A 69039-nucleotide genomic window follows, 5' to 3' on the forward strand; every position below is an offset into this window, starting at 1 on the left:
GGAGAAAAGGTGGGGCCAGGAGCAAAGGAGAAAGGGGGCCGAGGGCAAAAGGTGGGGCCGGGAAGCCAGCTGACGGGCCGCGAAACGGGGTACCTAGGACAAAGGGGGAGGCCCGGAGAAAAGGGACCGTGGCGAAAAAAGGCCAGACCCGGGAACAGAGGTACGCGAGAGGAAAAGGTCCCACGAGGGGTAAGGGGGGTGGGGGGGGGCGAGGCGAAGCGGGGACGGGGCCGGGAAAGGGGAGGCCCACAGCCGAGGGGAGGCCCGGACACAAAACGGAGCAGCCGAGGGGCAAAGGGTACACCAGGAGCAGAGGTTGGGCCAGGAGCCAAGGTCAGACCCGCAGAAAAGGTTAGGCCGGAAGAAAAGGTCAGACCCGCCGAAAAGGTTAGGACGGAAAAAAAGGTCAGGTCGGGAGCACAGGGCAGGCCGGGTGCAGAGGTTTAGCCGGGAGGTAAGATTAGCCCGGGAGCAAAGGTCGGGCAGGGAGCAGAGGTTTGGCCGGGAGCAAAGGTGGGGACGGGAGCAAAGGTGGGGCCGGGAGCAGAGGCCAGACCCACAGAAAAGGTCAGGCCGGGAGCCAAGGTCAGGCCCGCAGAAGAGGTTTAGCTGAGAGAAAAGGTCAGGCCAGGAGCAGAGGTTTGGCCGGGAAAAAAGGTGCGGCGGGAAGAAAATGTCGCACCGGGAGCAAAGGGCGGGCAGGGAACAGAGGTTTAGCTGGGAGCAGAGGTTTGTGGGGGAGAAAAGATCAGGCCGGGAGCAAAGGGCAGACCTGCAGAAGAGGTTTGGCTGAGAGAAAAGGTCAGGCCGGGAGCAGAGGTTTGGCCGGGAGAAGAGATCAGGCTGGGAGCAAAGGTCGAGCCAGGATCACAGGTAAAGCCGGGAGCAGAGGTTTGGCCAGGAGAAAAGGTGGGGCCGGGAGCAGAGGCCAGACCCGCAGAAAAGGTCAGGCCGGAAGAAAAAGGTCAGGTCGGGAGCACAGGTTAGACCAGGAGCAGAGGTTTAGCTAACAGAAAAGATTAGGATGGGAGCAAAGGTCGGGCCAGGAGCAGAGGTTTAGCCGGGAGCAGAGGTTTGGCTGGGAGCAAAGGTGGGGCCTGGAGCAGAGGCCAGACCCGCAAAAAAGGTCAGGCCGGGAGCAAAGGGCAGACCCGCAGAAGAGGTTTAGTTGAGAGAAAAGGTCAGGCCGGGAGCAGAGGTTTGGCTGGGAGAAAAGGTGGGGCCGGGAGCAAAGGTCAGGCCAGCAGAAAAGGTTAATCCGGAAGAAAAATGTCAGGTCAGGAGCACAGGTCAGGCCGGGAGCAGAGGTTTAGCCGGGAGAAAAGATTAGGCGGGGAGCAAAGGTCGGGCCGGGAGCGGAGCTTTGGCCGGGACCAGAGGTTTGGGAGGGAGAAAAGGTGGGGCGGGGAGAAAAGGTCGTGCCGGGAGTAAAGGGCGGGCCGTGAACAGAGGTTTAGCCGGGAGCAGAGGTTTGGCCGGGAGAAAAGATCAGGCCAGGAGCAAAGGTCGGGTCGGGAGCACAGGTTTAGCCGGGAGCAGAGGTTTGGACGGGAGGAAAGATCAGGCCGGGATCAAAGGGCAGACCCGCAGAAGAGGTTTAGCTGAGAGAAAAGGTCAGGCCAGGAGCAGAGGTTTGGCCGGGCGCACAGGTTTGGCTGGGAGCAGAGGTCAGGCCGGGAGAAAATGTGGGGCCGGGAGCAACGGGCAGGGCGGGAGCAAAGGTCAGACCCGCAGAAAAGGTCAGGTCGGGAGCACAGGTCAGGCTGGGAGCAGAGGTTTAGCTAGCAGAAAAGATTAGGCCCGGAGCAAAGGTCAGACCCGCAGAAGAAGTTAGTCGCGAAGAAAAAGGTCTCGCCGGGAGCAGATGTTTAGCCGGGAGGAAAGATTAGGACGGAAGCAAAGGTGGGACCGGGAGTAGAGGCCAGACCCGCAGAAAAGGTCAGGCCGGAAGAAAAAGATCAGGCCGGAAGACAAAGATCAGGTCGGAAGAAAAAGATCAGGTCGGAAGAAAAAGATCAGGTCGGGAGCAGAGGTTTAGCCAGCAGAAAAGATTAGGATGGGAGCAAAGGTCGGGCCGGGAGCAGAGGTTTAGCAGGGAGCAGCGGTTTGGACGGGAGAAAAGATCAGGCCGGGAGCAAATGGCAGACCCGCAAAAAGGTCCGGCCGGGAGCTCAGGACCGACGGGGAGAAAAGGTGGGGCAAGCTGGGGACCGACACAGGGGAGGACAGCGAGCCCGGGAAGGTCAGAGGCCAAGACGAGCCAGGGGCCGGGGGGGAGGGGAGGCCAGCAGCAGAAACAGGGTGGCGGTGGCCAGGGCCGAGGGGGAGGGCCGGAGCCGAGGGTGGCGGGCGCTCCGGGAACAGCGGAGGCCGGGGACCAAGCGGAGGCCAGGCAGACGGCGGGGCCGGAGGCCAAGGCCAGGCGACAGGAGGACAAGAGGGGTGGCGAGAGGGGAAAGGGGGGCGCGAGCAGCCAAAAGGCAAGGCCGGGACCAAGGGGGGGCCTCGGGCCAGAAGGGAGGGCGCACAGAGCCAGGCCAGGCTGGGCCGGGCCAGGCCAGGGGAGGGGGAGAGAGCCAGGGCGAGGGCAAGAGGGGAGGGCCCAAGACGGGGAAAAGCAGGGGAACACCGGGCCGTCCCGTGGGGGGGCCGGTGGGGACGGAGAGTCCAAATCCACAAGAAGAAGAAGAAGAAGAAAAAGAAGAATCCTCCTCCCCTGGATCCGCCTCCTCCTCCTACGCATCCTGCTGGTCGGGGCAAGGGAGGAGGTGGGGGGGGGGGGCCGGCTGGTCCGGCGGGGCCAGTCTGTCAAGCCGCTAGGGGAGGGCTCCTGCCCCAGCAGCGGTGGCAATGACGGTGAGGGCGACTCGGAGGGTCCGGCGCCTCCCCCCCGCCCGACTCACGTGCAGGTGCTCTCCATCTTCTCCCACCAAGGTCGGTGTGGCCCCGCCGAGGGGTGGGCAGCAGCCTCCAGCGTCGGACCCGGGCAGGCCGGGGCAGCGCCACCGGCAGGCCCCACCGTGGTTCGGGCCTGGGAGGGCAAGAGAAACAAACGCCTGAGTGAGACAGCCGGCCAGCCACCCAGCGAGCCAGCTCCCACCTCCGGCCGAGCTGCGGGGCCCCTGTCCGCCCGCCCGCCCTCTCTGGCGGCCGCGGTTCCGTGGACTAGGCCCCGTGACGTCCGTAGCGATCCGCCGCCCCCGCCCAAGGCGGACCCGCCCCCCCTCAGCCCGGATAGGGGGACAGCTGGGCAGCGGAGCGGTAGGGTTTCCGCGGGGGTCAGGGCCGGCCTGGGGCGGGGAGGGCAGCGGGGGTGGCGGTGCTGCGCCTGTCCCCAGCCGAGCGGACCGGACGGGCCGGCCGCAAGGAGCCCCGACCCACGGGGTCCCGGGAGGGGCCTGCGTCTCATCCCGCGACTTTCCCCGCCCCCACTCACCTAGGAAGACACACCACCCCCCCCCGCCCCCTTGGGTGGGAGCGCAGCGGCCACTCAGGGAGAGGGCCGAGGCGGCAGGGGGGTCGGACCCCAGGAGAGCACCCACGAGCCTCCAAGCACGGGAGCGGTACCGGGCACCCAACAGGGGGCCGACAGGGGCCCCACATTGGGGTCAGGCGCCAAAAGGACGGGAGGGGGAAGGGGAGGCCGGGAGGAGAAAGGGGGCCGAAGGCAAAAGGTGGGGCCAGGAAGCCAGCTGACAGGCCGCGAAACGGGGTACCTAAGACAAAGGGGGAGGCCCGGAGAAAAGGGACCGCGGCGATAAAAGGCCAGGCCCGGGAACAGGGGACTGCGAGAGAAAAAGGTCCGACGAGGGCTAAAGGGGGTGGGGGGGCGAGGCGACGAGGGGCCGGTGCCGGGAAAGGGGAAGCCGACAGCCGAGGGGACGCCCGGACACAAAACGGAGCAGCCGAGGAGCAAAGAGTTCACTGGGAGCAGAGGTTGGGCCGGGAGCAAAGGTCAGACCCGCAGAAAAGGTTAAGCTGGAAGAAAAGGTCAGGTCGGGAGCACAGGGCAGGCCGGGAGCAGAGGTTTAGCCGGGAGGAAAGATTAGGCCGGGAGCAAAGGTCGGGCCGGGAGCAGAGGTTTAGCAGGGAGCAGAGGTTTGGCCGGGAGCAAAGGTCAGGACCGCAGAAGAGGTTTAGCTGAGAGAAAAGGTCAGGCCGGGAGCGGACGTTTGGCCGGGAGAAAAGGTGGTGCCGGGAGCAAAGGTCAGGCCCGCAGAAAAGGTTAATCCGGAAGAAAAAGGTCAGGTCGGGAGCACAGGTCAGGCCGGGAACAGAGGTTTAGCCGGGAGAAAATATTAGGCGGGGAGCAAATGTCGGACCGGGAGCAGAGGTTTGGCCGGGAGCAGAGGTTTCACTGGGAGAAAAGGTGGGGCGGGGAGAAAAGGTCGCACCGGGAGCAAAGGGCGGGCCAGGAACAGAGGTTTAGCCGGGAGCAGAGGTTTGGCCGGGAGAAAAGATCAGGCCGGGAGCAAAGGTCGGGCCGGGAGCACAGGTTTAGCCAGGAGCAAAGGTTTGGATGGGAGGAAAGATCAGGCGGGGAGCAAAGGGCAGACCCGCAGAAGAGGTTTAGCTGAGTGAAAAGGTCAGGCCGGGAGCAGAGGTTTGGCCGGGAGCAGAGGTCAGGCCGGGAGAAAAGGTGGGGCTGGGAGCAAAAGGCAGGGCGGGAGCAAAGGTCAGACCCGTAGAAAAGGTCAGGTCGGGAGCACAGTTCCGGCTGGGAGCAGAGGTTTAGCCAGCAGAAAAGATTAGGATGGGATTAAATGTCGGGCCGGGAGCAGAGGTTTAGCCGGGAGCAGCGGTTTGGCCGGGAGAAAAGATCAGGCAGGGAGCAAAGGGCAGACCCACAGAAAAGGTCCGGCCGGGAGTTCAGGACCAACGGGGAGAAAAGGTGGGGCGAGCTGGGGACGACCCAGGGGAGGAGAGGGAGCCCGGGGAGGGCAGGGGCCAAGACGAGACGGGGGGGAGGGGCAAGGGGAGGCCAGCAGCAGAAACGGGGTGGCGGCGGCCAGGGCCGAGGGGGAGGGCCGGAGCCGAGGGCGGCATGCACTCCGGGAACACCTGAGGCCGGGGACCAAGCGGAGGCCAGGCAGACGGCCAGGCCTGAAGCCAAGGCCAGGCGACGGGAGGACAAGGGGGGCGGCGAGAGGTTAATGGGGGACGCGAGGGGCAAAAGGGCAAGGCCGGGACCAAGGGGGGCCGGGCGAAAAGCAGGCGGGAGGGGGCAAAGGGGAGCCGGGGCCAAAGGGCAGCGCCGGAGCCGCCGGTAGGAGGCCCCGACAACGGCTGGGGCGAGGGAAACGGCGCCAGGCCGGGGCCAAGGGTTGGCCTCGGTCCAGAAGGGAGGGCATGCAGAGCCAGCCCAGGCCAGGCCAGGCCAGGGGGAGAGAGCTGGGGCAAGGGCAAGAGGGAAGGGACAAAGACGGGGAAAACCGGGGGAAGACCGGGCCGGCCCGTGGGGGGACCGGGGGGGGGGGGGGCGGAGAGGCCCAAGCCACAAGAAGAAGAAGAAGAAGAAAAAGAAGAAGAAAAAGAAGAAACCTCCTCCGCTTGCTGCTCCTCCTCCTCCTACTTGGCGGCCTGCTGGTCGGGGGCAAGGGAGGAGGTGGGGGAAGGCCGGTCCTGCGGGGCCTGGCTGTCCAGACGCTCGGGGCGAGAGCCTGCCCTGGCGGCCGCAGCGCCGGGGGCGGCTCCGAGGGTGCGGCGCCCCGCCCCCCCCCCAACCACTCACCTGCAGGTCCTCTCCTTCTCCTAAGGCGGTGGCGCTCGGGGCCCAAAGATGGGGTGGCCCCAACGAGGGGCGGGCATCATCCTCCAGAGATGGGCCCAGGTGGGCCGGGGCGGCGCCGCCGTCAGGCCCCACCGCGGTTCGGGCCTAGGAGGGCAAGAGAAACAAATGCCAGAGTGAGCCAGCCAGCCAGCCACCCAGCGAGCCAGCTCCCAACTCCGTCCGAGCTGCGGGGCCCCGGCAAGCCCACCTGCCCTCCCTGGCAGCCGCGGTTCCGTGGCCTAGGCCCCGCGAGGTCCGTGGCCATCAGCCGCCCCCGCCCCAACCGGACCCGCCCCCCCCCTCAGGAAGGAAAGGGGGCCAGCTGGGCGGGGGAGCGGCAGGGTCTCCTCAGGAGTCGGGGCCGGTCTGGGGCGGGGAGGGCGGCGGGGGTTGCGTTGCTGCACCGTCCCCAGCTGAGCGGACCGGACTGGCCAGCCGCAAGAAGCCCCGACCCACGGGGTTCTGGGAGGAGCCTGCGCCTCATCCCGTGGCCTTCGGCCGCCACCACTCACCCAGGAAGACACACCCCCCCGCAGCCCCCCCCACCCCCTGGGCTGGCAGCGCAGCGGCCATTCAGGGAGAGGGCCGAGGCGGCAGGGGGGTCGGACCCCAGGAGAACACCGACGAGCCTCCAAGCCCGGGAGCGGCAGGGGACACCCGACAGGGGGCCGACAGGGGCCCCACAATGGGGCGGCGCCCAGTCCGCCACAGCACACTGGTGGCGGGGGGGGAGCCTGGGCCCATGGGGAGGCAAGGGCCACCAGAGAGGCCCATGGCAACGGTCAGGCCCAGGCGGACCCGGGAGACCGAGGGAGACGGGTCGGCCGGGAGGAGAAGGCGAGACGGGGAAAGAAAAAAAAGCGGGGGGCGAGGGCAGACGGGCGGGGGGGCTGGGGGGAAAGTGGGTCTCGGGGACAGAGTGGGGCCGGGCGCCAAAATGACGGGAGGGGGAAGGGGGAGGCCGGGAGGAGGAAGGGGGCCGAGGGCAAAAGGTGGGGCCGGGAAGCCAGCTAACGGGCCGCGAAATGGGGGACCTAGTATAAAAGGGGAGGCCCGGAGAAAAGGGACCGCGGCGAAAAAGAGCCGGGCCCGGGAATAGGGGTCGGCGAGAGGAAAAGGTCCGACGACAGGTAAGGGGGGTGGGGGGGCGAGGGGACAGGGCCGGGAAAGGGGAGGCCCACAGCCGACGGGAGGCCCGGACACAAAACGGAGCAGCCGAGGAGCAAAGGGTTCACCGGGTGCAGAGGTTGGGCCGGGAGCAAAGGTCAGACCCGCAGAAAAGGTTAGGCCAGAAGAAAAGGTCAGACCCGCAGAAAAGGTTAGGCCAGGAGAAAAGGTCAGGTCTGGAGCACAGGGCAGGCCAGGAGCAGAGGTTTAGCCAGCAGAAAAGATTAGGCTGGGAGCACAGGTCAGACCTGCAGAAGAAGTTAGGTGGGAAGAAAAAGGTCTGGCCGGGAGCAGAGGTTTAGCAGGGAGGAAAGATTAGGCCGGGAGCAAAGGTGGGGCCGGGAGCAGAGGCCAGACCCGCAAAAAAGGTCAGGCTGGAAGAAAAAGGTCAGGTCGGGAGCACAGGTCAGGCCGGGAGCACAGGTTTAGCCAACAGAAAAGATCAGGACGGGAGCAAAGGTCGGGCCGGGAGCAGAGGTTTAGCCGGGAGCAGCGGTTTGGCCGGGAGAAAAGATCAGGCCGGGAGCAAAGGGCAGACCCGCAGAAAAGGTGGGGCCAGAAGCAAAGGTCAGACCCTCAGATAAGCTTTAGCTGAGATAAAAGGTCAGGCCGGGAGCAGAGGTTTGGGCGGGAGAAAAGGTGGGGCCGGGAGAAAAGGTCGCGCCGGGAGCAAAGGATGGGCCGGGAGGCGAGGTTAAGCCTTGAGCAAAGGTCAGACGCGCTGAAAAGGTCCGGCTGGGAGCTCAGGACCGAATAGGAGAAAAGGTGAGGCGAGCTGGGGACCGACCCAGGGGAGGAGAGGTAGCCCGGGGAGGGCAGGGGCCAAGACTAGTCGGGTGGGGGGCAATGGGAGGCCAGCAGCAGAAACGGGGTGGCGGCGGCCAAGGCCGAGGGGGAGGGCTGGAGCCGAGGGCAGCGGGCGCTCTGGGAACACCGGTGGCCAGGGACCAAGCCGAAGCCAGGCAGACGGCGGGGCCGGAAGTCAAGGCCAGGCGACGGGAGGACAAGGGGGGTGGGGAGAGGGGAAAGGGGGGCGCGAGGGGCCAAAGGGCAAGGCCGGGAACAAGGGGGGCCTCGGGCCAGAAGGGAGGGCGTGCAGAGCCAGGCCAGGCCAGGCCAGGCCAGGCCAGGGGAGGGGGAGAGAGCCGGGGCCAGGGCAAGAGGGGAGGGCCCAAGATGGGGAAAAGCGGGGGAACACCAGAACGTCCCGTGGGGGGCCGGTGGGGCCGGAGAGTCCAAAGCCACAAGAAGAAAAGAGGAAGAAGAAGAAAAAGAAGAATCCTCCTCCGCTTGCTCTGCCTCCTCCTCCTATGCATCCTGCTGGTCGGGGCAAGGGAGGAGGAGGTGGGGGGCGCAGGCTGGTCCGGCGGGGCCAGGCTGTCCAGCCGCTCGGGGTGGGATCCTGCCCCGGCGGCGACGACGGTGAGGGCGACTCGGAGGGTCCGGCGCCGCCCACCCCTTGCCCCCGACTCACGTGCAGGTGCTCTCCATCTTTTCCCACTAAGCTCGGTGTGGCCCCGGTGAGGGGCGGGCAGCTACCTCCAGCGTTGGGCCCGGACGGGCCGGGGCCGCGCCGCCGGCAGGCCCCACCGTGTGTCGGGCCTGGGAGGGCAAGAGAAACAAAGGCCAGAGAAAGCCAGCCAGCCAGGCAGCCAGGGAGCCAGCTCCCAACTCCGGCCGAGCTGCGGGGCCCCTGCCCGCCTGCCCGCCCTCCCTCTCTGGTGGCCGCGGTTCCCTGGCCTAGGCCCCGCGACGTCCGTGACCATCAGCCGCCCCTGCCCCAACCGGACCCGCCCCCCATCAGCCCAGAAAGAGGGCCAGCTGGGCGGGGGCGCAGCAGAGTCTCCTCGGGGGCCCGGGCCGGCCTGGGGCAGAGAGGGCGGCAGGGTTTCCGGTGCTGCGCCTGTCCCCATCTGAGCGGCCCGGACGGGCCGGCCGCAAGGGGGCTGGACCCCCAGGGTCCCGGGAGGGGCCTGCGTATCATCCCACGGCTTCCCCCGCCACCACTCACCCAGGAAGACACACACACCGCCCCCACCACCTTCCCCGCCCCCTGGGGTGGCTGGTCAGCGGCCACTCAGGGAGAGGGCCGAGGCGGCAGGGGGGTCGGACCCCAGGAAAACACCGACGAGCCTCCAAGCCCGGTAGCGGCACCGGGCACCCAACGGGGGGCCGACAGGGGCCCCACAATGGGACGACGCCGAGTCCGCCACAGCACACAGGTGGTGGTGGGCGGGGCCTGGGTCCATGAGAAGACGAGGTCCACCAGAAAGGTCCGTGGCAATGGTCAGGCCCGGGCAGACCCGGGAGACCGAGGGAGACGGGTCGGTCGGGAGGAGAAGGCGAGATGGGGAAAAGAAAAAGAAGCGGGGAGCGAGGGGAGATGTGCGGGGGTGCTGAGGGGAATGTGGGGCTCGGGGACAGAGTGGGGCCGGGTGCCAAAAGGACGGGAGGGGGAAGGGGCAGGCCGGAAGGAGATAGGGGGCCGAGGGCAAAAGGTGGGGCTGGGAAGCCACCTGACGGGCCGCGAAACGGGGGACCTAGGACAAAGGGGGAGGCCCGGAGAAAAGGGACCACGGCGAAAAAAAGCCAGGCCCAGAACAGAGGTCGGCGAGCGGAAAAGTTCCGACGAGGGGTAAGGGGGTTGCGGGGGCGAGGCAACGAGGGGACGGGACCTGGAAAGGGGAGGCCCACAGCCGAGGAGGGGCCCGGACACAAAACGGAGCAGCCGAGGGGCAAAGGGTACACCGGGAGCAGAGGTTGGGCCGGGAGCAAAGGTCAGACCCGCAGAAAAGATTAGGCCGGGAGCAAAGGTCAGACCCGCAGAAAAGGTTAGGCCAGAAGAAAAGGTCTGGTCGGGAGCACAGGGCAGGCTGGGAGCAAAAGTCAGGCCCGCAGACGAGGTTCAGCTGAGAGCAAAGGTCAAGCAGGGAGCAGAGGTTTGGTCGGGAGAAATGGTGGGGCCGGGAGCAAAGGTCAGGTCCGCAGAAAAGATTAATCCGGAAGAAAAAGGTCAGGTCGGGAGCACAGGTCAGGCCCGGTACAGAGGTTTAGCCGGGAGAAAAGATTAGGAGGGGAGCAAAGGTCGGGCCGGGAGCAGAGGTTTGGCCGGGAGCAGAGGTTTGGCCGGGAGAAAAGGTGGGGAGGGGAGAAAAGGTCACGCTGGGAGCAAAGGGCGGGCGGGGAACAGAGGTTTAGCCGGGAGCAGAGGTTTGGCCGGGAGAAAAGATTAGGCCAGCAGCAAAGGTCGGGTCGGGAGCAGAGGTTTAGACGGGAGGAAAGATCAGGCCGGGAGCAAAGGGTAGACCCGCCGAAGAGGTTTAGCTGAGAGAAAAGGTTAGGCCGGGAGCACAGGTTTGGCCGGGAGCAGAGGTTTGGCCGGGAGCAGAGGTCAGGCCGGGAGCAGAGGTCAGGCCGGGAGCAGAGGTCAGGCCGGGAGCAGAGGTCAGGCCGGGAGAAAAGGTGGGGCTGGGAGCAAAGGACAGGGCGGGAGCAAAGGTCAGACCCCCAGAAAAGTTCAGGTCGGGAGCACAGCTCAGGCCGGGAGCAGAGGTTTAGCCAGCAGAAAAGATTAGGCCGGGAGCAAAGGTCAGACCCGCAAAAGAAATTAGGAGGGAAGAAAGAGGTCTGGCCGGGAGCAGAGGTATAGCCGGGAGAAAACATTAGGCCGGGAGCAAAGTTGGGGCCGGGAGCAGAGGCCAGACCCGTAGAAAAGGTCAGGCCGGAAGAAAAAGGTCAGGTCGGGAGCACAGGTCAGGCCGGGAGCACAGGTTTAGCCAGCAGAAAAAATGGGGACGGGAGCAATGTCGGGCCGGGAGCAGAGGTTTAGCCGGGAGCAGCTGTTTGGCCGGGAGAAAGGGGCAGACCCGCAGAAAAGGTGGGGCCAGAAGCAAATGTCAGACCCGCAGAAAAGCTTTAGCTGAGATAAAAGGTCAGGCCGGGAGCAGAGTTTTGGGCGGGAGAAAAGGTGGGGCCGGGAGAAAAGGTCGCACCGGGAGCAACGGGCGAGCTGGGAGCCGAGGTTAAGCCAAGAGCAAAGGTTAGACGCCCAGAAAATGTTCGGCCGGGAGCTCAGGACCGACGGGGAGAAAAGGTGGGGCGATCTGGGGACCGATCCAGGGGAGGAGAGGGAGCCCGGGGAGGGCAGGGGCCAAGACGAGCCGGGGGGGGGGGCAAAGGGAGGCCAGCAGCAGAAACGGGGTGGCAGAGGCCAGGGCCGAGGGGGAGGGCCGGAGCCGAGGGCGGCGGGCGCTCCGGGAACACCTGAGGCCGGGGACCAAGCGGAGGCCAGGCAGACGGCGGGGCCGGAGGCCAAGGCCAGGCGACGGGAGGACAAGGCGGGTGTCGAGAGGGGAAAGGGGGGTGCAAGCGGCCAAAGGGCAAGGCCGGGACCAAGGGGGGGCCTCGGGCCATAAGGGAGGGCGCGCAGAGCCAGGCCAGGCCAGGCCAGGGGAGGGGGAGAGAGCCGGGGCGAGGCCAAGAGGGGAGGGCGCAAGATGGGGAAAAGCAGGGGAACATCGGGCCGACCCGTGGGGGGGCCGGTGGGGCCGGAGAGTTCAAAGCCAGAAGAAGAAGAAGAAGAAGAAGAAGAAGAAGAAGAAAACAAAGAAGAATCCTCCTCCGCTGGCTCCGCCTACTCCTCCTACGCATCCTGCTGGTCGGGGCAAGGGAGGAGGAGGTGGCGGGGGGCGGCTGGTCCGGCGGGGCCAGGCTGTCCAGCCGCTCGGGGCATGATCCTGCCCTGGCGGCGACGATGGTGAGGGCGACTCGGAGGGTCCGACGCTGCCCACCAACCCCCCCCCCACCGACTCACGTGCACGTGCTCTCCAGCTTCTCCCACTAAGGTCGGTGTGGCCCCGGCGAGGGGCGGGCAGCAGCCTCCAGCGTCGGGCCCAGATGGGCCGGGGCGGCACCGCCGGCAGGCCCCACCGTGGTTCGGGCCTGGGCGGGCAAGCGAAACAAAGGCCAGAGTGAGCCAGCCAGCCAGGGAGCCAGGGAGCCAGGTCCCACTTCCGGCCGAACTGCGGGGCCCATGCCCGCCCGCTCGCCCTCCCTCTCTGGCGGCCGCGGTTCCCTAGCCTAGTCCCCGCGACGTCTGTGACCATCAGCCGCCCCAGCCCCAACCGGACCCGCCCACCATCAGCCCGGAAAGGGGGCCAGCTGGGCGGGGGCGCGGCAGGGTCTCCTCGGGGGCCCCGGGCCGGCCTGGGGCAGAGAGGGTGGCGCGGGTTGCGGTGCGGCGCCTGTCCCCAGCCGAGCGGACCGGATGGGCCGGCCGCAAGGGGCCTGGATCCCCGGGGTCCCGGGAGGGGCCTGCGTTTCATCCCGTGGCTTCCCCAGCCAACACTCACCCAGGAATACAGACACACACCCCCGCCGCCCTCCCCGCCCCCTGGGGTGACTGGGCAGCGGCCACTCAGGGAGAGGGCCGAGGCGCCAGGGGGGTCGGACCCCAGGAAAAGACCGAGGAGCCTCCAAGCCTTTGAGCAGCACCGGGCACCCGACGGGGGGCCGAGAGGGGCCCCACAATGGGACGGCGCCGAGTCCGCCACAGCGCACAGGTGGCGGGGAGCGGGGGGGGGGCCTGGGTCCATGGGGAGGCGAGGGCCACCAGAGAGGCCCGTGGCAACGGTCAGGCCCGGGCGGACCCGGGAGACCGAGGGAGACAGGTCGGCTGGGAGGAGAAGGTGAGACGGGGAGAAGAAAAAGAAGCGGGGGGCGAGGGGAGACGTGCGGGGGTGCTGAGGGGAATGTGGGGCTCGGGGACAGAGTGGGGCCGGGCGCCAAAGGGACGGAAGGGGGAAGGGGGAGGCTGGGAGGGGATAGGGGGCCGAGGGCAAAAGGTGGGGCCGGCAAGCCAGCTGACGGGCCGGGAAACGGGGGACCTAGAACAAAGGGGGAGGCCCGGAGAAAAGGGACCGCGGCGAATAAAGGCCGGGCCCAGGAACAGGGGTGGGCGAGCGGAAAGGTTCAAGCGAAGGCTAAGGGGTTTGCGGGGGCGAGGCGACGAGGGGACGAAGCCGGGAAAGGGGGGGCCTCCGGCCAGAAGGGAGGGCGCGCAGAGCCAGGCCAGGCCAGGCCAGGGGAGGGGGAGAGAGGTGGGGCGAGGGCAAGAGGGGAGGGCCCAAGACGGGGAAAAGCGGGGGAACACCGGGCCGTCCGGGGGGGGGGGGGCGGTGGGGCCGGAGAGTCCAATGCCACAAGAAGAAGAAGAAGAAGAAGAATTAAAAGAAGAATCCTCCTCCGCTGGCTCCGCCTCCTCCTCCTACGCATCCTGCTGGTCGGGGCAAGGGAGGAGGAGGTGGGGGGGGCCAGCAGGTCCGGCGGGGCCAGGCTGTCCAGCCGCTCGGGGCGGAATCCTGCCCCGGCGGTGGCGGCGACGACGGTGAGGGCGACTCAGACGGTCCGGTGCCGCACCGCCCCCCTACTCACGTGCAGATGCTCTCCATCTTCTCCCAATAAGGTCGGTGTAGCCCCCCCGAGGGGTGGGCAGCAGCCTCCAGCGTCAGGCCCGGGTGGGCCGGGGCTGCGCTGCCGGCAGGCTCCACCGTGTTAAGGGTCTGGGAGGGCAAGAGAAACAAACGCCAGAGTGAGCCAGACAGCCAGCTACCCAGCGAGCCAGCTCCCACCTCCGGCTGAGCTGCGGGGCCCCTGCCCGCTCGCCCGCCCTCTCTGGCGGCCGCGGTTCCGTGGACTAGGCCCCGCGACGTCCGTGGCCATCAGCCGCCCCCGCCCTACCCGGACCCGCCCCCCCTCAGCCCGGAAAGGGGTCCAGCTGGGCGGGGGAGCGGCAGGGTCTCGGCGGGGGCCAGGGCCGGCCTGGGGTGGAGAGGGCTTCAGGGGTTGCGGTGCTGCGCCTGTCCCCAGCCGAGCGGACCGGACGGGGCGGCCGCAAGGAGCCCGTACCCCCGGGGTCCCGGGAGGGGCCTGCGTCTCATCCCGCGGCTTCCCCCGCCACCACTCACCCAGGAAGACCCACCGCCCCCCGCTCCCCCTCTGCCCCCCGGGGTGGCAGCGCAGCGGCCATTCAGGGAGAGGGCTGAGGCGGCAGGGGGGTCGGACCCCAGGAGAACACCGACGAGCCTCCAAGCCCGGGTGCGGCCCCGAGCAGCTGACGGGGGGCTGACAGGGGCCCCACAATGGGGCGGCACCGAGTCCGCCACAGCGTACAGGTGGCGGGAGTGGGGGGGCTGGGCCCATGGGGAGGCGAGGGCCACCAGAGAGGCCCGTGGCAACGGTCAGGCCCGGGCAGACCCGGGAGACCAAGGGAGACGGGTCGGCGGGGAGGAGAAAGCGAGACGGGGAGAAGAAAAAAAGCGGGGGGCGAGGGGAGATGGGCGGGGGGGTTGGGGGGAAAGTGTGGCTCGGGGACAGAGTGGGGCCGGGCCCCAAAAGGCCGGGAAGGGGAAGGGGGAGGCCTGGAGGAGAAGGGGGGCTGAGGGCAAAATGTGGGGGCGGGAAGCCAGCTGACGGGCCGCGAAACGGGGGACCTATGACAAAGGGGGAGGTCCGGAGAAAAGGGACCGCGGCGAAAAAAGGCCGGGCCAGGGAACAGGGGTCGGCGAGAGGAAAAGGTCCAACGAGCGGTAAATGGGGTTGGGGGGGCGAGGCGACGAGGGGACAGGGCCAGGAAAAGGAGGCCCACAGCCGAGGGGAAGCCCAGACACAAAACGGAGCAGCCGAGGAGCAAAGGGTTCACTGGGAGCAGAGGTTGGGCCGGAAGCAAAGGTCAGACCCGCAGAAAAGGTTAGGCCGGAAGAAAAGGTCAGGTCAGGAGCACAGGGCAGGCCGGGAGCAGAGGTTTAGCCGGGAGGAAAGGTCGGGCCGGGAGCAAAGGTCGGGCCGGGAGCAGAGGTCGGGCCGGGAGCAGAGGTCTGGCCGGGAGCAGAGGTCTGGCCGGGAGCAGAGGTCTGGCCGGGAGCAGAGGTCTGGCCGGGAGCAGAGGTCTGGCCGGGAGCAGAGGTGGGGATGGGAGCAAAGGTGGGGCCGGGAGCAGAGGCCAGACCCGCAGAAAAGGTCAGGCCGGGAGCAAAGGTCAGGCCCGCAGAAGTGGTTTAGCTGACAGAAAAGGTCAGGCCGGGAGCAGAGGTTTGGCCGGGAGAAAAGGGGGTGCCGGGAGCAAAGGTCAGGCCCGCAGAAAAGGTTAATCCGGAAGAAAAAGGTCAGGTCGGGAGCACAGGTCAGGCCGGGAACAGAGATTTAGCCGGGAGAAAAGATTAGGCAGGGAGCAAAGGTCGGGCCGGGAGCAGAGGTTTGGCCGGGAGCAGAGGTTTCGCTGGGAGAAAAGGTGGGGCGGGGAGAAAGTGTCACGCCGGGAGCAAAGGGCGGGCCAGGAACAGAGGTTTAGCCGGGAGCAGAGGTTTGGCCGGGAGAAAAGATCAGGCCGGGAGCAAAGGTCGGGCCGGGAGCACAGGTTTAGCCAGGAGCAAAGGTTTGGATGGGAGGAAAGATCAGGCTGGGAGCAAAGGGCAGACCCGCAGAAGAGGTTTAGCTGAGAGAAAAGGTCAGGCCGGGAGCAGAGGTTTGGCCGGAAGCAGAGGCCAGACCCGCAGAAAAGTTCAGTCCGGAAGAAAAAGGTCAGGTCGGGAGCACAGGTGAGGCCAAGAGCAGAGGTTTAGCCAGCAGAAAAGATTAGGACGGGAGCAAAGGTCGGGCCGGGAGCAGGGGTTTAGCCGGGAGAAAAGATCAGGCCGGGAGCAAAGGGCTGACCCGCAGAAAAGGTGGGGCCGGAAGCAAAGGTCAGACCCGCAGAAAAGCTTTAGCTGAGAGAAAAGGTCAGGCCGGGAGCAGAGGTTTGCACGGGAGAAAAGGTGGGGCCGGGAGAAAAGGTCACACCAGGAGCAAAGGGCGGGCCGGGAGCCGAGGTTAAGCCAGGAGCAAAGGTCAGTCGTGCCGAAAAGTTCCGGCTGGGACCTCAGGACCGACTGGGAGAAAAGGTGAGGCGAGCTGGGGACCGACCCAGGGGAGGAGAGGGAGCCCGGGGAGGGCAGGGGCCAAGAGGAGCCGGGGCGGGGCAAGGGGAGGCCAGCAGCAGAAACGGGGTGGCGGCGGCCAGGGCCGAGGGGGAGGGCCGGAGCCGAGGGCGGCGGGCCCTCCGGGAACACCGGAGGCCGGGGACCAAGCGGAAGCCAGGCAGACGGCGGGGCCGGAGGCAAAGGCCAGGCGACGGGAGGACAAGGGGGGTAGCGAGAGGGGAAAGGGGGGGACGAGCAGCCAAAGGGCAAGGCCGGGACCAAGGGGGGGCAGCGGGCCATGAGGGAGGGCGCGCAGGGCCAGGCCAGGCCAGGTTAGGCCAGGGGAGGGGGAGAGAGCTGGGGCGAGGGTAAGAGGGGAGGGCCCAAGACGGGGAAAAGCAGGGGAACATCGGGCCGTCCCGTGGGGGAGCCGGTGGGGCCGGAGAGTCCAAAGCCACAAAAAGAAGAAGGAGAAGAAGAACAAAAAGAAGAATCCTCCTACGCTGGCTCTAGCTCCTCTTCCTACGCATCCGGCTGGTCAGGGCAAGGGAGGAGGAGGTGGGGGGTGCCGGCTGGTGCGGCAGGGCCAGGCTGTCCAGCCGCTCGGGGCGGGATCCTGCCCCGGAGGCGGCAGCGACGAAGGTGAGGGAGACTCGGAGGGTCCGGCGCAGTTCCCCCCCTCCACCGACTCACGTGCAGGTGCTCTCCAGCTTTTCCCACTAAAGTTGGTGTAACCCCTCCGATGGGCGGGCAGCAGCCTCCAGCCTCGGTCCCGGGCGGGCTGGGGCGGCGCCGCCGGCCGGCCCCACCATGCCTTGGGCCTGGGAGGGCAAGAGAAACAAACGCCAGAGTGAGCCAGCCAGCCAGCCACCCACCCAGCTAGCCAGCTCCCACCTCCAGCCGAACTGCGGGGCCTCTTTCCGCCTGCCCTCCCTCTCTGGCGGCCGCGGTTCCGTGGACTAGGCCCAATGACGTCCGTGGCCATCAGCCGCCCCCGGCCAACCCGGACCGGCCCCCCTCTCAGCCCGGAAAGTGGCCCAGCTGGGCGGGGGAGCGGCAGGGTCTCCAGAGGGGCCGTGGTCGGCCTGGGGCGGGGAGGGCGGCGGGGTTTGCGGTGCTGCGTCTGTCCCCAGCCGAGCGGACCGGACAGCCCACCGCAAGGAGCCCGGACCCCCGGGGTCCCGGGAGGGGCCTGCGTCTCATCCCGCGGCTTCCCCCGCCACCACTCACCCAGGAGGACACACCCCCCCCTCGCCGCCCCCCCCCGTCCCCTTGGGTGGCCGCGCAGGGGCCACTCAGGGAGAGGGCCCAGGCGGCAGGGGGGTTGGACCCCAGGAGAACACCGACGAGCCTCCAAGCCTGGGAGCGGCACCGGACACCCTACGGGGGGCCGACAGGGGCCCCACAGTGGGGCGGTGCCGAGTCGGCCACAGCGCACAGGTGGCGGGGAGGCGGGGGGGCTGGGCCCATGGGGAGGCGAGGGCCACCAGAGAGGCCCGTGGCAACGGTCAGGCCCGGGCAGACCCGGGAGACCGAGGGAGATGGGTCGGCCAGGAGGAGAAGACGAGACGGGGAGAAGAAAAAAAGCAGGGAGCGAGGGGAGACAGGCGGGGGGGCTGGGGGGAAAGTGGGGCTCGGGGACAGAGTGCGGCCGGGCGCCAAAAGGACAGGAGAGGGAAAGGGGGAGGCCGGGAGGAGAGAGGGGGCCGAGGGCAAAAGGTTGGGCCGGGAAGCCAGCTGACGGGCCGCGAAACGGGGGACCTAGGACTAAGGGGGAGGTCCGGAGAAAAGGGACTGCGGCGAAAAAAGGCCGGACCCGGGAACAGGGGTCGGCGAGAGGAAAAGATCCAACGAGGGGTAAGGGGGGTGAGGGGCGAGGCAACGAGGGGCCAGGGCCGGGAAAGGGGAGGCCCACAGCTGAGGGGAGGTCCGGACACAAAATGGAGTAGCCGAGGAGCAAAGGGTTGGCCAGGAGCAGAGGTTGGGCCGTGAGCAGAGGTCAGACCCGCAGAAAAGGTTAGGCCGGAAGAAAAGGTCCGGTCGGGAGCACAGGGCAGGCCAGGAGAAGAGGTCTGGCCGGGAGAAAAGGTGGGGCTGGGAGTAAAGGTCAGGACAGGAGAAACAAGTGAGCCGAGGAGAAACACTGGGCCCAGGACTAAAGGTTAGGCCAGGAGAAAAGCTCAGACTGGCAGAAAAGCTCACACTAGCGGAAAAGCTCAGACGAGCACAAAAGGTCACACTAGCAAAAAAGCTCAGACTAGCCGAAAAGGTCCGACTAGCGGAAAAGGTCCGACTAGCGGAAAAGGTCCGACTAGCGGAAAAGGTCCGACTAGCGGAAAAGGTCAGACTAGCGGAAAAAGTCCGACTAGCAGAAAAGGTCAGGCCAGGAGAAAGAAGTGAGCTGAAGAGGAAAGGGGGGCCCACGACCAAAGGTTAGGCCGGGAGAAAAGGTTACGCCAGGGAACAAGGTCAGGCCAGGAGAAAACGTTGGGCTAGGAGAAAAGGTTTGGCGAGGGGAAAAGGTCAGCCCAGGAAAAAAGGTGAGGCCAGGAGAGAAAGGTGAGGCCAGGAGAGAAAGGTTTGGCCGGGAGGAAAGGTTTGGCCGGGAGGAAAGGTTTGGCCGGGAGGAAAGGTTTGGCCGGGAGGAAAGGTTTGGCCGGGAGGAAAGGTTTGGCCGGGAGGAAAGGTTTGGCCGGGAGGAAAGGTTTGGCCGGGAAAAGAGGTTTGGCCGGGAAAAGAGGTTTGGCTGGGAGGAAAGGTTAGGCCGGGAGGAAAGGTTAGGCCGGGAGGAAAGGTTAGGCCGGGAGGAAAGGTTAGGCCGGGAGGAAAGGTTAGGCTGGGAGGAAAGGTTAGGCTGGGAGGAAAGGTTAGGCCGGGAGGAAAGGTTAGGCCGGGAGGAAAGGTCAGGCCAGTAGAAAATATTAGGCCAGGGAAAAAGGTTTGTCCAAAAGAAAAGGTTAGGCCAGCAGGAAAGGTTGTGCTAGGGAAAAGATTTGCTAAGGGGAAAGGTTTAGGCCAGGAGAAAAGGTTTGGCTAGGGGAAACGGTTAAGCCAGGGAAAAAGGTTAGGGATCATTAGGGGAAACCTAAGGTGACCCGTGTGTCCTCTCTTGAAGCCTCCTGAGAACAATCCTCCTCCTCCTCTTGCTGATCTGGGGGAAGAGAGGAGGAGGCCTTTTCCTCCCGGAACTGGCTGTTCAGCAGCTTGGTCCGGGAGGCTTCCCTGGAGAGGACAAGGGCTACTCCGATGGTCCTCCCACCCCGCTGCCCCCCCCCCACCCATGACTCATGTGCAGCTCCGCACTCGACTTGCCTCTGTCAGGCACGGGGTGGCCCCGCGGAGGGCCAGCAGCCTCCAGCTAGGCCATGATGGCCAGGGAGCACCTGGCAAGCCCCACCAGGTGTCTGGCCTGGGAGGGCAAGAGAAAGGCAAGAGTGAGCTCCAGAGCCACACTCCCTGGGTTTCCCCTACCAGCTCAACCCGGCACCTCGTCGTCGTCCCCCCGACCCTGGCCCGCACTTGGCCTGGAAAGAGTCCCATCACAGTCCCGTAGGACAGACCCCGCGAGGCTGATCCTGAGCGGACCGGGAGGGTCTGCTCTGGGGCCAGCGCATCTCTCGGAAGGGGGACCCGGGGGTGGGGCTGCTCTTTCCCCGGTCAATCGGAGACAACTCGCTTCCTGCACAGAGCCCGGGCCCCTATTCTCCCGAGTGGCCTCAGCCTCATTGCTCTTCTTCCCCCCAGGATTCACACACACACACATATAGCCCCTCCTCTTTGGGGTAGCAGTGCGCTCCATTCAGTCAGAAAAGGTTTGGCCGGGAGGAAAGGTTTGGCCGGGAGGAAAGGTTAGGCCGGGAGGAAAGGTTAGGCCAGGGAAACAGTTTGGCTAGAGGAAAAGGTCAGACAAGGGTAAAATGTTTGGCTAGGCGAAAAGGTGAGGTGAGTTGGAAAGGTGAGACGGGGGAAAGTTTAGGCCAGGAGAAAAAAGTTAGCCAAGGAGAAAAATTTGAGATAGGAGAAATCGTTAGGCTGGGAGAAATTGTTAGGCTGGGAGGAAAGGTTTGGCCGGGAGGAAAGGTTTGGCCGGGAGGAAAGGTTTGGCCAGGAGGAAAGGTTTGGCCGGGAGGAAAGGTTTGGCCGGGAGGAAAGGTTTGGCCAGGGAAAAAGGGTTGCCAGGAGAACAGGTTTGCCTAGGGAAAAAGGTTGGGCTAGGAGAAAACATTTGCCTAGAGGAAAAGGTTGGGCTCGGGGAAAAGGTCTGACCAGAAGAAAAAGTTAGGCGAGGAGAAAAGGTCAGGCCGGGAGGAAAGGTCAGGCCGGGAGGAAAGGTTAAGCCGGGGAAACAGTTTGGCTAGGGGAAAAGGTTGGGCTAGAAGAAAAAGGTTTCGCTAGGGGAAAAGGTTAAACCAGGGAAAATGTTTGGCCTGGCGAAAAGCCCAGGTGAGTTGGAAAAGTTTAGCCAGGGGCAAAGGTCAGGCCCAGATAAGAGGTGGGGCCAGGAGAACAGATTTGGCTAGGGAAAAGCTCAGGCCACGAGAAAAGGTCAGACCAGGAGAAAAGGTTAAGCCGGGGAAAAATTTGGCCTTTCCAAAAAGGTGAGGTGAGTTGGAAAGTTTCGCTCAGGGGCAAAGGTTAGACGGGGGACAGGTGAGGCCAGGAGAAAAGGTTTGGCTAGGCGAAAAGGTTAGGCCGGGGAAAAACTTTGGCTAGAGGCAAAGGTCAGACGAGGGGGAAACGTGTGGCTAGGCGAAAAGGTGAGCTGAGTTGGAAAGGTGTGCTCAGAGGCAAAGGTGAGACAGCGGGAAAGGTTAGGCCAGGAGAAAAAAGTTAGCCTAGGAGAAAAGGTTTTCCCAGGAGAAAAGGTTAGGCCGGGAAGCAAGGTTAGGCCAGGGAAACAGTTTGGCTAGGGGAAAAGGTTAGGCCAGGAGAAAAGGTTTGGCTAGGAGAAAAGGTCAGGCCAGAAGAAAAGGTTTAGCTAGGTGAATAGGTCAGGCCAGACAAAAGGTTTGGCTAGGAGAAAAGGTGAGGCCAGGAGAAAATGTCAGGTCAGAAGAAAAGGTTGGGCTAGGAGAAAAGGTCAGGCCAGGAGAAAAGATTAGGCCAGGGAAAAAGGTTTGTCCAGGAGAAAAAGTTAGGCCAGCAGAAAAGGTTGATCTAGAAAAAAGGTGTGCCAAGGGGAAAAGTTTAGCCCAGGAGAAAAGTTTTGGCTAAGGGAAAAGGTTAAGCCAGGGAAAAAGGTGAGGGATCATTAGGGGAAAACTAAGGTGACCCGTGCGTCAACTCTTGAAGCCTCCTTAGAAGAATCCTCCTCCTCCTCCTGCTGATCTGGGGGAAGAGAGGATGAGCCCTTTTCCTCGGGGAACTGGCTGTCCAGCAGCTCTGCCCAGGAGCCTTGCCTGGCGAAGACGAGGGCTACTCTGATGGTCCCCCCACCCCGCTGCCTCCTCCCCCATGACTCACGTGCAGCTCCTCACTCGACTTGGCTCTATTAAGGATGGTGTGACCCCGCGGAGGGGCAGCAGCCACCAGCTAGGCCTAGATGGCCAGGGAACCCCCGGAATGCCCCACCGGGTGTCTGGCCTGGGAGGGTAAGAGCAAGAGTGAGCTCCCCAGCCACATTCCCTGGGTTTCCGCTGCCGGCTCACCCCGAAACCTCGTCGTCGTTCCGCCCACCCCTGCCCTCACTCGGCCTGGAAAGAGTCCGATCCTAGTCGCTTGGGACAGACCCCGCGAGGCCAATCCTGAGCCGACTGGGAGGGCATGCTCTGGGGCCAGCGCCTCCCTCGGAAAGGGGACCCGGGGGTGGGGATCCTCCGTCCCCGGCCAATCGGAGACAACTCGCTTCCTGCACAGAGCCCGGGGCCCTATTCTCCCGAGTGGCCTCACCCTCATCACTCTTCTTCCCCACAGGATTCACAAACACAAACACACACACACACACACACAAACACACACCCTCCTCTTTGGGGTAGCAGTGCGGTCCATTCAGTCAGAGGGAAAATCTGGGAGTGGAGTGTGCCCACAGGACAAGAGAGAGGATCCTCAAAGCCGAGGAGAAGCCCTGAGCAACCTTTTTTTGCTTAAACTGGCACAAAAAATGGTTCGGGACCAGGCCCGCAAGGCAAAAATGGGGCGAGGGGGGCGGGTCCCAGAAGGGAACATAAGGGTCGGGAGCCAAACCTGCAAGGCTAAGGCTGTGGGGTCCCAAATGGGAAGGAAACCATTTGGGGGAAAAGGGCAAGGCACCCTGGCTCCGCCACTTCTCAACTAGGTGAATGGGGGCAAGTCACTTAACGTCTCTGGGCCTCAGGTAGCTCCTCTGGAAAATGGGGAGTAAGATGGTGAGCCGCACATGGCACAGTCTGATGACCCTAGATCTAGCACCGTGCTTAAAACAGGGCTCTGCACATGGCCAGCGCTCAATAAATACCACCAAAAGAATCAAAGTGCCGGCCGGGGACAAGGTTAGCATAGCGGAAAATGTTAGGCTAGGGGAGCAGGGCACAGGAGGGTAAAAGGTTCATCTGCGGCACAGGTTTAGACCATGGGAAAAGGTTTGGCCAGGGGAGAAGGCTAGGCCAGAGAAAAGGGCAGGCCAGGAGAAAAGGTTGGGCTAGGAGAAAATATTAGCCAGAAGAAAAGGTTAGGCTGGGAGAAAAAGTTATGCCAGGGAACAATGTCCGCCCAGGAGAAAATGTTAGGCCAGGAGAAAAGGTTTGGCGAGGGGAAAGGTCAGCCCAGGGAAAAAGGTTAGGCCAGGAGAAAAGGTGAGGGCGGCAGAAAAGGTTAGGCGGGGAGAAAAGGTGAGGCTGGAAAGAAAGGTTAGGGCGGGAGGAAAGGTTAGGCCGGGAGGAAAGGTTTGCCTAGGGAAAAAGGTTGGGCTAGGAGAAAATGTTTGCTTGGAGGAAAAGGTTGGGCTCGGGGAAAAGGTTTGGCCAGGAGAAAATGTTAGGCCCAGAGAAAAGGTTAGGCCGGGAGAAAAGGTTAGGCCGGGAGGAAAGCTCAGTCCAGGGGAAAAGGTTAAGCCAGGGAAAAGGTTTGGCCTGGCCAAAAGTTGAGGTGAGTTGGGAAGGTTCATTCAGGGGCCAAGGTTAGAAAGGGGGACAGGTGAGACCAGGAGAAAAGGTTAGGCCAGAGAAAAAGGGCAGGCCAGGAGAAAAAGGTCAGGCCTGAAGAAAAATTTAGGCCAGGAGAAAAGGTTAGGCAGGGAGAAAAATGAGGCCGGGACAAAAGGTTAGGCCAGGAAAAAAGTTAAGCCAGTGAACTAGGTCAGGTCAGGAGAAAACGCTGGGCTAGGAGAAAAGGTTTGGCGAGGGGAAAAGTTCAGCCCAGGGAAAAAGTTTAGGCCAGGAGAAAAAGGTTAGGTCAGGAAGAAAGGTTAGGCTGGGAGGAAAGGTTAGGCCGGGAGGAAAGGTTAGGCCGGGAGGAAAGGTTAGGCCAGGGAAACAGTTTGGCTAGTGGAAAAGGTTGGGCTAGAAGAAAAAGGTTTTGCTAGGGGAAAAGGTTCAGCCAGGGAAAAAGTTTGGTCTGGCGAAAAGCCGAGGTGAGTTGGAAAATTTAACCAAGGGCAAAGTCAGTCCTGGAGAAGAGGTGAGGCCTGGAGAACAGATTTGGCTAGGGAAAAGCTCAGGCCAGGAGAAAAGGTTAAGCCAGGGAAAAAGTTTGGCCTGGCCAAAAGGTGAGGTGAGTTGGAAAGGTTCACTCAGGGGTAAAGGTTAGACGGGGACAGGTAAGGCCAGGAGAAAAGGTTTGGCTAGGCGAAAAGTTTAGGCCAGGGAAAAGGTTTCGCTAGAGGAACAGGTCAGACGAGGAGAAAAGGTTTGGCTAGGAGAAAAGGTCAGGCCAGAAGAAAATGTTTGGCTAGGCGAAAAGGTTAGGACAGAAGAAAAGGTTTCGCTAGGAGAAAAGGTTTGGCTAGGCGAAAAGGTAAGGCCAGGGAAAAATTTTGGCTAGGAAAAAAAAAATCAGGCCAGAAGAAAAGCTTTGGTTAGGGGAAAAGGTTTGGCCAGAAGAAAAGGTTTGTCTAGGAGAAAAGGTCAGATGAGGAGAAAAGGATAGGCCAGAAGAAAATGTTCAGCTAGGAGAAAAGATCAGGCCAGAGGAAAAGGTGTGGCTAGGAGAAAAGGATAGGCCAGAGGAAAAGGTGTGGCTAGGAGAAAAGGTCAGGCCAGAGGAAAAGGTTTGGCTAGGGGAAAAGGTCAGACAAGGAGAAAAGGTTTGGCTAGGAGAAAAAGTAAGGCCAGAAGAAAAGGTTTGGCTAGGGGAAAAGGTTAGGCCAGGAGAAAAGGTTTGGCTAGGCGAAAAGGTTAGCCCAGGGAAAAGGTTTGGCTAGGAAAGAAGGTCAGGCCAGAAGAAAAGTTTTGGCTAGGGAAAAAGGTTTGGCTAGGTGAAAACATTTGGCTAGGAGAAAAGGTCAGGCCAGAAGTCAAGGTTTGGCTAGGAGAAAAGGTTAGGCCAGGAGAAAATGTCAGCCGAGAAGAAAAGGTTTGGCCAGGGGAAAAGGTCAGGCGAGGAGAAAAAATTAGGCCAGGGAAAAAGGTTTGTCCAGGAGAAAAAGTTAGGCCAGCAGAAAAGGTTGAGCTAGGGAAAAGGTTTGCCAAGGGGAAAAGTTTAGGCCAGGAGAAAAGGTTTGGCTAGGGGAAAAGGTTAAGCCACAGAAAAAGGTTAGGGATCATTAGGGGAAAACTAAGGTGACGCATGCGTCCTCTCTTGAAGCCTCCTGAGAAGAATCCTCCTCCTCCTGCTGCTGATCTGGGGGAAGAGAGGAGGAGGCCTTTTCCTTCAGGAACTGGCTGTCGAGCAGCTCGGTCCGGGAGACTTCCCTGGCGACGACGAGGGCTACTCCGATGGTCCTCCCACCCCGCTGCCCACCATCCCCCATGACTCATGTGCAGCTCCTCACTTGACTCGGCTCTGTCAAGCAAGGGGTGGCCCCGCCGAGGGGCAGCAGCTTCCAGGTAGGCCGAGATCGCCAGGGAACCCCCGGCACGCCCCACCGGGTGTCTGGCCTGGGAGGGCAAGAGAAAGGCAAGAGTGAGCTCCCCCGCCACACCCCCTGTGTTTCCCCTGCCGGCTCACCCCAGCACCTCGTCGTCATCCCCCCGACCTCTGCCTGCACTCGGCCCGGAAAGAGTCCCATCCCAGTCCCTTGGGAAGGACCCTGCGAGGCCGATCTTGGGCGAACCGGGAGAGTCTGCTCTGGGGCCAGGGCCTCCCTCGGAAGGGGGACCCGGGGCTGGGGCTGCTCCGTCCCCGGCCAATCGGAGACAACTCGCTTCCTGCACAGAGCCTGGGCCCCTACTGTCCCCTGAGTGGCCTCAGCCTCATCACTCTTCATCCCTCCAGGATTCACACACACACACACACACACACACCCTCCCCCCCCCATTTGGGGTAGCAGTGCGGTCTATTCAGTCAGAGGGAAAATCTGGGAGTGGAGTGTACCCACAGGAGAAGAGAGAGGATCCTCAAAGCCGAGGAGAAGCCCTGAGCAACGCTTTTTTGCTTAAACTGGCACGAAAATGGTTCGGGACCAGGGCCGCAAGGCAAAAATGGGGTGGGGGCGGGGTGGGTCCCAGAAGGGAACCTAAGTGTTTGGGGACAAATCTGCAAGGCTAAGGCTGGGGGGCGGCCCAAATGGGAAGGAAAGGATTTGGGGGAAACGGGCAAGGAACCCCGGCTCCGCCACTTCTCAGCCAGGTGACTGGGGCCAAGTCACTTGACGTCTCTGGGCCTCAGGTAACTTCTCTGGAAAATGGGGAGTAAGACGGTGAGCCCCACGTGCCACAGTCCGATGACCCTAGATTTAGCCGAGTGCTTACAACAGGGCTCTGCACATGGCCAGCGCTCAATAAATACCATGAAGGAATGAAAGTGCAGGCCGGGGACAAGGTTAGCCTAGGGCAAAATGTTAGGCTAGGGCAGCAGGGGACAGGAGGGGAAAGGTTCGTCTGTGGCACAGGTTTAGGCCATGGGAAAAGCTTCAGCCAGGGGAAAAGGTTAGGTCAGAGAAAAAGGGCAGGCCAGGGCAAAAAGGTTAGGCCGGGAGAAAAGGTTGGGCTGGGAGGAAAGGTTGGCCGGGAGGAAAGGTTTGGCCAGGGAAAACGGTTTGGCCAGGAGAACAGGTTTGCCTAGGGAAAAAGGTTGGGCTAGGAGAAAACGTTTGCCTAGAAGAAAAGGATGTGTTCGGGGAATAGGTTAAGCCGGGAGAAAAGGCTAGGCCGGGAGAAAAGGCTAGGCCGGGAGAAAAGGCTAAGCCAGTGAAAGGTTTGGCTTGGCCGAAAGGTGAGGTGAGTTGGAAAGGTTCGCTCAAGGGCACAGGTTAGACAGAGGGACAGGTGAGGCCAGGAGAAAAGGTTTGCCTAGGTGAAAGGTTTAGGCCAGGGAAAAAGTTAGCTTAGAGGAAAAGGTCAGGTCAGAAGAAAAGGTTTGGCTAGGCGAAAAGGTGAGTTGAGTTGGAAAGGTGAGGTCAGGGGCAAAGGTGAGACAGGCGGAAAGGTTAGGCCAGGAGAAAAAAGGTAGGACAGGAGAAAAGGTTTGCTCAGGAGAAATGCCTAGGCCTGGAAGAAAGGTTAGGCCAGGGAAACAGTTTGGCTAGGGGAAAAAGTTAGGCCAGGAGAAAATGTTTGGCTAGGAGAAAAGGTCAGGCCAGAAGAAAAAGTCAGGCTAGGGGAAAAGGTCAGACGAGGAGAAAAGGTTTGGCTAGGAGAAAAGCTCAGGCCAGAAGAAAAGATTTGGCTAGGGGAAAAGGTTGGGCCGGGAGAAAAGGTTGGGTGAGGAGAATAGGTTAAACCAGGGAAAAAGGTCAGGCCCGGAGAAAAGACTGCGCCGGGAGAAAAGACTGCGCCGGGAGAAAAGACTGCGCCGGGAGAAAAGACTGCGCCGGGAGAAAAGGTTGGCCGGGGAGAAAAGGTTGGCCGGGGAGAAAAAGGTTGGCCGGGGAGAAAAAGGTTGGCCGGGGAGAAAAAGGTTGGCCGGGGAGAAAAAGGTTGGCCGGGGAGAAAAAGGTTGGCCGGGGAGAAAAAGGTTGGCCGGGGAGAAAAGGTTGGGCCGGGAGAAAAGGTGAGGCTGGGAGAACAAGTGAGGCCGGGAGAAAAGGTGAGGCTGGGAGAAAAAGTGAGGCCAGGGAAAAAAGTGAGCCGAGGAGACAAGGTTTGCCCAGGAGAAAAGCTTTGGCTGGGGAAAAAGGTCAGGCCAGGAGCAAAGGTTTGGCCAGGAGAAAACGTTTAGCTCAGAGATGAGGTTAGGACAGGGAGATGTCAGACTAGGAGCAAAGCCTAGACGAGGGGAAAGGGTTAGGCGATGCAGCAAGGAGAAGGCAGGGGAAGATTGGGAGCCAGGGAAAAGATTAGGCCATCAGAATAAGGTTAGGCCCGGGGAAAAGATGACACCATGGAAAGAGGTTTGGCCTGGCGGAAAGCTTTAGGCCAGGGGCAACCATTAGGCTAGGTAGGGGCAAAGGGTACAGGAAGGGAAAAGGTTTGCCTAGGGAAAAAGATCATGCCAGGAGAAAAGTTGAAGCCGGGAGAAAAAGTTTGGCTAGGGGGAAAGGTCAGACGAGGGGAAAAGGTTGGGCTAAGGGAAATGGTTTGGCCCGGAGAAAGGGTTTCGCTAGCGGAAAAGGTTCGGCTCCCGCAAGAGGTCAGGCCAGGAGAAAGGTTTTAGCTAGGGGAAACGTTTAGGCCAGGAGAAAAGGTTTGGCTAGGGGAAAAGGTCAGAACAGGGAAAAAGGTCAGACCAGGAGAAAAGGGGAGGCCAGGAGAAACGCTTTGGCTAGAGGAAAAGGTCAGACGAGCGGAAACAATTTGGCTAGGGGGAAAGTTTAGACCCAGAGAAAAGGTCAGGCCAGGGAAAAAAAAGTTAGCCGAGGAGACAAGGTTTGGCTAGGGAAAAAGGTCAGGCCAGGAGCAAAAGGTTTGGCCGGGAGCAAAAGGTTTGGCCGGGAGCAAAAGGTTTGGCCGGGAGCAAAAGGTTTGGCCGGGAGCAAAAGGTTTGGCCGGGAGCAAAAGGTTTGGCCGGGAGCAAAAGGTTTGGCCGGGAGCAAAAGGTTTGGCCGGGAGAAAAGGTTTGGCCGGGAGAAAAGGTCAGACTAGGAGAAAGGGTTTGGCTAGGAAAAAAGGTCAGGCCAGGGAAAACACATCAGGCCAGGAGAAAAGGTTTGGCTAGGGGAAAGGTCAGATGAGGAGAAAAGGTTTGGCTGGGGGGAAAGCTTAGGCCCGGAGAAAAGAGGTGGCGAGGGGAAAAGATCAGAACCGGGAAAAAGGTTAGGCGAGGGAAAAAGGTCAGACCAGGAGAAAAGGGGAGACCAGGAGAAAAGTTAGGCCAGTAGAAAAGGTTTGGCTGGGGAAAAGCTTAGTCTGGGAGAAAAAGTTACGACAGAGAAAAAGGTCAGGTCAGGAGAAAATGTTGGGCTAGGAGAAAAGGTTAGGCTGGGAGAAAAGATCAGAGCAGGAGAAAAAATTAGGCCAGGAGAAAAGGGTTTGGCCAGGAGAAAAGGATTGGCCAGAAGAAAAGGTTTGGCTATGGAAAATGTTTAGGCCAGGTGAAAAGGTTTGGCTAAGGAGAAGGGTCAGGCCAGGGAAAAAGGTCAGGCCAGGGAAAAAGGTCAGGCCAGGGAAAAAAGTCAGGCCAGGGAAAAAGGTCAGGCCAGGGAAAAAGGTCAGGCCAGCAGAAAACGTTTGCCTAGGGGAAAAGGTTTGGTGAGGGAAAGGTTAGGGAAAGGAAAAGGTTAGGCCAGGGAAAACGTTCAGACAAGGAGAAAAGGTCAGGCCAGAAGAAAAGTTCAGACCAGGAGAAAAGGTCAGGCCAGGAGAAGAGATCAGGCCAGGAAAAAAGGTCAGGCCAGGAAAAAAAGTCAGAGCAGGAAAAAAGGTCAGGCCAGCAGAAAATGTTAGGCCGGGAGAAAAGGTCAGACCAGGAGAAAAATTTGTCCAGGAGAAAAGGATAGGCCAGGAGAAAAGGTTTGGCCAGGAGAAAAGGTCAGACCAGCAGAAAAGGTCAGGCCGGGAGAAAAGGTTTGGCTAGGGAAAAAGGTTAGGCCAGGAGAAAAAGTTAGGCCAGGAGAAAAGGTCAGACCAGCAGAAAAGGTTAATCTAGTGGAAAAGGTTAGTCTAGGGGAAAAGGTTAGTCTAGGGGAAAAGGTTAGGCCAGGAGAAAAGGTTAGGCCGGGAGAAAAAGTTAGGCCAGAAGAAAAAGGCCAGGAGAAAAAGTTAGGCCAGGAGAAAATGTTTTGCAGGGAGAAAACGTTAGGCCAGGAGAAAAGGTCAGACCAGCAGAAAAGGTTTGGCTAGGGGAAAAGGTTAGGCCAGGAGAAAAGTTAGGCTAGGAAAAAAGATTAGGCTGGGAGAACAGGTTAGGCCAGGAGAAAAAGTTAGGCCAGGAGAAAAAGTTAGGCCAGGAGAAAAAGTTAGGCCAGGAGAAAAAGTTAGGCCAGGAGAAAAGGTCAGACCAGCAGAAAAGTTTAGGCTAGGGGAAAAGGTTAGGCTAAGAGAAAAGGTTAGGCCAGGAGAAAAGGTCAGACCCCCAGAAAAGGTTTGGCTAGGGGAAAAGGTTAGGCCAGGAGAAAGGTTTATGCCAGGAGAAAAGATCAGACCAGCAGAAAAGGTTTGGCTAGGGGAAAAGGTTAGGCCAGGAAAAAAGGTTAGTCCAGGAGAAAAGGTTAGCCCAGCAAAAAAGGTTAGGCCGGGAGAAAAGGTCAGACCAGGAGAAAAATTTGTCCAGGAGAAAATGATAGGCCAGGAGAAAAGGTTTGGCCAGGAGAAAAGGTCAGACCAGCAGAAAATGTCAGGCCGGGAGAAAAGGTTTGGCTAGGCAAAAAGGTTAGGCCAGGAGAAAAAGTTAGGCCAGGAGAAAAGGTCAGACCAGCAGAAAAGGTTAGTCTAGGGGAAAAGGTTAGGCCAGGAGAAAAGGTTAGGCCAGGAGAAAATGTTTTGCAGGGAGAAAATGTTAGGCCAGGAGAAAAGGTCAGACCAGCAGAAAAGGTTTGGCTAGGGGAAAAGGTTAAGCCAGGAGAAAAGTTAGGCTAGGAAAAAAGATTAGGCTGGGAGAACAGGTTAGGCCAGGAGAAAAAGTTAGGCAAGAAGAAAAAGTTAGGCCAGGTGAAAAAGTTAGGCCAGGAGAAAAAGTTAGGCCAGGAGAAAAATTTACTCCAGGAGAAAAGGTCAGATCAGCAGAAAAGGTTAGGCCAGGAGAAAAAGATAGGCCAGGAGAAAAGGTCAGGCCGGGAGAAAAGGTCAGGCCGGGAGAAAAGGTTTGGCTAGGGAAAAAGGTTAGGCCAGGAGAAAAGGTCTCACCAGCAGAAAAGGTTAGGCCAGGAGAAAAATTTAGGCCAGGAGAAAAGGTCAGATCAGCAGAAAAGATTAGGCCAGGAGAAAAAGTTAGGCCAGGAGAAAAGGTCAGACCAGCGGAAAAGGTTAGGCTAGGGAGAACGTTAGGCCAGGAGAAAAAGTTAGGCCAGGAGAAAAAGTTAGGCCAGGAGAAAAGTTTAGGGCAGGAGAAAATTTAGGCCAAGAGAAAAAGTTAGGCCAAGAGAAAAAGTTAGGCCAAGAGAAAAGGTTATTAGGCCAGGAGAAAAGGTTTGGCAGGGAGAAAATTTAGGCCGGGAGAAAAGGTTAGGCCGGGAGAAAAGGTTAGGCCGGGAGAAAAGGTTAGGCCGGGAGAAAAGGTTAGGCCGGGAGAAAAGGTTAGGCCGGGAGAAAAGGTTAGGCCGGGAGAACAGGTTAGGCCGGGAGAACAGGTTAGGCCGGGAGAACAGGTTAGGCCGGGAGAACAGGTTAGGCCGGGAGAACAGGTTAGGCCGGGAGAACAGGTTAGGCCGGGAGAACAGGTTAGGCCGGGAGAACAGGTTAGGCCGGGAGAAAGGTTAGGCCGGGAGAAAAGGTTAGGCCGGGAGAAAAGGTTAGGCCGGGAGAAAAGGTTAGGCCGGGAGAAAAGGTTAGGCCGGGAGAAAAGGTTAGGCCGGGAGAAAAGGTTAGGCCGGGAGAAAAGGTTAGGCCGGGAGAAAAGGTTAGGCCGGGAGAAAAGGTTAGGCCGGGAGAAAAGGTTAGGCCGGGAGAAAAGGTTAGGCCGGGAGAAAAAGTTAGGCCGGGAGAAAAAGTTAGGCCGGGAGAAAAGTTAGGCCGGGAGAAAAGTTAGGCCGGGAGAAAAGTTAGGCCGGGAGAAAAGGTTAGGCCGGGAGAAAAAGTTAGGCCGGGAGAAAAAGTTAGGCCGGGAGAAAAGTTAGGCCGGGAGAAAAGTTAGGCCGGGAGAAAGGGTTAGGCCGGGAGAAAGGGTTAGGCCGGGAGAAAGGGTTAGGCCGGGAGAAAGGGTTAGGCCGGGAGAAAGGGTTAGGCCGGGAGAAAGGGTTAGGCCGGGAGAAAGGGTTAGGCCGGGAGAAAGGGTTAGGCCGGGAGAAAAAGTTAGGCCGGGAGAAAAGGTTAGGCCGGGAGAAAAAGTTAGGCCGGGAGAAAAAGTTAGGCCGGGAGAAAAGGTTAGGCCGGGAGAAAAGGTTAGGCCGGGAAAAAAGGTTAGGCCGGGAGTAAAGGTTAGGCCGGGAGTAAAGGTTAGGCCAGGAGAAAAGGTTAGGCCAGGAGAAAAGGTTAGGCCAGGAGAAAAGGTTAGGCCAGGAGAAAAGGTTAGGTTGGGAGAAAACGTTAGGCCAGGAGAAAAAGGCCAGGAGAAAAGGTCAGACCAGCAGAAAAGGTTTGGCTAGGGGAAAAGTTTAGGCCAGGAGAAAAGGTTAGGCCAGGAGAAAAAATGAGGCCGGGAGAAAGGTCAGACCAGCAGAAAAGGTTGGGCCAGGAGAAAAGTTAGGCCAGGAGAAACGGTTAGGCCGGTAGAAAAGGCTGGGCCAGGAGAAAAAGTTTGGCTGGTAGAAAAAGTTAGGCCAGGAGAAAAGGTTAGGCTGGGAGAAAAAGTTAGGCCAAGTAAAAAGGTTAGGCTGGGAGAAAGGTTTGGCCAGGAAAAAAGGTTAGACCGGGAGAGAAGTTTAAGCCGGGAGAGAAGGTTAGGCCGGGAGAAAAAGGTTTGTCCAGGAGAAAAGTTTTGGCTAGGGGAAAAGGTTGGGCCAGGGGTAAAGGTCACGCCAGAAGAAAAGGTCACGCCAGAAGAAAAGGTCAGGCCAGGAGAAAAGGTTAGGCCAGGAGAAAAGGTTTGGCCTTGAGAAAAGGTTAGGCCAGGAAAAGAGCTTGTGCCAGGAGAAAAGGTTTGGCTAGGGAAAGAGTTAGGCCGGGAGAACAGGTCGGGCCGGGAGAACAGGTCGGGCCGGGAGAACAGGTCGGGCCGGGAGAACAGGTCGGGCCGGGAGAACAGGTCGGGCCGGGAGAACAGGTCGGGCCGGGAGAACAGGTCGGGCCGGGAGAACAGGTCGGGCCGGGAGAAAAGGTCGGGCCGGGAGAAAAGGTCGGGCCGGGAGAAAAGGTCGGGCCGGGAGAAAAGGTCGGGCCGGGAGAAAATGTCGGGCCGGGAGAAAAGGTCATACTGGGAGAGAAGGTGTGCCCAAAGGAAAAGGTTAGGCCAGGAGGAAAGGTTGTGCCAGGAGAAATGTTAGACCAGGAGAAAAGCTTTGGCTAGGGCGAAAGGTCAGGCCAGGGAAATAGGCGTGGTGAAAAGGTGAAGTGAGTTTGAAAAGTTAGGCCAGGGGCAAAGGTTTGACGGGGGAAAGTTTAGGCAAAGAGATAAGGTGACAGTAGGAGAAAACGTTGGCCAATGGGAAACATTTAGGCAGGGTAAAAGGTTGGAATAGGGGAAAAGTTTTGGCTAGGGAAAAAGGTTTGGTTAGGGGAAAAGGTTTGGCTAGGGAAAAAGGTTAGGCCAGAAGAAAAGGTTGGACTAGGAGAAAAGGTTGGGCTAGGAGAAAAGGTTGGGCTAGGGCAAAAATTTTGGCTAGGGGAAAAAGTTTGGCTAGGGGAAATGGTTAGGCAAGGGAAAAAGGTCAGGCCGGGAGAAAAGGTCAGGCCGGGAGAAAAGGTCAGGCCGGGAGAAAAGGTCAGGCCGGGAGAAAAGGTCAGGCCGGGAGAAAAGGTCAGGCCGGGAGAAAAGGTCAGAGAGGAGAAATGTTTTGGCTAGGGCAAAAGGTTTGCCCAGGGGAAAAGGTTTGGCTAGGAGAAAAAGTTAGGCCAGGAGAAAATGTCAGACCAGAAGAAAAGGTTTGGCCAGGAGAAAAGTTAGGCCAGGAGAAAAGGTTAGGCCGGGAGAAAAAGTTGGGCTGAGAGAAAAAGTTGGGCCGGGAGAAAAAGTTGGGCCGGGAGAAAAAGTTGGGCCGGGAGAAAAAGGCTGGGAGAAAAGGTCAGCCCGGGAGAAACGGTCGGGCCGGGAGAAAAAAAGTTAGGCCAGGAAAAAAGGTTAGGCCGGGAGAAAAGGTTTGGCCAGGAAATAAGGTTAGGCCGGGAGAAAAGGTTAGGCCAGGAGAAAAAGTCAGACTGGCAGAAAAGGTCGGGCCGGGAGAAAAAGGTCGGGCCGGGAGAAAAAGGTCGGGCCGGGAGAAAAAGGTCGGGCCGGGAGAAAAAGTTTAGGCTGGGAGAAAAAGTTTAGGCTGGGAGAAAAGGTTCAGCCCAGGAGAAAAGGTTAGGCCAGGAAAAAAGTTTGGCTTGGGGAAAAGGTTGGGCCAGGGAAAAATTTCAGACTAGGAGAAAAGGTTAGGCCAGGAAAAACCATTAGGCCAGGAAAAAAGGTCAGACCAGGAGAAAATAATTAGGCCAGGGAAAAAGGTTAGGCCAGGACAAAACGTTAGGCCGGAGAAAAGTTTGGCAGGGAAAAAAGGTTAGGCCGGGAGAAAAGGTTAGGTTGGGAGAAAAGGTGTGGCTAAGGGTATAGGTTTGGATAGGGGAAAAGGTCAGACCAGCAGAAAAGGTCAGACCAGCAGAAAAGTTTAGGCCACTAGAAAAAGTTAAGCCGGGAGAAAAGGTTAGGTCGGGAGAAAAGGTTAAGCCATGAAAAAAGGTTAGGTCAGGAATAAAGTTTAGGCCAGGAGAAAAAGTTAGGCCAGGAGAAAAAGTTAGGCCAGGAGAAAAAGTTAGGCCAGGAGAAAAGGTTTGGCTAGGGAAAAAGGTTTGGCTAGGGAAAAAGGTTTGGCTAGGGAAAAAGGTTCGGCCAGGGAAAAAGTTCAGTCCAGTTGAAAAGGTTGGCCAGGAGAAAAATTGAGGGCAGCAGAAAAGGTTAGGCCGGGAGAAAAGTTTTGGCTAGGGAAAAAGGTCAGACCAGGAGAAAAAGTTAGGCCAGGAGAAAAGGTTGTGCCAGGAGAAAAGGTTGGGCTAGTGGAAAAGGTCCAACCAGCAGAAAAGGTTAGGCCAGGAGAAAAAGGGCAGGCCAGAAAAAAAGCTTGTGCCAGGAGAAAAGGTTTGGTCGGGAGAAAAGGTTTGGCTAGGAGAAAAGGTCAGGCCAGGAGAAAAAGGTCAGACCAGCAGAAAGGTTTGGCCAGGAAAAAAAGGTTAGGCCGGGAGCAAAGGTTTGGCTAGGGGAAATGGTTAAGCCAGGCAAAAAGGTTAGGGAAAATTAGGGGAAAACTAAGGTGACCCATCTGTCCTCTCCTGAAGCCTCCTGAGAAGAATCCTCCTCCTCCTCCTGCTGATCTGGGATAAGAGAGGAGGAGGCCTTTTCCTCCAGGTACTGGCTGTCCAGCAGCTTGGTCCGGGAGCCTTCCCTGGGGTCGACAAGGGCTATTCCGATCGTCTTCCCTCCCTCCGCCACCCCCCCCCCCAAATGACTCACAAGCAGCTCCTCACTCGACTTGGCTCTGTCAAGCACGGGGTGGCCCCACAGAAGGGCAGCAACCTCCAGCTAGCCCGAGATGGCCAGGGAACCCCCGGTACACCCCACCGGGTTTCTGGCCTGGGAGGGAAAGAGAAAGGCAAGAGTGAACTCCCCAGCCACACTCCCTGGGTTTCCCCTGCCGGCTCAGCCCAGCACCTAGTCGTTGTCGTCCTCAACCCCACCCGCACTTGGCCTGGAAAGAGTCCCATCCCAGTTCCTTGGGACAGACCCCGCGAGTCCCATCCTTGGTGGACAGGGAGGGTCTGCTCTGGGGCCAGCGCCTCCCTCGGAAGGGGGGCCCGGGGATGGGGCTTCTCCATCCCCGGCCAATCGGAGACAACTCGCTTCCTGCATAGACCCCGGGCCCCTATTCTCCCTTGAGTGGCATCACCCTAATCACTCTTCTTCCCCCCGGGATTCACATACACACACACACTTCTCTTTGGGGTAGCAATGCAGTCCATTCAGTAAGAGGGAAATCTGGGAGTTGAGTCTGCCCACATTATAAGAGACAGGATCCACAAAGCTGAGGAGAAGCCCTGAGCAACCATTTTTTCCCTTAAACTGGAACAAAAATGCTTCGGGACCAGGCCCACAAGGCAAAAGCGGGGCGGGGGGTCGGGGCGCGTCCCATAATGGAACCTAAGGGTTTGGGGCCAAACCTGCAAGACTAAGGCTGGGGGGCCCAAATTGGAAGGAAAGGATTTTGGGTGAACGGGCAATGCACCCCAGCTCCGCCACTTCTCAGCTATGTGACTGTGGGCAAGTCACTTAACTTCTCTGGGCCTCAGTTAACTCCTCTGTAAAATGGGGAGTAAGATGGTGAGCCCCACGTGGCACAATCCGGTAACCCTGGATCTACCCCAGCGCTTAGCACAGTGCTCTGCACATATTCAGCACTAAATGAATACTACTGAATGAATGAAAGTGCAGGCCGGGGACAAGGTTAGCCTAGTGGAAAATGTTAGGCTAGGGGAGGTTAAGCCAGGGAAAAGGTTTGGTCTGGTGAAAAGGTGAGGTGAGTTGGAAAAGTTAGACCAGGAGAAAAGGTTTGGCTAGGGGAAAAGGATTGGCCAGGAGAAAGGTTTGGGCTAAAGGAAAATGTTCAGCCAGGAGAAAAGGTTAGGCCAGGAGAAAAGGTTTGCCTAGGGGAAAAGGTTTGCCTAGGGGAAAAGGTTAGACCAGGAAAAAGGTTTGGCTAGGAGAAAAGGTTAGGCCAGAAGAAAAGGTTAGGCCAGGAAAAAGTTCACACCAGGAGCAAAGGTTTGGCTAGGAAAAAGGTTTGTCCTGGAGAAAACGTTAGGCCAGGAGAAAAGGTTTGGCTAGGGCAAAAGGTCAGGCCAGAGAAAAAGTTAGGCATGGCGAAAAGGTTAAGTGAGTTGGAAAAGTTAGGCCAGGGGCAAAGGTTAGACAGGGGGAAAGTTTAGGCAAAGAGAAAGCTTAGGCAAAGGGAAAACGTTAGGCTAGGAGACAAGGCTTGGCTACAGGAAAAGGTTAGGCTAAGAGACAACGTGACAGGAGGCGAAAACGTTGGCCAAGGGGAAAGGTTTAGGCTAGGGGAAAAGGTGAGGTCAGGAGCAGAGGTTTGCCTAGCGAAAAAGCTCAGACCAAGGAAAACGGTTAGGCCAGGGAAAATGGTTAGGGAAAAATAGGGTGACCCGTCTGTCCTCTCTTGAAGGCTCCTGAGAAGAATCCTCCTCCTCCTGCTGGGCTGGAGGAAGAGAAGAGGAGGGCTTTTCTTCCAGGGACTCTCCATCCAGCAGCTCGTTCCAGGATCCTTCACTGGCGACGACGAGGGCTACTCCAATGTTCCTCCCTCCGCCCTTCCCCCAACCCCCCGCCATGGCTCACGTGCAGCTCCTCACTTGACCCTGCTCCCTGAAGCATAGGGTGGAGCCGCGGAGGGGCAGCTTCCTCCACCTAGCCCGAGATGACAGGGAGCCCCCAGCACGCCCCACCGGGTATCGGGCCTGGGAGGGAAAGAGAAAGGCAAGAGTGAGCTCCCCATCTACACTCCCTGGGTTTCCCCTTCCAGCTCACCCCTGCACCTCGTCGTCCCCCCCCCCATCCCACTAAGCCCGGAAAGAGTCCCATCCCAGCCCTTAGGGACAGACCCCGCGAGTCTGATCCTCAGCTGACCGCGAGGGTCTCCTCTGGGGCCAGCGCCTCCTTCGGAAGGTGGACCTCTAAGCGGGAAAGGGGAGGAGTCTGGGGAGCAGGGAGAAGACAAGCCCATGGGCAAGGAGGAGGCAGGGAGACCCCCATCACCAGAGCCCGCAGGGGGAGCCGGGGAGGCTGAGGGGGGCAGTCCGAGCCGCAGGCAATGGGTTGGCCCCTTCTGGGGCCCGGTCCCCTCCCCGGCACGTAGGACGGGGCTCCGCCCATCCTCAGCCCTCCCGAAAGACCGTGGCCCAATGACGAGAGCCGAGGGTCTCGGAGAACGGCCACCGCTCCTGTAGCGAGGGAGCCCTTGGAGAGGGATTCCTAAAACCCTTCCACTCACTCAGGAGAAGAAAAAGAAGAAGCGGAATCCGGATGCTTTGGGTCGTGCTCAAGCCCTTCCTATGTGCCCCGCACAGGTCTCAGGGTTGGGAGAGGCACACGGGATTCAGGCGGGTCCCATGGATGGGGGACTCACCATCTTCATCCCCATGGGACCGATGGGAGTCACTGAGGCCCAGGGAAGGGAAAGGATGACTGGCCCCAGGTCACCCAGCCAACAGGGGCGGGGCCAAGCGGAGAACCCATCGTCCGTCGTCCCTCAACTCCCCAGCCCGTGACCCTCTTTCCGTTGAGGGTCACTCGGCCTCCTCCCGCCCACAACCAGGGCAGGAGGTCAGGAGAGGGGAGGGATGCTCCCCCCCACACAACAGTCCTGCAAAAATGACCTGACACCTCCAAGCCCTCCCAGCTAGCAAGGGAGAAAGCCCCTAGCTAGCTTGACTCTTCCCCCGGGCCTGGCCCCTCCCTCCCCCACCCCCCTGCGCCCGCCCAACTCCCTCAGAGACAGCCCCTGAGGAGTTCCAGCTCTGCAGGGATGAAGGAGGTGCAGGGTGACTCAGGGGACAGGACTGGGAGTGCAGGGGGGAGTCACCCGGAATCTCGAGAAGTCAGGACCCTGGATCTCCCTTCCTGGCTTCCTACCTTCGTTCCTTCCTTCTTTCTTTCCATAGTAGGGACTGAGCCCTGGCTAGGGGCAGACCATGGGACTCAGCACTTGGAAGGTCCCTGGCGGCCCCCCAGAGAGACCCTCCCTGCCCAAGGATGGGCTCACCGTCACCACAGGGGAAACAAGTGGGCCAGCCCAACAGAACCCAAGACAAACCAGCCCGGGGGGCGGGGGGGAGAGGTCTGCTCCGACCCCGGCCAATCGGAGACAACTCACTTCCTACCCAGAGCCCCGGGCTCCTGGTCTCCCCTGAGGGCCCTCAGCCTCATCCCTCTGCTTCCCCCCAGAATTCACCCAGACACACACACACACACACACACACACACCCCCTTCACTCTGGGGGTAGGAGCGCAGTCCTCTCAGGAAGAGGGAAAAGCTGCCAGTGGAGTCTGGCCTCAGGAGAAAAAAGAGGATTCTCAAAGCCGAGAAGCAGCACTGAGCAACCTTTTTTTCTGAAAAAGGGTTCAGGGCCAGGCCCGCAAGGCCCAAGTGGCGGACAGTGGGGGGGGACGGCAGGGGGTGGGGGGAAACGACCCATAATGGAATACTCAGGGCTTGGGGACAAAGCTGCAAGGCTAAGGCTGGGCAGGGGGGGCAATGGTAAGGAAATTATTTGGGGTCCACGGGCAAGGCACCCCGGCACGGCCCCTGCTCAGCTCGGGGACTGGGGGCAAGGCACTTCAGTTCTCTGGGCCTCAAGGACCTCGGCGGTCCAAGGGGGAGGGAGACGGGGAGCCCCACGGGGGAGCGTCGGGTGAGCTTGGATCTCCCCCCGACCTTTAGAACGGGACTCTGCACCTCGTCCGTGCTCCAGGGAGACTCGGGAAGGAATGAAAGGGCTGGCCGGGGACAAGGTGAGCTGAGGGGAAAGGGGAGGAAAAGGGAAAGGGGAGGCCAGGGGAAAACAGGAGGCTAAGGGAGAAGAGGACAGGAGGGGAAACAGTGGGCCTAAGGGAAAGGTTGACGCGAGGGGCAAAGGAGAGGCCAAGGTGCGAGGATAGGCCCGGGAAAAGATTAGGCCAGAAGAAAAGGTTTGGCTAGGGAAAAAGGTCAGGCCAGGATAAAAGGTGTGCTTATAGGAAAAGGTTTGGCTAGGGAAAAAGGTCAGGCCAGGAGAAAAGGTTTGCCTGGGGGAAAAGGTTTGGCTAGGGGAAAAGGTTAGACCAGGAAAAAGCTTTGGCTAGGAGAAAACGTTAGGCCAGGAGAGAAGGTATGGCTAGGGAAAAAGATCGGGCCAGGAGAAAAGGGTGGTCTAGGGGAAAGGTTTTGGCTAGGGGCAAAGGTCAGGCCAGAAGAAAAGTTTAGGCCAGGGAAAAAGGTTTGTCTAGGGAAAAAGCTCAGGCCAGGAGAAAAGGTTTGGTTAGGGAAAAAGGTCAGACCAGCAGAAAAGTATAGGCCGGGAGAAAGGTCAGACCAGCAGAAAAGTTTAGGCCAGGAGAAAAGGTTTGGCCAGGAGAAAATGTTTGGCCAGGAGAAAAGGTTTGGCCAGGAGAAAAGGTTTGGCCAGGAGAAAAGGTTTGGCCAGGAGAAAAAGTTAGGCCAGGAGAAAGATCAGATAAGGAGAAAAGGTTAGGCCGGGAGAAAAGGTATGACCAGCAGAAAAGGTCAGGCGGGGAGAAAAGGTCAGGCGGGGAGAAAAGGTCAGGCGGGGAGAAAAGGTCAGGCGGGGAGAAAAGGTCAGGCCGGGAGAAAAGGTCAGGCCGGGAGAAAAGGTTTGGCTAGGGAATTAGGGGAAAACTAAGGTGACCCGTCCGTCCTCTCTTGAAGCCTCCTGAGAAGAATCCTCCTCCTCCTCCTCCTGCTGATCTGGGGGAAGAGAGGAGGAGGCCTTTTCCTCCAAGAATTGGCTGTCCAGCAGCTCGGTCCGGGAGCCTTCCCTGGCAACGACGAGGGCTACTCCTCTGGTCCTCCCTCCCCCCTCCGCCCCCCATGACTCACGGGCAGCTCCTCACTCAACTCGTCTCTGTGAAGCACGAGGTGGCCCGGCGGAGGGGCAGCAGCCTCTAGCTACCCCGAGATGGCCAGGGAACCCCCGGCACGCCCCACCGGGTTTCAGGCCTAGGAGGGAAAGAGAAAGGCAAGAGTGAGCTCCCCAGCCACACTCCCTGGGTTTCCCCTGCCGGCTCACCCCGGCACCTCGTCGTCGTCCCCCCCTACCCCTGCCCGCACTCTGCCCAGAAAGTGTCCCATCCCAGTCCCTTGGGACACAGTCTGATCCTGGGTGGACCGGGAGGGTCTGCTCTGGGTCCAGCGCCACCCTCGGAAGGGGGACCCTGTGGTGGGGCTTCTCTGTCCCCAGGCAATCGGAGAGAACTCGCTTCCTGCACAGACCCCGGGCCCCTTTTCTCCCCTGAGTAGCATCAGCCTCATCACTTTTCTTCCCCCCAGGATTCACACACACACACACCCCTTCTGTTTGGGGTACCAGTGCAGTCCATTCAATAAGAGGGGAAGTCTGGGAGTGGAGTCTGCCCACATTAGAAGAGTCATGTTCCTCAAGGCCCAGGAAAAGCCCTGAGCAACCCTTTTTTTCATTAAAATGGCACAAAAATGGTTGGGGACCAGGCACACAAGGCCAAAGTGTGGCGAGGGCGTGAGGCGGGTCCCAGAAGGGAACATAAGCATTTTGGGCCAAACCTGAAAGGCTGAGGCTGGGGGGCCCAAATCGGAAGGACAGGATTTTGGGGAAATGGGCAAGGCACACCAGCTCCGCCACTTCTCAGCTAGGTGACTGGTGGCAAGTCACGTAACGTCTCTGGGCCTCAGGTAACTCCTGAAAAATAGGGAGTAAGACAGTGAGCCCCATGTGGCACAGTCCAATGACCCTGGATCTAGCCCAGCGCTTAGAACAGGGCTCTGCACATGGCCAGCGCTCAATAAATACTACGGAATGAATGAAAGTGCAGGCCGGGGACAAGGTTAGCCTAGGGGAAAATGTTAGGCTGGGGAGCAGGTGACAGGAGGGGAAAGGTTCGTCTGCGGCACAGGTTTATGCCATGGGAAAGGGTTTGTCCAGGGTAAAAGATTAGGTCAGAGAAAAAAGGGCAGGCCACGAGAAAAAGATCAGGCCAAAAGGAAAATTTAGGCCAGGAGAAAAGGTTTGGCCAGGGGAAAAGCTTAGGCCGGGAGAAAAGGTTAGGCCGGGAGAAAAGGTTAGGCCGAGAGAAAAGGTTAGGCCGGGAGAAAAGGTTTAGCTAGGGGAAAAGGTTTAGGTAGGGGAAAAGGTTTAGGTAGGGGAAAAGGTTAGGCCAGGAAAAAAAGTTTAGATCAGGAGAAAAGGTTATGCAAGAAGAAAAGGTTTGGTTCGGCAGAAAAGCTTAGACCGGGAGAAAAGGTTAGGCCAGGAGACAAAGTTAGGCCAGGAGAAAAGGTTAGTCAGGGAGAAAAGGTCATAGCGAGCAGAAAAGGTCAGACCAGGAAAAAAGGTTTGGCCAGGAGAACAGGTTTGGCCAGAGGAAAAGGTTAGGCCGGGAGAAACGGTTAGGCCGGGAGAAACGGTTAGGCCGGGAGAAAAGGTTAGGCCGGGAGAAAAGGTTAGGCCGGGAGAAAAGGTTAGGCCGGGAGAAAAGGTTAGGCCGGGAGAAAAGGTTAGGCCGGGAAAAAAAGTTTAGATCAGGAGAAAAGGTTATGCAAGAAGAAAAGGTTTGGTTCGGCAGAAAAGTTTAGACCGGGAGAAAAGCTTAGGCCAGGAGACAAAGTTAGGCCAGGAGAAAAGGTTAGTCAGGGAGAAAAGGTCATAGCGAGCAGAAAAGGTCAGACCAGGAAAAAAGGTTAGGCCAGGAGAAAAGGTTTGGCCAGGAGAAAAGGTTTGGCCAGGAGAACAGGTTTGGCCAGAGGAAAAGGTTAGGCCAGAAGACAAGGTTGTGCCAGGAGAAAAGCTTTGGCTAGGGGAAAAGGTACGATCAGCAGAAAACGTTAGGCCAGGAGAAAAAGTTAGGGAAGGAGAAAAGGTTAGGCCGGAGAAAAGGTTTGGCCGGAGAAAAGGTTTGGCCGGAGAAAAGGTTTGGCCGGGAGAATAGGTCAGGCCAGGAGAAAAGGTTAGGCCGGGAGAAAAGGTTAGGCCGGGAGATAAGGTTTGGCTAGGGGAAAAGGTGAGGCTGGGAGAAAAGCTTAGGCCAGGAGAAAAGTTTAGGCCAGGAGAAAAGTTTAGGCCAGGAGAATAAGTTAGGCCAGGAGAAAAAGTTAGGCCAGGAGAAAAAGTTAGGCCAGGAGAAAAAGTTAGGCCAGGAGAAAAAGTTAGGCCAGGAGAAAAAGTTAGGCCAGGAGAAAAAGTTAGGCCAGGAGAAAAAGTTAAGCCAGGAGAAAAGTTTAGGTCGGGATAAAAGGTTAGGTCGGGAGGAAAGTTCAGACCAGCAGAAAAGGTTTGGCTTGGGGAAAAGCTTTGGCCAGGAGAAAAGGTTGAGCCAGGGAAAAAGGTCAGGCCTGGAGAAAAGGTGAGGCTGGGAGAAAAATTTAGCCCAGGAGAAAAGGTTAGGCCAGAAGAAAAGGTCTGGCTAGGGAAAAAAGTCAGACCAGGAGAAAAGTTTAAGCCAGGAGAAAAGGTGAAGCCAGGAAAAACGGCTAGGCCGGGAGAAAAGGTTAGGCTGGGAGAAAGGTCAGACCAGGAGAAAAGGTTGTGCCAGGAGAAAAGGTTTGTCTAGGGGAAAATGTCAGACCATGAAAAAAGCTTGTGCTAGGAGAAAAGATCAGACTGGCAGAAAAGGTTAGGCCGGGAGAAAAGGTTTGGCTAGGGAAAAAGGTCCGAGCAGCAGAAAAGGTTAGGCCAGGAGAAAAGGTTTGGCTAGAAGAAAAGGTTAGGCTGGGAGAAAAGCTTAGGTCGGGAGAAAAGTTTTGGCTAGGGAAAAAAATCAGACCAGGAGAAAAGGTATGGCCAGGAGAAAAGGTTAGGCCGAGAGAAAAGATATGGTTGGGAAAAAGGTCAGACCAGGAGAAAAGGTTAAGCGAGGAGGCAAAGGTTAAGTTAGGAGAAAAGGTTAGGCTGGGAGAAAAGGTTGTGCCAGCAGAAAAGCTCAGACCAGGAAAAAAGGTTAGGCCAGGAGAAAAGGTTAGGCCGGGCGAAAATGTTGTGCCAGGAGAAGAGCTTTGGCTAGGGGAAAAGGTCAGATCAGCAGAAAAAGTTAGGCAAAGGAGAAAATGTTAGGCCAGGAGAAAAGGGTAGGCCAGGAGAAAAAGTTCAGACCAGGGGAAAAGGTTAGGCCAGGAGAAAAGTTAGGCCGGGAGAAAAGGTTAGGCCGGGAGAAAATTTCAGACCAGCAGAAAAGGTTTGGCTTGGGGAAAAGGTTTGGCCAGGAGAAAAGGCTAAGCCAGGGAAAAAGGTCAGGCCTGGAGAAAAGGTGAGGCCGGGAGAAAAAGTTAGGCCAGGAGAAAAGGTCAGGCCAGGAGAAAAGGTCAGGCCAGGAGAAAAGGTCAGGCCACGAGAAAAGGTCAGGCCACGAGAAAAGGTCAGGCCGGGAGAAAAGGTCAGGCCGGGAGAAAAGGTCAGGCCGGGAGAAAAGGTCAGGCCGGGAGAAAAGGTCAGGCCGGGAGAAAAGGTCAGGCCGGGAGAAAAGGTCAGGCCGGGAGAAAAGGTCAGGCCGGGAGAAAAGGTTAGGCCGGGAGAAAAGGTTAGGCCGGGAGAAAAGGTTAGGCCGGGAGAAAAGGTCATACCAGCAGAAAAGGTCAGACCAGGTGAAAAAATTAGGCCAGGAGAAAATGTTAAGCCAGGAGAAAAAATTAGGCCAGGAGAAAAAGTTCAGACCAGAAGAAAAGGTTAGGACAGAAGAAAAGGTTCTGCCGGGAGAAACGGTCAGACCAGCAGAAAAGGTTTGCCTAGGGGAAATGATTTGGCCAGGAGAAAAGTTTAAGCCAGGGAAAAAGGTCAGACCTGGAGAAAAGGTGAGGCTGGGAGAAAAAGTTAGGCCAGGAGAAAAGGTTAGGCCAGAAGAAAAGGTTTGGCTAGGGAAAATGGTCAGACCAGGAGAAAAGGTTAAACCAGGAGAAAAGTTTAAGCCAGGAGAAAAGGTTAGGCCAGGAGAAAAGGTTGTGCCAGGAGCAAAGGTTTGGCTAGGGGATAAAGTTAGGGCAGGAGAAAAGGTTAGGCTGTGAGAAAAGGTTGTGCCAGGAAAAAAGGTTAGGCCGGGAGAAAAGATTTGGCTAGGGAAAAAGGTCAGACCAGGAGAAAAGGTATGGCCAGGAGAAAAGGTGAGGCCGGGAGAAAAGGTGAGGCCGGGAGAAAAGGTGAGGCCGGGAGAAAAGGTGAGGCCGGGAGAAAAGGTGAGGCCTCGGGAAAACGGTTAGGCCTCGGGAAAACGGTTAGGCCTCGGGAAAACGGTTAGGCCTCGGGAAAACGGTTAGGCCTCGGGAAAAGGTTTTATCAGCAGAAAAGGTTCAGTCAGGGAAAAGAATAGGCCAAGGGAAAAGGCTAGGCTATGGAAAATCGTTAGGCTAGCTGAAAGGTTATGCTAGAGAAAAGCTTAGCCTAGGACAAAATGTTGGGCCAGGGACAAAGGTTAAGCTAGGGGAAGAGGTTAGGCCAGGGGAAAAAGTTAGGGAAGGGAAAAGTTTAGGCTAGGGGAAAAGGTTAGGCTTGTGGAAAAGGTTAGGCCAAGGAGACGGTTAGACTTGAGGAAAAGCTTAGACTATGGGAAAGGTTTAGGCTGGGGAAATAGGTTAGGCGAGGGGAAAATAGGTGGGGGGGAAAGGTTTGGCGAGGGGATAAGGTTAGGCCAAGGAAAAGGTTAGGCCGGGGTAAAAGTTACGCTAGGGGAAAGGATTAAAATATGGGAAATGGTTAGGTTAGGAGAAAAGGTTAGGATAGGGGGAAAGGGTAGGCTAAAGGAAAACGTTAGCCCAGGGGAGATGTTTAGGTGAGGGAAAAGGTTAGGCCAGTTACAATGGTTAGGCCAGGGGAAACGTTAGGTTAGGGGAAAATATTAGGAAAGGGGAGAATGTTGGAGTAGAGGAAAAGGATAGGCTAGGGGACAGGTTAGGCTAGAGTGAAAGGTTAGACCAGGGGAAAAGTTAGGCCAAGGGAAAAGTTTAGGCCAGGCGAAAAGGTTAGGTCATGGGAAACATTAGGCCAAGGGAAAAGCTTAGGCTAGGAGAAAAGGTTAGGTTAGGATAAAGGTTAGACTAGTGGTGAGGACAGATTATGGGAAAAGGTTAGGTCCAGCAAAGAGGTTAAGATAGGGGGAAAGGTTAGGCCACAGGGGAAAAGATTAGGCCACAGGGGGAAAGGGTTAGGCCACAGGGGAAAAGGTTTGGCTAGGTGTAATTGTTAGTTTAGGGAAAAAGGTTAGGCTAGGGGGAAAGGTTAGGCTATGGGAAATGGTTGGGTTAGGGGAAAGGTTAGGCTGGGGGAAATTGCTAGGCTAGGGTTAAAGGCTAGGATATGGGAAAAGGCTAGGCTAAGAGAAAAGGTTAGGCTAAGAGAAAAGGTTAGGTCAGGGGAATAGGTAAGGTGGAGAAAAGAATAGGCCAAGGGAAAAGGTGAGGTTAGGGGAAAAGGATAGGCAAGGGGAAAGATTGTGCTAGGGGAAAAGGTAAGGGTAGGGGGAAAAGGTATGTTTAGGGGAAATGATTAGGCTGGGGAAGAGATAAGGCAGGGGAAATAGGCTAGGGGAAATGGTTATGGTCAGGGGAAAAGGTTAGGTTTGGGGGGAAAAGGATAGGTTAGGGGGAAAAGGTTAAGACTGGGGAAAATATTTGGCCAGGGGAAAAGGTTATGCAAAGGGAAAAGGGTATGCTAAGTGAAAAGGTTAGGTAAGGGAAAATTTAGGTTAGGGAAAATGTTAGGTTGGTGGAACAAGTTAGGCTGGGGGCAAGGTTAGGCTATGGGAAAAAGGTCAGGGTAGAAGTAAAGGTTTAGGGGAAAAGGTTAGGCTAGGGGAAAAGGTTAGGCTAATAATAATAATAATAATAATAATGTTGGTATTTGTTAAGCGCTTACTATGTGCCAAGCACTGTTCTAAGCGCTGGGGTAGACACAGGGCAATCAGGTTGTCCCACGTGGGGCTCACAGTCTTAATCCCCATTTTACAGATGAGTTAACTGAGGCACCGAGAAGTTGAGTGACTTTCCCAAAGTCACATAGCTGACAAGTGGCAGAGCTGGGATTCAAACCCATGACCTCTGACTCCAAAGCCCATGCTCTTCCCACTGAGCCACGCTGCTATGAGATGTGGTTGAGTTAGGGGAAAGTTTAGGCTGGGGGTAAAGGCTGGGGAAAAACTTAGGCCAAGGGAAATCTTTAGGCCTGGGAAATGGTTATGCCAGGAAAAAGCTTAGGCCAGGGGAAAAAGGTCAGGGGAAAAGCTTAGGGCAGGGGAAAAGGTTAGGCAAGTGAAAAAATTAGGCCAGGGAAAAGTTTAAGCTAGGGGAAAAGGTTAGGCCGGGGAAAAGGTTAGGCCAGGGGAAAAGGTTAGGCCAGGGGAAAAGGTTAGGCCAGGGGAAAAGGTTAGGCCAGGGGAAAAGGTTAGGCCAGGGGAAAAGGTTAGGCCAGGGGAAAAGGTTAGACTAGGGGAAAGGTTAGGTTATGGGGAAAAGGTAAGGCTAGGCGAAATGGCTAGGCTAGGCGAAATGGCTAGGCTAAGCGAAATGGCTAGGCTAAGCGAAATGTTTAGGCCAGAGGAAAACGTAAGGCCTGTGGAAAAGGATTGGCCAAGGGGAAAAGGTTAGGCTAGGGGAAAAGGCTAGGCTATAGAGGTTAGGCTAGAGGAAATGGTTAGGCTAGAGGAAAAGCTTATGCAGGTGAAAAGGTTAGGCCAGGGGAAGAGGTTACCTTAGTTGAAAAGGTTAGGTTAGTAGAAAAGTTTACGTTAGTTGAAAAGGTTAAGTTAAGGGAAAAGGTTAGGACAGTGGAAGAGTTTAAGTCAGGGGAAAAGGTTAAGCTATGGGAAAAGGCTAGGCAAGGGGAAAAGGTTAGGCCAAGGGAAAAGGTTAGGCGATAGGCAACGGTTAGGTTAGGGGGAAAGCATCTCTTGCACGAAGGTTATGTGTTCTGGTCCCAGCCCTGCCCTTAATCTGCTTTGTAACCCTGGGCACTTCACTTCTCTGTGACTCAGTTACCTCATCTGTAAAATGGGCATTGACACTATGAGCCCTGATCCATCAGGTACTGTGTACAACCCAACTGACTTATGGCCAACCACTGCTTCTTATAGCACCTTCTGACACATAGTAAGCACTTCAAAAATACCATCATTATTATAATGAAAGGGTTAGTCCATAGAAACACAAATCCCGAACAGCTTTCCAGTGGGTCTCATCTTTGGCTTAACCTCCACCCTACCTTCCCACCTTGTCTCAGATCCCCCCTCCCAGCCCCTACTGCCAGCATGCTGACACTGGCCCCAAGGAACAACCTGGCCCTTGAAAGCAGACAGGCCACCACTCTGCCCACTTTCAGAGACCTCCTAAAATTACATCTTCTCCAAGAGGTCTTCCCCAACTAAGACCCCTATTTCCTCTAATGATAATGATAATAATAATAATGGTATTTGTTAACTGATGAGGATGGCTTTCCCTCAAGGGACTGGATGTCTAGGATCTAGGTAAGGGATAATTCACTTCCTAATACAATGGCTACTTGGTCCTCCCCACCCTCACCCCTCATGACTCACGTGGAGCCTTCTCAACTCTTCTCAGAGAAGAATGGGGTGGACACACTGATGGGCAGTATCCTCCACCTAGCACTAGATTGCCAGGAAGCCACCAGCACTCACAACAGGGTTTCTTCCCTGGGAAAAGAGGAAGCAAAGAGTGACCTACACATACATACTCACTTTGTTTCCCCTTCTAGCTCACCCATGCACTTAGTCCCACCCACTAAGCACTGAAATAGTCATCACAACAATTAGCTACATACCCTTATACTCAGATCCTTCCCTTACCTGTATTGTATCATCTGGGTCCACCACATAAAACTGATGGTGGACCTCTAAGAGTCAAAGGAGATTCTTAGAGCATGAAGAAGAGAAGCATATCTGAAGGTATTAGGAAGGGACACACCATAATGAGAGCAGAAAAGTGGGGACAGGCATACTGAGGCGGTGAGTCAGAGCTGCAGGGAATGTGTCAGCTAATTCTGTAGCACTGTACTTTCCCAAGCACTTATTACAGTACTCTGCACATACTAAACACTCAATAAATAACATTGATTACAAGAGCATAGTGTCTATGAGAACTTCCACAGCTACAGAAAGAGGCAGTTTGAGTGGCAAGGGAGCCATCTGAGATGGTTATTGAACCCTTCACCCCCCTGATAACAATAATAATAATAATATTTATGATATTTTTTAAGCACTTACTAGGTGCCCCACACTGTTCTAAGCGCTGGGACAGACACAAATTATTCAGGTTGTCCCTTGTGGGGCTCACAGTCTCAATCCCCATTTTACTGATGGGGTCACTGAGGCCCAAGGAAGTTAAATGACTTGCCCAAGGTCACAGCAGACAAGTGGCGGGGCCAAGATTGGAACCCACGCCCTGACTCCCAAGCCCGAGTTTTTTCCATTAAGTGACACTACGCATCCTCCCACCCACAAGGGCATGAGGTCAGGATAAGTGAGGGATGATACCCCCCAACAGAACAGTTCTGCAGGGAGGTCATTAGGGAAATTACCTGACCTACAAGCTCTCCTAGCTACCAAGTCAGAAAGCCCCTAGCCAGTTTCACTCTTAATCCTAGACTGCCCCCCCGCCCCTGGCCTGCCCAACTCCCTCAGAGGCAGCCACTAAGGAGTACCAGCTCTGGAGGGACTACGGATGTGCAGAGTGACCCTGTGGACAGGACTGTGGGTTCAGGGAGGATTAACCCATCTATAGAATGAAGGGTCCTGGATCTTCTCAGCCCCAACAGTCAAGCCCGACAGAACCAGTTCCCTCCACAGAGCCTCCGCCCCAGGCCATAACCTTTCATCATCCACACATGCTCCCATCACCTTCCCTTAGAGATGTAAACTCAGCTCCTCTGCACCCTCCCTAAATGATGACTGTCTTCACAGCCAGGTAGTCTAAGAAGCTTCTGGTAGGCAAAGTGGCTGGTCCCTCTCTTCCCATCACCAGGACCCCTTAGACAGCCATCTCCAGATGGCCCCGACTTGAGTTTAGGAAGCTCCCGCAAGATCCAGCCTGCTCGTCGTGTCTCACGTGGACCACGTCCATCCCAACCCATCCACAAACAGCCTCCCACCTACACAGTGGACATACCAGGGGTCTCCCAAAACTTTACGAGTCCTACTGAAATTGTTTCTTCTTCAGTAAGTCTTCCCAGACTAAAACTCACATCATACCCATGCCCAACCTCCCCCCTACCCCTCCCCACACACAAACACTCACACACTTTATTTACCCTTTCAACTCATCCATGCACTTAGGCACACCCACCAAGCACTGAACTATACACCCCACAACCATTAGGTACAGATACTTCTAATTAGATCCTTACCTTACCTGTATTGCATTAATTGGGTCCTCCCCATTCAACTCCTGTCACACCTGTAAGATTGAAAGGGAACTCTGGTAGTATGTGGGAGACAAACCTATCTTGAAGGTGTAAGGGAAGGACAGCAGAAAAGTGGGGATAGGTCTTTTGAGGTGATGAGTCAGGGCTGTAGTGAACATGTCTGTTAATTCTGTTCTTCTGTACTCTCCTAATGATGTAGTACAGTACTCTACACATAATAAGCACTCAGTCAACACCACTGATTAATTGCAGGAAGGAAGTGTCCCTTGGAATTTCCACAGACACAGAAAAAGGTTGGAGAACAGAGAGGCAGTTTAAGGGGCCAAGAAGCCATCTGAAATGGAGTGTGAGGCCCTTCATCCCACTACCCACTTCTCTCACAGGAACGAATAAGGTCGGGAAAGGGGAAAGATTATACCTTGACATAATAGCCTGCCAAGGATGCCTTTAAGGCAATTACCTGGCCCAGAAGAGCCCCTAGTGTACAAGCCAAAGAGCAGATTCAAAGTTACTCCATACTCCACACCTCCTTCACCTCCAAAACGTTCCTCTTATCCTCCTCAACTCCACAGCCCCTTGCAATAAAGCCACCACACTCAACTCCAAATAGCCTCAGGCTCTTGAGGCTTATATATGACAGGGAGGGGTCTGGCCTGACGTCAGTCATCCACCTGATTGAAAGCAGCTGGGTTAGGGATCAGGTGTCCCGGGAGGAAGCCGTAGCAGCTTCACTGGAAGAGGGGATGGCTTTGGGAAAGATAGGGTAGGATGGCATAGGGGATAAGGGATAGGATTGGATTGAATCTCTAGCATGAAAGGATTTGTCCAGGGAAACACAAATTCCAAACAGCTCCTAGGAGGTCTCATCTCTGGCCCAATCCCCACCTCACCTTTCTTTCCTGTCTGAGGTTCCTCCTCACAGCCCCACATCCGACCTGCTGACACTGGACCCTAGGAGTCGTCTGAGCAGTCTGGCCCTGTAAAGCAGAAAAACGTCACTCTCCCCACCTTCAGAGCCCTCCTAAAATCACATCTCCTCCAAAAGCTCTTCCCTAACTAAGCCCTCATTTCTATTTGACACAGAATGGAGTGAGACAAGAGGAAAAGACCTGATTTGGGTTTTATTTTGGGCATGTGTGTTATGTTCTAATGCTTCATTGCTCCTAACGTCTCTGTCTCTAGTCTTTTTCAGAGCTGGAGAAGGAGGCATAGAATACTGCAGACAACCTACTTTTATTGACGGGATTGAGGGGCACACACTGTTCCCATGTCTGAGCCACTAGGACAGAATCATGCTCCCCTTCTCCCTCCCACTCACCTCCTGCTTCCTCCAAAACACAGGACTCACTGCAAAGCTCTCCTCTGGGTAGGAGGCAGTATAGTTTGGGTCTAATGGAACCAAAATGTCACTGCACCTTTACCAGTCCTGACAAACACATTTGGAGTTGTGGAAGCTGACCTTAAGAGACCCATGTGGATTAGTGCGGGGCCAGGTTCCCTCCCCCTGCTTCTGTGGGTCAAACCCTTCAGTTTTCCCCAGAATCTGCTAACTCCTAGCTGAAGAAGGAGGGGTAGGAGGTTGCAGACAACATAGGTTTCTTTGGCAGACACCATTTTCCCTCTCCTCCACCAAACATTAACTCTGGAGAGATGAGGCTTATAGGCAGACCACCTCACTAAGATGACTGCATCAATCTGCCCTTATTTACGTATATAAATTAATGTCTGCCTCCCCCTCTAGATTGTAAGCTTGTTATGGGCAGGGAATGTGTCTGTCCTATGGGTCCTCTCCCAAGCACCTAGTACAGTGGTCTGCACACAGGAGGCACTCCATCCATCCAATTGACTGAAGATGCAGAACTGCATGCACACTGGATACAATTCACTTTCTGGTCCAATGCTTGCCTTCTGTCCTCCCAGTCCACACCGCTATGACCTCGATTTCAGGCAGGAATCTACACCACTCTGCTTCTCAGAGAGAAATAGGGGAGAACCCTGAGCTCCTCCTGATATTCGAAACCACAAGTCCAAAAGGGTCCCTTCTCCAGAGAGTGAGGCTGTGCCATGACCCTGCAGTCAGGACTGTAGTCCCAGAGAGACATGACTCATCTATAGAATTAAGAGCCCTGGGTCTTCATTCATTCATTCAATAGTATTTACTGAGCACTTACTATGGGCAGAGCACTGTACTCATTGTTTGGAATGTAAAATTCAGCAACAGATAGAGACCATCCCTGCCCAATGACGTGTTCACCATCTAAACAGGGGAGACAGGCAGCAAAGCAAAACAGAACAAAACAAAAACAAGTAAGTCTGTGAGACTTCTCAGTCCCAGGCAAATCCGACAGAACTAGCTTCCTGCAAAGAGCCCAGGCCCCTGTTCTCCTGTGAGTGGCATCAGCCTCAACACTCTTCCTTCCCCCATTATACACACACACACACACACACCCCTTCTCTTTGGGGTAGCAGTGCATCCATTCAGTAAGAGGGAAAATCTGGGAGTTGAGTCTGCCCACAGTGTAAGAGAGATGATCCTCAAGGCCGAGGAAAAGCACTGAGGAACCATTTTGTTCCTAAACTGGAAATAAAATGGTTCGGGGCCAGGCCTGCAAGGCAAAAGCGGGGGTCCCATAATGGAACGATAAGGATTTGAGGCCAAACCTGCAAGGCAAAAAGGCTAGGAGGCCCAAATTGGAGGGAAAAAGATTTGAGGTAAACCTGCAAGGTATAGGCTCGGGAGTAGTCGGGGGGGATATTGGAAGGAAAAGGGTTTGGGACAAACCTGCAAGGCATAGGATGGTGAGCAAAATTGGAATGAAAAAAGTTCAGGGACAAACCTGCAAGGCAAAGCCTAGGTAGGGGCATATCTGGAAGACAAAAGCGGGGGACCCCAAACTGGAACAAAAAGGGTTCAGGCCAAATCTCCAAGACAAGGCATGAGAGGCCCAAACTGGAACGAAAAGGGTTTGGGGCCTAACCTACAAGGCAAAGGATGTGGGGCCCTAACTGGAACCAAAAGGGTTCAAAGCCAAACCGGCAACGCAAAGTCTGCGGGGCACAAACTAGAACAAAAAGTGTTCGGGGCCAGGCCTGCAATTCAAAGGATGGGTGGGGAAATCCGGAAGGCCAAGGCAGGGGGGCCCAAACTGGGACGAAATGAGTTCGGGCCAATCCTTCAAGGTAAACGGTAGGGGGCCCAAAACCCAATTACAAGTGTTCAGGACCAAACTGGCAAGGCAAGAGCAGGTGGGCCCAAACTGGAACGAAAAGAGTTCGGGGACAAACTTGCAAGGCATAGGCTTAGGAGCCCACATGGGAAAGAAATGTGTTCGTGGCCAAACCTGCTAAGCAAAGGATGCAGGGTCCAAACTGGAACCAGTAGGGTCGGAGCCAAACCTGCAACGCAAAGGCAGCAGTGCACAAACTGGAACAAAAAGGGTTCAGGGCCAGGTCTGCAAAGCAAAGGCTGGGTGGGGAAATCTGGAAGGCAATGGCTGTGGGATCAAAACTGGAATGAAAAGTGTTTGAGGCCAATCCTATAAGGCAAAGGCTGCGGTGCCCAAACCTGAATGGAGAAGGTTCGGGGCCAAACCTGCAAGGTAAACTCTAGGGGGCCCAAACTGGAATCAAACGTATTTGGGCAAACCTGCAAGGCCAACTTAACGGGGGCCAAACTGGTACCAAAAGCGTTTGGGGCCAAACTTGTAAAGCAAAGGCTGCGGGAACCAAACTGAAACCAAAAGATTTCAGGCCAAACCTGCAAGGCAAACGCTGCCTGGCCCAAACTGGAACAAGAAGGGATCGGAGTCCAACCTGCAAAGCAAATGCTACAGGACCCAAAGTGAAATGAAATGGGTTCGGGGCCAATCCTGCAAGGCAAACTCTGCGGGGGTACACACTGAAAAAAAAAAGGGTTGGGGGGTCATACCTGCAAGGAAAAGGTTGTGGGCCCAAACTGGAATGAAAAGGGTCAGTGGCCAAACCTGCAAGTTAAAAGCTGCACAGCCCAAACTGGAATGAAAAGGGTTCGGGGTCAAATCTTCAAGACAAAGGTTTGGGGGGCATAAGTGCAAGACTAAGGATTCAGGGCCCAACCTGCAAGATGAAAGCTGCACGGCCCAAACTGAAATGAAAAGGGTTAGAGGCCAAACCTGCAAGGCAGAGGCTGCGGGGCCCTAACTGGAACCAAAAGGGTTTGGGGACAAACCCACAAAGCAAATTCTGGGGAGCAAATCTGCAGGGCAATGACTGTGGGGCCCAAACTGGAATGAAAAGCATTCGGGGCCAAACCTGCAAGGCAAAGGCTATGGGGCCCAAAGTGGACTGAAAAGCGTTCGGGGCCAAACCTGCAATTCAGAGTCTGAGGGAACCAAACTGGAACGAAATGTGTTCAGGGAAAAACCTGCAAGGCAAACTCCAGGGCATCCAAACTGGAACTAAAAATGTTTGGGGCCCAAAGTGGACCGAAAAGCGTTCAGGGCCCAACCTGCAATTCAAAGGCCGAGGGACCCAAAATGGAACGAAATGTGTTCAGGGAAAAACCTGAAAGGCAAAGGCTGCAGGACCCAAACTGGAACCAAAAGCTTTCCACACCCAACTTGCAAGGCAAAGGCTGTTGGGACCGAAGTGGAACAAAAAGGGTTCGGGGCCCAACCTGCAAGACAATGGCTGCCTGGCCCAACCAGGAATGAAAAGGGTTCGGGGTGAAACTTGCTGCAAGGCAAAGGCTGCAGGGCTCAAACCTGAACCAACAAGATTCAGGGCCAAACCTGCAAGGCAAACTCTTAGGGGCCCAAACTGGAAACAAAGGGATTGGGGGCCAAACCTGCAAGGCAAAGGCTGCAGGACCCAAAGTAGAAGGAAATGGTTCTGGGCCAAACTTGCAGAGCAAAGGTGGGGGTGCAAACCTGCAAGGCAAACTCTAGGGGGCCCAACTGTAACCAAAAGTGCTCAGAGTCAAATTTGCAAGGCAAAGGCTGCATCACCAAAAGTGGAACCAAAACCATTCTGGGCCTACCCTGCAAGACAAAGGCTGCCGGGATCAAACTGGAATGAAAGGAGTTCAGGGCCAAACCTGCAAGGCAAACGCTGCCTGGCCCAAACAGAAACGAGAAGGATTTGGGGCCAAACCTGCAATGCAAATGCTGAGGGGGCAAAACTGGAACAAAATGGGTTCGAGGCTAAACCTGAAAGGCAAACTCTAGGGGTCCCAAACTGGAAACCAAAGCTTTCGGGGACAAACCTGAAAGACAAACACTGCAGGGCCTAAATTGGAACCAAAAGGGTTTGGGGCCAAACCTGCAGGGCCCAACCTGTACAAAAAGGGTTCCGGGACAAACCTGCAAAGGAAAGGCTGCTGGGCTGAAACCTGAATGAAAAACTTTCGGAGCCAAACAAGGCAAACTCTGGGGTGGCCAAACAGGTACCAAAAGTGTTCGGGGCTAAACCTGCAAGGCAAAGGCTATGGGTCCCAAACTGAAAGGAAAAAGGTTCGGTGACACACCGCAAGGCAAACTCTGGGTGTCTAAACTGGGACAAAAAGGGGTTGGGAGACAAACCTGCAAGGCAAAGTCTGCAGGGCCCGAACATGAACGAAAAGGTTTGGGCCCCACTTGCAAGGCAAACTCTAGGGGTCCCAAACTGGAAACAAAAGGATTTGGGGCCAAACCTGAAGGTAATGGCTGTGGGGCTCAAACTAGAATGGAAAGGGTTTGAGGCCAAACCTGCAAGGGAAAAGTGGAGGGGCCCAAACTGGAACAAAAAGGGTTCAGGGCCAAACCTGCAAGGGAAAGGCTCCTGGGCCCAAACTCTGACGAAAAGGGCTTGGGCCAAAACTGCAGGGCAAGAGCTGGGGGGCCCAAACTGGAAGGAAAAGTGTTCGGGGCCAAACCTGCAAATCAAAGGCTATGGAGCCCACCCTGTAACAAAAAGGATTTGGGGCCAAACCTGCAAGGCAAGGGCTCCTGGGCCCAAACTGGAATGAAAAGTGTTCAGGGCCAAACCTGCAAAGCAAAAGTGGGGGGCTCCAAACTGGATCCAAAAGGTTTCGGGCTAAACCTGCAAGTCAAAGCCTTCAGGACCCAAACTGGAACGAAAAGTGTTTGAGGCCAAACCAGCAAGACAAAAGCAGGGGCCCCCAAACTGGAAGGAAAAGAAAGAGTTTGAGGCCAAACCTGCAAGACAAAGGCTGCTGGACACATACTGGAATGAAAAGGGTTCAGGGACAAACTTGCAAGGCAAAAGCAGAGGGCCCCCGCCTGGAACAAAAAGGGTTCAGGGAAAAACCTGCAAGGCAAAGGCTGTGGGACCCAAACTGGAACAAAAGGTCTTCAGGGCCAAACCTGCAAAGCAAAAATGGAAAAAAAACCCTGCATAGTCAATATCCTTGGACCGCCGGAGAATCCAATTGGTCCGTCGTGAACTAATCCATTCTTTGGGCACTCTTTCACTCATCTCCCCTGTGAACACAGGCAATGGTTTGTCAGAAAGGAGGACACAAATAACTTGAATGGTTTTAGGGTGCACTAGGTAGCAGTTTCTACCATGGCCACTCAGAGCCAACCAAGTCCAGACAAGTCCTTGGAGGAGCTTCCTGTTTGTCCCAGATAGGACTCAGCACTCACCTTAGCTCTCCGGGCCGCCTCTGAAGACATAGATAAGAAAATGCCCATCTGAAGGGTGAGACTGATGTTTCTCTACTGGTCCTGATTTGGGCACATCTGGAATGGAGGACCCTACCCCTAAAATGAATACAGTTGGATTAGGTACAGAACTTTAAGTCCATCCTGCACGTGGCAAAGAGTAGCTATTAAGTACAATCCAAGGAGACATGCTCCCCGCCCTTCAGGAAAGGACAGTCTAGCAGGGGAAACAGGCACCTGTCATTCTAGAACTGCTTCCTACTGGCAATTTCAATGTGCCTAGCAGGTAAGGATTAGTGAATGCCCAAGCCTTTAAGCAATGAGAGCAATCAAGTGCCAGTTTTAGGGGGAAACAGGGTGGAGAGATGAAGGGTTAATCATGCACAGCCTCCTGGAGAAGATGTCATGTCAGAAGATCCTCAATAAGGTAAGGCAAGAGTCTGCCACATGAGAAGGTTGGGGAGGAGTTTAAGGGTCAAAGGAAGAGTAAGCAAGAGAAGAGTGAGAGATGAGAGACAGAGAGAGAGGCATAATGAGTAACTCACCTCCAGTGTGAAGTGTGTGGGCTGAGTAGTAGGGAGAGAAGAGAAAGGCTAGGTAGTGGGTACTTGTGAGACCATCTGTGGGCTAAAGGAATGGGGATAGTATGAAAACAGAAGAGAATCCAACCTTGGGAGGGCACCCAAAGGAGGTGTCAGAGGAAGAACAAGCAAAAAAGACCAGAGGAGGAAAGCCAGGAGGTGACTCGGTTGGGGAAATTGATGAGAGTATATAGTGTTCACCGGTGCATAGAGTGGTCCACAGGGTGAGACACAGCTGCGAGGTCAAGAAAAAACATAACAGAGGAGGAGGACCAAGAGTCTTAGGTAGTAGTAGTACGATTCAATACTCTCTAAATGCAGAGCATGTTATTAAGCAGTGGCAGTTGCCTCAGTGACAAGAAGGGAGTTGGGGGCACTGAGGGTTTAAGGCGGGAGTTAAAAGTCTAGAACAGATGGTGAAGGCAATAGGCATGGGAGTCACTGAGGGAGGGGAATGATTGTCGCTGAGCAGTGAACAGGCAAAGTCAAATTCCTTCTCACAGACTATGAGACTTTCGAGGTGGTCCAAGTGACTAGATTCCCAAGAGCACGATGTGCAGTGAGTGGTCTGATGGAGCTCCTGCAAATTGAGAAGAAAACGGGTGGTGATGCAAACAATGCAGCTTCTCCAAAATTAAGTGTTCACAGTGTCTTCCACCACCCCTAAGTCAATCTATTGTTCAACAGGCCTGGAAGAACTACCACAGATGCTGTTGCTTCTCCAGTGTTCCCTACCTGCCATTGGATGCCCCCACTCCCAGGCAGGGAGAGGCCTGGATTCCAAGTTTCCAGTTCAATGGCAGACTAAAAAGGGGAGTGCTAAGTCCTGCAGTAACTGGGACCAAAACTTTCTAAACTCCCTATGAAGACTCAGATTGGAGGCTACAGGATTCCAGAGAAAATGGAATGGACAGACACAGACATACACACACACCAACACAGCCAGTCCCCTGGGAGCAACATGTATGAGATAGAGAAAGGTCCCTTCTCTAGGAAATAGAGATGTGCAAGGAAGATTCAGTGAGTACTGTTCCCTACTATGCTATACCCTGTGCTTCACACTGGACCCCTGTGTACCCCAGAGACCCTTCCCCTCCAACTATCTGGTCTGTAAGGCTGCTATTCCCGATTCCAGAGGTACCCAGCGCATTTGTATATGGGACAGAAAAATCAGTTTCTAGTATAGTGCCTACATTTTCAGTTGCCCAATCTGTATACTTGACTGTCAATGCAACTTATCCACTGTGCCTCACTGTGACGCTTACCACTAGTATCCATTTCCAAAAATCCTCATAATTTCTCAGCAGATGAGATAGACAGTGGTCAGCCCTGCCGTACTCCTCACAAAGCACCACCTACCTGGCTTCCCCAGAAGCCCGTATCACACAGAAGAGTTCCTTTCTTTGGCATCTGAGGATGTGCAGAGTGATTGGGAAGGCAGGATTTTGACTCGTCTGTAGAATTAAGGGGCCTGTGTCTTCAGTCCCACAGTCAAGCCAAACAAAACCAGCACTTTCCACAGAGCCCCAGACACATTTCCTAAATTCAGCTTCTGCCAACAGTGGTATCCTCCTCTTCGTCATGGTTCTGACTTCCCACCCAGCTAAGGCCGCCCCCACATCCATCATTCATTCATTTAATCCTATTCATTGAGCGCTTACTGTGTGCAAAGCACTGTACTAAGCGCTTGGAAAGTACAATTTGGCAACAGAGAGAGACAATCCCTGCCCCAAAATAGGTTCACAGTCTAAGCGGGGGAGACAGACAACAAAACAAAACGAGTAGTCAGGTATCAGTGTCCACCCGCCACCTAAAATTCAAGTCCAAGACTGAGCTCCTTTTCTTCCCTCCCAAACCCTGTCCTCTCCCTGACTTCCCCATCACTGTGGATGGCACGACCATCCTTCCCGTCTCACAGGCCCACAACCTTGGTGTCATCCTTGACTCTGCTTTCTCATTCACCCCACACATCCAATCCATCACCAAAACCTGCCGGTCTCACCTTCACAACATCACCAAGATCCGCCCTTTTCTCTCCATCTAAACTGCTACCTTGCTGGTACAAGCTCTCATAATTTCCTGATTGGATTAATCCATCAGCTTCCTCTCTGATCTCCCATTCTGTCTCTCCCCATCCTCTCTGATCTCCCATTCTGTCTCTCCCCGCTCCAGTCTATTCTTCATTCTGCTGCCTGGTATATCTACCTACAGAAACGCTCTAGGCATGTCTCTCCCCTCCTCAAAAACCTTCAGCGATTCCCCATCAACCTTTGCATGGAACAAAAACTCCTCATCCTTGGCTTCAAAGCTCTCCATCACCTGGCCCCCTCCTACCTCACCTCTCTTCTCTCCTTCTACAGCCCACCCCATATACTCTGCTCCTCTGCCACTAACCTCCTCACGGTGCCTCATTCTAGTCTGTCCCCCCGTCGACCCCTGGCCCATGTCCTACCACTTACCGGGATTGCCCTCCCTCCTCACATCTGCCAAACCAAGTCTCTTTCCCTCTTCAAAGCCCTACTGAGCTCATCTCCTCCAGGAGGCTTCCCAGACTAAGCTCTCCTTTTCCCTCTGTCCCTCCTCCCATCCCCTATTCCCCCATTCCCTCTCCACAGCACTTGGGTATATTTGTACATATTATTTCTCTATTTTGTTAATGATGAATTTATATATTTGACACTATTTATCTTGATGGTATTGATGCCTGACTACTTGTTTTGTTTTCTCTCCCCCTATTTAGACTGTGAGCCCATTGTTGGGCAGGGCTTGTCTCTATCTGTTGCCGAATTGTACATTCCAAGCACTTAGTACAGTGCTCTGCACATAGTAAGTGCTCAATAAATGCTACTAAATGGATGAATGAATCGTTAATAAAATAGAGTAATAATATATACAAATATGCACAAATGCTGTGGGGAGAGGAAGGGGGAAGAACAGAGGGCGGGAGAAGAACTGACCAGAGTGTCCAAACTATGGAGGGATGATCCTCAAGATCAGGGAAGTGCACTGAACTGCCTTTGTACAGCAATTGATAGCTAGTCAGAGTCTTCCCTCTGTCATCAACGCCAACATATGCACTGCCAGACTTTGAGGCTGAGGGACATCCTGCTGGGTCTCAGAGCTGTCTAGACAAGGAACTAGGAAGAGACTCTGGCGAGGCCTCCTCTGGCAACACCGGATCCTGGAGCATCTGTCCGAAGGAAGTGGGATACTACTGGAGCTCTGCCGCTGGTGGTGCCGATGCACATTTGAAACCTTGGCAGGGACACCTGGCTTAGTGATCCTGAAGATATGCGTTTCTCTGAGTTCACTATAGCTAAAGCTGAAGACCACAATTAAATCACCAGACGCTCATGTCTCCAAGAGATCAGTCATCTCAAAGCTGGAGAGAAAAGGGTACGGTTTCAGACTCTTTTTTTTTTTTAAAGAAACAAAACATGAAGAATTAAGTTTTTCCTCCTCCAAATTACCTTACCACCAGAAGCTGTGAAGTCTACAGACCTAAACAATCAGTCACAAGTAAGTTGAAGAGAAAACTCTGCCCTAGTAATACTTAACTATCCCCTCCAAATCTGTTAGCCCAAGAGGTGCTTGTAGTCCCAGGAATGGAGGTTCAATTCAAACTGAACAAAGTTCAGTTTGGGGTACAATGCTGGCACTCCATGCACCCTGTCCACAGCTTTGACAACTGAATCTCACTACTCTGCTTTTCAGAAAGGAATGGAGTAGATACACTGATCATCTTCCTGCCTGACTCTGGACACTAAACTCCCAGAAGCCTCCACTGCCAGGCCAAGACAGGTCCCTTTTCCAGGGCCTGAGAATGTGTAGGTTGACCCTGCAGACGGGACTGTGCATGCAGGGAGGTTTAACCCAGGTATAGAATTAAGGCCCCTAGGCCTTCTCAGTCCCACAGTCAAGTCAGACAGAACTAGTTCCCTGCACAGAGTTCCAGGCCCTGTTTCCAGAATCAGCCTCCAAACCTAGAGTGGCAGCCTTGTCTTAACTATCCTTCCCCAAAGGCTTAGCCCCTTTATACATGCACACACACACCATGTACACAGACACACACAAATCCTTCCCTTTGTGGTGGCAACATAGTCCACAGTTCAATCTCCAATTGGTGGGGCAAGTCTGGGGATTGACTTGACTGTGCCCACGCTGCAGGGGGCTGGTCCTCAAGGCCAGGACAACGCATTCAACAGAATCTGTTTGGACAGAAATAGCTGGTCAGATTCTACCCTTGGTCCTACTACCCCAAGCTGTGCACCTCGGGGCTTCTGTCTGTGTCTGAGTCACCCAGCAGGGGTGTGGGCAAAAACTTGGGACTCACCACCAAAAACTCCTCCGGGTGTCTGGAGGAGGAACCTGGAGTGTTCCCCTCATGGAGGTTGTTACTGGAGCTTCTCCCACCCATTCTGGCTGAAACATATGGGGTTGAGGAAACTGGCCATGGAAGACACACGTGGATTAGTGAGACTAAGGGGCTGGGTTCCTGCCCTCTCAAGTCCTCGTCTCTTACCGAACACCTCAGCCTACAGGAACATCATTTCTCACAGCTAGAGACAGAGAGATACGGAGTGGCAGACAACCTAGTTTTGTGGGTAGATTTTTTTTGGGGGGGGGTGGTGATGGTGGTCACAAATACTGACCACCACAGCTTAAGCTGACAGAGCATGGGCTTGGGACAAAGAGGACATGAGCTCTATTCCCAGCCCTGCCACTTGTCTGCTGGGTGACCTTGGTCAAGCCACTGAACTTCTCTGTGCCTCAGTTACCTCATCTGTAAAATGGGGATTAAGACTGTGAGCCCAATGTGGGAGAAATTGATGACTTTTTTATCTACCTCCAGCACATAGAACAGTGCTTGGAACACAGTAAACACTTAAATACCATAATTATCATTATTATTACAATACTTTACCCTATTAGTACTTAGCAGGCCCCCCTCAGAATCCCAGCAGGTACTCTATCTCCAGGGACTGGATATTCAGGACAACTGGACAAGTCCATTTCTAACAGAAAACCTCTTGCTCCACTCCTCTCTACCACACCACTGTTGACTCCCTCGAGTCATCCTACTCTGAGCTGTGCAATGCTGAGGTTGGGGATTTGGGACTCCTTTCTGGGTCTCAGCCAACAGTAGAAACTCATGCCACCTTTCTCTCCTCCCCAGCCCCCAAAACACACACTCCCCACACCTCCAAGAAATGCAACTCACTGCAAAGACATTCTCTGGGCACAAAGCAGAAGCTGGACGTGATGGAAGCGAAGTGTCACTTTGGAACTTCTCCTCCATTTCTGACTGAAACCCACCTAGAGCTGTAGAACCTGGCCTTAAGACACACAGGGATTAGTGAGCCCCAGTGGACCGGGTTCCCCATCCTGCCCTCTGAGGTCCACTTCTGGAGCCAAAGCCTTCAGTGTCCAGCAGATTCAATTTGTTGAACCGTTGAAGAGAGAGGGCTAGGAGATTGCAGACAACTGAGATTTTTTGGTTGCTTTTTTTTTTGCAGACACATTTTTCCCACTTCCCCACCAGACAGTGAACCTATCATGAGGAAAAATTAGATGTATAGACATACCACAACTAAGCTAACTGCAATACTCTGCCCTATTTATACTTAGTGGCTCACTCTCAGAAACTCAACTTAGTTACTCCAAAAGGAATTTGTTTTCCAGACACTGGAGGCCCAGCAAAATTGTTTAAATCAACTTCCAGTACCAAGCCTCACTGCTCTGGTCCTCCCAAACCACACCCCTCCTGTCCTGTTTGCAGGCACGAGTCCACAAGGCTCTGCTTCTCAGTGATGAATGAAACAGATACATCGTTGCCACCCTGTCCTGCTCCTGACACTACAGCTCTGGAAGCCATGACTCCCCGACACAGAAAGGTCTCTTCTTCAGGGACTGAGGATGTGCAGGGTGACCCTGCATACAGGACTGTGGACAAAGAGATTTGACTCATCTATAGAATTAAGGGACCTGGGTCTTCTCAGTCCTGCAGTCACGTCCAACAGAACCAGTTCCCTGTACAGAGACTCACTTTCCAGAACCAGCCTTTGTACCAGGAGTGACAGCTCCCCACCTCACTATTCTATCCCAAAAGCTAACCAGTCTCTCCGTCTCTCTCTTTCTCTGTCATGCACACACGCACACGCACGCGCACACACACACACACGCACACAGAACCTTCCCTTTATGTTGGCAATATGGCCCACAGCCTCAGCTTTCCAGGATGCAATAAATCTGAGAATTGATTTGCCTGGATCCACACTGGAAGGGGCTACTCCTCAAGGCCGGGTGAGTTGTTTACAGAGCAATAACCTAGCAAGTTCTCCCTCGACTCATCCTACCCCAAGCAGTGCACTGCAGTGGGCTGGTGATGTGGGACTCTTGTCTGCATCCAAGCCGACAGGACACAGACCTGGTGCAGGAGACAAGGGGGAGGAGACTTGTGACTCATCAACAAAGCCTTCTCTAGATAAGGGGCAGTAAAGCCTGGAGCATGAATCTCATAGAAGCAATTTGTCACTGGAGCTTCTTCACCGGTCCTGGCTGAAATCCATCTGGAGTTGTGGAACCTGGCCTTAAGTCACATGTGGATGACAGAACCCAAGAGTCCTTGTTCTCCTATCCTGCCCTTTAAGGTCTCTCTGGCTAAACCCCAGTCTACTCAGTTGTTTCCAAGCTGAAGAACAAGGGGTAGGAGATTGCAGACAACTTTTTTTTTTTGCAAACACTTCCTCCTACCCCCTACCTCACCTATCAGTCAACTGTATTTATTGAGCTATTATTGCTTGCAAAACACTGTACTGTTTGGGAGAATACAAGAGACACTGCCTGCCCACAATGAGCTTACAGTCTAGAGGAGTGGACAGATATTAATAGAAAGAAATTACAGATGTATGTAAGTGCTGTGGGACTGAGGGGTGGTGATGAATGAAGGGGGCAGGTCAGGGTGACACAGAAGAGAGTGGGAGAAGAGGAAAGGAGGACTTGTTGTGGGAAGGCTACTGGGAAGAGATATGCCTTCAGTACGGCAGAAAAAAGTAATTGTTGGTCAGCTATGAGAAAGGAGGGACATCCAGAGGCGGGGCACCAGTGAGAGGTAAGCGGCAAAGTAGAAACAACATCAAGATACTGTGAGAACGTTAGCACTAGAGCCAAGTGTGGGGGCTGGGTTGGAGTAGGAGAATAGCGAGGTGAGGTAAGAGGGAGCAGGGTAATTGAGTATTTAAATAATGATAATAAAAATAATAATGGCATATGTTAAAGGCACTGTTCTAAGCACTGATGTAGATACAAGTAAACTGGGTTGGATACAGTCCCCATACCACATAGGGCTCAGAGTCTTAATGCCCATTTTACAGAGGAGAAAACAGGCACAGAAAAGGTAAGTGACTAGCCTAAGGTCACACAGCCAACAAGTGACAGAGCTGGGAAAAGCCAATGGTAAGAGTTTCCTTGTGATGCAGAGGCATAAGGGCAGTCACTGGGGAGAGGAAATATGACCTGACTGTTTTTGAAGAAAGATGATCTGGGCAGTAGAGTGAAGGAACAAGTTAAGTGGGAAGAGGCAGGAGGCAGGGAGCTTAGCAAGGAGGCTGATACAATAATCGAGGTGGGACAGAATAAGTCATGGGATTAACATGGTAGTTTGGATAGGTATTTTAGCCATGTTATCAGGGTATAGTGATGGATTAAATAGGAGAGATGAGCTTGTGAGACAAGAAGGATAGTGGTGTCGTCTACAGTGATGGAAAAGTCAGGGGGAGGACAGGTTTGGCTGCCAAGGTTAAAGGTTCTGTTTTAAACATGTTAAATTTGACGTGACATGAGGACATCCAAGAAGGCAGGAAGAAATGGGAGACTGTCCAGAGAGAGAGAGAGTTCCATGATTGAGAATCTCCAGTGGTTGCCCATCCACCTGCAAAACAAATGGCAACTCCTTACCATCAGTTTTCAAGCTCAGTCATCTTGTACCCTCCTGCCTCACTATCATACTACAACCCAGCCTACACACTTCGCTCCTCTACTGCCGACCTACTCACTCTACCTCAACTCCGTCCATCTTGCCACACTGACCTCTCGTCCATGTCCCACCTCTGGACTCAAACACCTTCAGTCTTTATATCTTACACGAAATGACTCCCCCCAGCCTCCAAAGCCTTATTGGAGTCACGTATCCTTCAAGAGGCCTGGCCTATGGCCTCTTTGCCTTTTGTTCTACTCCATTCAATGGGTCTCTCCCCTTCCCCCCTCCCAGCACTAATGGATATAGGGATAATTTATTATTTATTTTAACGTTTGTCTCCTTCTCTATATTCTAAGTTCCCTGGGGGCAGGGAATGGGACTGACTCTTCGTACAGTGCGGTGCACACCTTAAGCGCTCAACACAGTTGACTGATTGGAAGACACCTGGAATAGTGATCATAGAGGCCCAGATCATGCCACCCTGGCCTCTGTCTGCGGCCAAAACCCCTTCTGTCAGACACTTGGTCTCCAGGAGAAACATCTGTCCAACGGAAAGGAAGAGGGAGTGGCTTGCAAAAAAAATCTAGTTTTGCAAACTAGAGTCTCCCCCAAAACATGGATGGTCTAGGAGACATGAGGTTTACAGGCACAGCTCAGCATAGCTACATTATGCACCTCTAACCTCCAGCTTGAGATCCAACTCTGTTAGTCCAGGAGGGGTTCATTCATTAGGGATGAGGGGCCCAGCACCGACTGAAGACTAGATAGAATTCAGCCTTATAATAACAATAATAACAACGGTGGTATTTGTTAAGCGCTTACTATATGTCAAGCACTGTTCTAAGCCCTGGAGTAGGTACAGGGTAATCAAGTTGTAGCAGGTGGGGCTCACACTTTGAATCCCCATTTTACAGATGAGAACTAAAGAACAGAGAAGTTAAGTGACTTGCCCGAGGCCACAAAGCAGACAATTGGTTGAGATGGGACTAGAACCCACATCCTCTGACTCCCAAGTCCGTGCTCTTTCCACTAAGCCATGCTGCTTCCCGTGTCTCTTCCACCAGCACCCCCGCTGGATTACACTGAGAATGACGTCCACAAGGCTCTGCTCCTCAGAGAGGATTGGGATGGATATACTGATGCCACTCTGTCCTACACTAGAACCCCAGAAGCCACCACTGTCAAGTCCAGAAGGGTTCCTTCTCTGGAGACTGAGGACGTGCAGGGTGACTCTGCAGACAGGGCTGTGGGCACAGAGGCCTGATCTGTCAATAGAATTAAGGGGCTCCGGGTCCACTCTGTCCCACATTCAAACAGAACCAGTGCCCTGGTCAGACCCTCAGTTAACAGAACCAATTTCTGTGCTGAGAGTGGTGGTCCTCTCACTAACCCTCCTACCCCCAACTCACTACATACACACTGTTCCCTTTTGGGTGGGAGCCCAGACCGTAAACATCTTGACAATCAGGACATTTCTGGGAATTGGCTTATGTCCACATTAGAGAGGTGGTTTATGAGGCAAGGTGTCTCAGTAGAAGAACAAAAGACAGGTCAGATTCTCCCCGTGACCATCCTGCCTTGAGCAGTGTGCTGCCAGGACTGAGCCGACATGCCACAGGGGGATTTGGGACTCACCGAGGCCTTCTCTGGAGATGGCGCAGAAGATCCCCTACCCGATGGAGTAGGTTGTCACAATGGAGCACTTGAAATGAGGTCTGTGTCTGGAGCTGTGGAACCTGGCCTTGAAAGCCACACCTGAATTAGTAATGTTGAGGGGTGTAGATGTCCCACCCTGCCCTCTATCAACAGCAAGTGGTCTCAGTTGGAGAAGGAGTTGGGGAGGGGGGAGAGAGAATTTGCAGGCAGCCTAGTTTTCTTGCAGCCAGCCTAGTTTTCTTGCAAGCACTTGGCCCTCCAACCTCCACCCCCAAGACACTGGCCCTAACAGAGACAGGTGTAGAGACAGGCCACCCTTAGGCCAAATACTTACTCTACCCTAAACCAATACCAATGTGCACCTAAGATCCAACTGTCTAACTCCAGAAATGGCTTGTCCTTAAGGGACTGGAGGGCCAGCAGCTAAACGTGGGATAATTCAGTTTCTAATATAATGCCTACTCTGTCCTCCCCACTCACACCCCTCATCACTCACATGGAATCCACTCAACTCTTCTCAGAGAAAAATGGGGTGGACCCACTGATGGGCACTGTGCTTCAACTAGCACTCCATTGCCATAAGCTAGCAGCCCTCATAGAACTGTTCCTTCCATGGGAGAAGAGGCTGCAAAAAGGGATCTTGACAGACACATACAGACACACACACACAAACCTTCCCACTCCCCTACCCCCACTCCCAACACACACACCCGGCCCCAAATACACACTTTATTTTCCCTTCAAACTCAACCACTAAGTACTGAAGAATTCAAACCACAGCAATTAGGTACATATCCTTATACTCACATCCTTCCCTTTGCTGCAGTACATCATCTGGGCCCACCCCCATTCAACTGATACTGGACCTCTAAGATTGAAAGGGAACTATTTTGGAATACAGAATACAAGTACATCTGAATATATAAGGGAGAGAGACACCATAATGACAGCAGAAAAGTTGGGACAGGTATACGGAGGTGGTGAGTGAGGCCTTCAGGGAACATGTCTGCTAATTCCATTGGATTGTCCTCTCCCAAGCACTTAGAACAGTATTTTGCACATAGTAAGCACTCAGTAAGTACCATTAATGGATTATAAGAGGGAAGGGTCTCTGAGAACTTCCACAGCCACAGAGAGAGGCTGGAGAACAAAGATGCAGTTTGAGTGGCTAGGGAGCCTTCTGAAATGGAGTATTAGGGCCTTTGCCCCTCTACCCACCCCTAACACCTAAAGGAGGCATGAATCATGTCAGGATAGATGAGGGACGATAACCTCATAGAACACCCCTGCAGGGAGGCCTAGAAGAGCTCCCAGCTAACAAACCAGAAAGCACCTAGCTAGCTACATTCTTAACACTTTACTCTCTCCATCACCCCCAACTTCCTCAGAGGAAGTCACAGAGGCATTTTAAGCTCTGCAGGGGATGAGGATGCACAGGGTGACCCTGAGGGCAGGAATGGGAGTTCAAGGAGGATGGAACCATCTATAGATTTAAGGGCACTGGATCTTCTCATTCCCACAGTCAAGTCCAACAGAACCAGTTCCCTACACAAGGTCTTAACCCCCATTTGCAGAACCAACCTTCCCTTAGAGATGGTAGCTCAGCTTCTGATTCTACCTCTCCATGCAATCAGCTGCTCCGTGTCCTCAATGGAAGGGCAACAGTCCTCTTGGCCAGGAAGTGTGGTGAGAAGCTTCTGGGAGGAGAAGTGAGCTGATTCCTCTCTTCCCCTCACCAGGACCCCTTGGACATCCACCTCCCAATCTGGAAGCTCTAAGTTGGATTTAGGAAGTCTTTGAAAGCTCCAGCCTGCTCACTGTGTCTCACTTGGTTCACCCCCACCCTCAACCCATCCTCACACATCCTCCCACCCCTCACCCCCATAGTGGATATGCCAGCAGTTTTCAAAAACTTTGAAAACCTCAATGAAATTCTTACTTCTCCAAAAAGTTTACCCTGACTAAAGCTCCTATCCTGCCCACCCACAACCAACCCCACCACACAACTTATTTTCTCTTCCAGCTCACCCGTGCACTTAGGCTCACCCACCAAGCACTGAAAGATTCACCACATATCCTTATACTCAGATCTTTCCTTTACCATTGTTGTATCCTCTGTGTTCTCCCCATTCAACTGATGATGGACCTAAAAGATTCGAAAGGAACAATGTTACATTGTGGAAGACAAGCATATTGAAGGTATAAGGGAAGGAAACACCATAATGAGAGCAGAGAAGTGGGGGACAGGTGTGCTGAGTTGATGTGTCAGGGCTGCAGGTAATGTCTTCTAACTGTTATATTACACCTTCCTAAGCTTGGAGTACAGTACTCTACACAAAGTAAGAGCTCAAATACCATTGTTTGAAGGAGGGAAGTGTCTCCAAATTTATACAGCCTCGGAGAAATGCTGGAGAATAAAAAGACAGTTTGAGTTGCCAGGAAGCCTTCTGAGATGCAGTTTTAGACACTTCAACCCTCATCCCCAACACAGGCATTAATGAAGTTAGGATAGGTGAGAGATGATACCCTCAACAGAACAGCCCCGCCAGGAGGCCTTTGAAAACATTACCTTGCCCCTAAGAGCTTCCAATTCACAAGTCAGTGCTAGGCACATAGTAAGCACTTAATAAATGCCATTATGATTATTATTATTAAGCTAGAAAACAGATTCAAGGTTACCCCAAACTCAACACCTCCTACTGCTTTTTTGCCTAAACTCACTAAACACTTAGAACGACACAAACACATGCTGCTGTAAGTAGGGTGGGGCTCTGAAGGCTTATATAGGACAGGGATGGTACTAATCCACCTGAATGGAAGCAGCTGGATTAGAGATCAGATGACCTGGGAAGAAGCCCAAACTGCTTCACTGGAGAAGGGGATGGCTGTGGGAAAGATGAAGGAGGGGGGGCTGGGAAGAAGGGGAGCAGGGGTAGAAGTTCTATAACATG

The sequence above is a fragment of the Ornithorhynchus anatinus genome, chromosome 3, assembly GCF_004115215.2.
Source record: "Ornithorhynchus anatinus isolate Pmale09 chromosome 3, mOrnAna1.pri.v4, whole genome shotgun sequence".
Lineage (NCBI taxonomy): Eukaryota > Metazoa > Chordata > Mammalia > Monotremata > Ornithorhynchidae > Ornithorhynchus > Ornithorhynchus anatinus.